This window comes from Heterodontus francisci, chromosome 29, assembly GCF_036365525.1.
Source record: "Heterodontus francisci isolate sHetFra1 chromosome 29, sHetFra1.hap1, whole genome shotgun sequence".
NCBI lineage: Eukaryota > Metazoa > Chordata > Chondrichthyes > Heterodontiformes > Heterodontidae > Heterodontus > Heterodontus francisci.
The window spans coordinates 59,013,921-59,086,009 of NC_090399.1; the positions used below are offsets into that span (position 1 = coordinate 59,013,921).

General features: G+C 46.3%; 1 protein-coding gene across 6 annotated transcripts; it reads right to left on the minus strand.

Moving 5' to 3' along the window:
- Window positions 1-10,309: 10,309 nt before the first annotated feature.
- LOC137346344 (uncharacterized) lies at window positions 10,310-60,106 on the minus strand. 6 transcript variants are annotated; one of them, XM_068009856.1, is made up of 4 exons: window positions 60,029-60,106; window positions 58,966-59,145; window positions 55,506-55,680; window positions 12,654-16,664 (listed from the first exon to the last, which is right to left on the minus strand). In XM_068009856.1, exon 4 carries the CDS (start codon window positions 15,047-15,049, stop codon window positions 14,306-14,308), a length of 744 nt encoding a protein of 247 aa, XP_067865957.1. In that variant the 5' UTR covers window positions 15,050-16,664; window positions 55,506-55,680; window positions 58,966-59,145; window positions 60,029-60,106; the 3' UTR covers window positions 12,654-14,305. The 6 variants fall into 6 exon arrangements, 5 of the variants coding, with proteins under 5 accessions (XP_067865957.1, XP_067865958.1, XP_067865959.1 ...); XM_068009857.1 differs by lacking the exon at window positions 60,029-60,106 and adding an exon at window positions 59,622-59,713; XM_068009858.1 differs by lacking the exon at window positions 60,029-60,106 and adding an exon at window positions 17,307-17,374 and having other exon boundaries at window positions 12,654-14,933; window positions 58,966-59,707.
- Between the last annotated feature and the right edge of the window lie 11,983 nt (window positions 60,107-72,089).

Genomic DNA, 72,089 nt, shown 5'->3' on the forward strand with positions numbered 1-72,089 from the left:
ATGTGACTGTTTGATTCTTTGTTGAACTCAGAGCAACTACAGCATAGGTTAGAAAGAGAAAAGGGTTTTCTAAAACGTGCCTTCAAATACTTCCAATGCAGGTGCAGTACTGCTTAGTTAGAGGAAAGCTCCCTCTGCACTGTTCCATAACATAATCCCAGTATAGGTACAGCACAGATTAGGTACAGAGTAGAACTCCCTCTACACTGTCCCATAAAATAATCCCAGTATAGGTACAGCACAGACTAGGTACAGAGTAGAACTCCCTCTACACTGTCCCATAAAATAATCCCAGTATAGGTACAGCACAGATTAGGTACAGAGTAGAGCTCCCTCGACACTGTCCCATAAAATAATCCCAGTATAGGTACAGCACAGATTAGGTACAGAGTAGAGCTCCCTCTACACTGTCCCATAAAATAATCCCAGTATAGGTACAGCACAGATTAGGTACAGAGTAGAACTCCCTCTGCACTGTCCCATAAAATAATCCCAGTATAGGTACAGCACAGATTAGGTACAGAGTAGAACTCCCTCTACCCTGTCCCATAAAATAATCCCAGTATAGGTACAGCACAGATTAGGTACAGAGTAGAACTCCCTCTACCCTGTCCCATAAAATAATCCCAGTATAGGTACAGCACAGATTAGGTACAGAGTAGAACTCCCTCTACACTGTCCCATAAAATAATCCCAGTATAGGTACAGCACAAATTAGGTACAGAGTAGAGCTCCCTCTACACTGTCCCATAAAATAATCCCAGTATAGGTACAGCACAGATTAGGCACAGAGTCGAGCTCCCTCTCCACTGTCCCATAAAATAATCCCAGTATAGGTACAGCACAGATTAGGCACAGAGTCGAGCTCCCTCTCCACTGTCCCATAAAATAATTCCAGTATAGGTACAGCACAGATTAGGTACAGAGTAGAGCTCCCTCTACACTGTCCCATAAAATAATCCCAGTATAGGTACAGCACAGATTAGGTACAGAGTAGAACTCCCTCTACACTGTTCCATAAAATAATCCCAGTATAGGTACAGCACAAATTAGGTACAGAGTAGAGCTCCCTCTACACTGTCCCATAAAATAATCCCAGTATAGGTACAGCACAGATTAGGTACAGAGTAGAACTCCCTCTACACTGTGCCATAAAATAATCCCAGTATAGGTACAGCACAGATTAGGTACAGAGTAGAGCTCCCTCTACACTGTCCCATAAAATAATCCCAGTATAGGTACAGCACAGATTAGGTACAGAGTAGAGCTCCCTCTACACTGTCCCATACAATAATCCCAGTATAGGTACAGCACAGATTAGGTACAGAGTAGAACTCCCTCTGCACTGTTCCATAAAATAATCCCAGTATAGGTACAGTACAGTTTAGGTACAGAGTAGAACTCCCTCTACACTGTCCCATAAAATAATCCCAGTATAGGTACAGCACAAATTAGGTACAGAGTAGAGCTCCCTCTACACTGTCCCAAAAAATACTCCCAGTATAGGTACAGCACAGATTAGGCACAGAGTCGAGCTCCCTCTCCACTGTCCCATAAAATAATCCCAGTATAGGTACAGCACAGATTAGGTACAGAGTAGAGCTCCCTCTCCACTGTCCCATAAAATAATTCCAGTATAGGTACAGCACAGATTAGGTACAGAGTAGAGCTCCCTCTACACTGTCCCATAAAATAATCCCAGTATAGGTACAGCACAGATTAGGTACAGAGTAGAACTCCCTCTACACTGTCCCATAAAATAATCCCAGTATAGGTACAGCACAAATTCGGTACAGAGTAGAGCTCCCTCTCCACTGTCCCATAAAATAATCCCAGTATAGGTACAGCACAGATTAGGTACAGAGTAGAGCTCCCTCTACACTGTCCCATAAAATAATCCCAGTATAGGTACAGCACAGATTAGGTACAGAGTAGAACTCCCTCTACACTGTTCCATAAAATAATCCCAGTATAGGTACAGCACAGATTAGGTACAGAGTAGAGCTCCCTCTCCACTGTCCCATAAAATAATCCCAGTATAGGTACAGCACAGATTAGGTACAGAGTAGAGCTCCCTCTACACTGTCCCATAAAATAATCCCAGTATAGGTACAGCACAGATTAGGTACAGAGTAGAGCTCCCTCTACACTGTCCCATAAAATAATCCCAGTATAGGTACAGCACAGATTAGGTACAGAGTAGAGCTCCCTCTACACTGTCCCATAAAATAATCCCAGTATAGGTACAGCACAGATTAGGTACAGAGTAGAGCTCCCTCTACACTGTCCCATAAAATAATCCCAGTATAGGTACAGCACAGATTAGGTACAGAGTAGAACTCCCTCTACACTGTCCCATAAAATACTCCCAGTATAGGTACAGCACAAATTAGGTACAGAGTAGAACTCCCTCTGCACTGTCCCATAAAATACTCCCAGTATAGGTACAGCACAAATTAGGTACAGAGTAGAACTCCCTCTGCACTGTTCCATAAAATAATCCCAGTATAGGTACAGCACAGATTAGGTACAGAGTAGAACTCCCTCTACACTGTTCCATAAAATAATCCCAGTATAGGTACAGCACATGTTATGTACAGAGTAAAACTCGCTCCAAAAATCCCATCCAGTACTCTCGCACACACACACACGCATACACACACATGCACAAACACATACACACAAGAGACAGAAAGAAAAAGGGGTAAGTGATTATAAGTGGGGTGTAAGTTTTGAGGGGGTGGGTGCGGTCCAGCAGGGGTCTGGTACTGAGTAAAGTTCACTGTCCACTCAAGTCTATTTATCGTCCCAGTGTCCGGTCTCCTTTAATGGACATCTGTGACTCTGTCAACTTAACATTTTACAGTTTCCTGCAGCTAACTGTCTCATTTTCACCATGGACATGCAATGTCTCTACACCTCCATCTGGCACTAAGACGGTCTGAGGGCTCTCAACTTCTTCCATGAACTAAGGCCCAACCAGTCCCCATCCACCACCAGCCTCTTCAATCTGACTGAATTTGTTCTCACATTGAACAACTTCTCCTTCACCTCCACACACCTCCTCCAAATAAAGGGTGTTGCTATGGACAATGTCGCACACACACGTGTGACAATACAAAATTATGGACAAAATTTACTCCCCGCTCCCCACGCCCCACTCAGTGTTCCCCACTCCCCACTCAGTGTTCCCTGCTCAGCGTTCCCCACTCCCCACTCAGTGTTCCCCACTCCCCACTCATCGTTCCCCACTCCCCGCCCAGTGTTCCCGACTCAGCATTCCCCAGTCCCAACCCAGCGTTCCCCAGTCCCCGCTCAGCGTTCCCCACTCCCCGCCCAATGTTCCCCACTCCCCGCCCAGTGTTCCCCACTCCCCGCCCAGTGTTCTCCAGTCAGTGTTCCCCACACAGTGTTCCCCACTCCCTGCTCAGTGTTCCCCACTCCCTGTTCAGTGTTCCCCACTCCCTGTTCAGTGTTCCCCACTTCTTGCTCAGTGTTCCCTACTCCCCACTCAGCGTTCCCCACTTCCTGCTCAGTGTTCCCAACTCAGTGTTGCCCACTCTCCACCCAGTGTTCCCAACTCCCCGCCCAGTGTTCCCCACTCCGTGTTCCCCGCTCCCCTTACCTTCCAGCAGAGCAGCAGACAGAAGTGGAGCTGTGGGAAGAACATCGGAGCAAGGAGCCGATAAATTTAGCCCGACGATCGCGGCATAGATCACTTGCCTTCCAAGAGCCCAGCCGCGCCAGAGTTTGAAAACAATATGAGCCAATGGCTGAGCAGTCCATAACCAGGGGTCACAGTCTGGGTTACACCTTTGAGGTATGCCATTTAGAACTGAGAGGAGGAGAAATTTCTTCACTCAGAGGGTGGTGAACCTGTGGAATTCTCTACCTCAGAAGGCAGTGGAGACCATGTCATTAAATATATTCAAGAAGAAGATAGATATATCTCTTAAAGGCAAAGGGATCAAGGGATCTGGGGAGAAAGTGGGAATGGGGTACTGAATTAGACCATCAGCCATGATGTTTTTTGAATTTCGGAGCAAGCCCAAAGGGCCGAATGGCCTACTCCTGCTCCTATTCTCTATGTTTCTAAGATGGCCGAATACACAAACAGATGTGGTCGGACCAGTTTGGTCACATGACTATTTGAGTTTTTGAATTTGACCTTCCAACAGGGATTTTGAACTCAGAAGGCTGTTTTCTCCAGGACTGAGAACACCTTTCGCCTGTCTGTTCTCACCAGCTTCATAAACCATTGAAGACAGATGAACACCAAGAGAGAAAAGTCTCCTGCATTGAATAAGGTTTAAGGAGAATAAAAGCAAAATACTGCAGATGCTGGAAATCTGAAATAAAAACAAGAAATGCTGGAAATACTCAGCATCTGTGGAGAGAGAAGCAGAGTTAACGTTTCAGGTCAGTGACCTTTCATCAGAACTGGCAGATATAAGAAATATGAAAGATTTAAAGCAAGTAAAGTGGGGGTGGGGCAAGAGATAACAAAAGAGGTGTTGATAGGACAAGGTCACAGAATAGCTGACCAGAAGGTTATGCAGCAAAGGCAAACAATATGTTCATGATGTGCAGAAAGACAAAGCATTAGTACAGATAGGGTATTAATTGACTGAAAACTGAACAGCCAAAAGCACAAACATGAAAATAAAGTGTGTAGGCACAGTAGAAACAAACTGAAAAAACTAAATTAAAATAAACTCAAAAAAGAAAAAAAAGTAAAAAATAACGAAAAATAAAAGTAAAAAGGGGGCCCGTCATGCTCTGAAATTACTGAACTCAATGTTCAGTCCGGCAGTCTGTAGTGTGCCTAATCGGTAAATAAGATGCTGTTCCTGGAGCTTGCGTTGATGTTCACTGGAACACTGCAGCAATCCCAGGACAGAGATGGGAGCATGAGAGCAGGGGTGTGTGTTGAAATGGCCAGCAACCGGAAGCTCAGGGTCCTTCTTGCGGACTGAGCAGAGGTGTTCTGCAAAGTGGTCACCCAGTCTGCGTTTGGTCTCCCCAATGTAGAGGAGACCACATTGTGAGCAGTGAATACAGTATACTACATTGAAAGAAGTACAAGTAAATCGCTGCATCACCTGAAAGGAGTGTTTGGGGCCTTGGATAATGAGGAGAGAGGAGATAAATGGGCAGGTATTACACCTCCTGCGATTGCAGGGGAAGGTGTCGTTCGAGGGGGATGAGGTGTCAGAGGTAATGGAGGAGTGGCCCAGGGTGTCGTGGAGGGAATGATCCCTTTGGAATGCTGACAGGAGAGAGGAGGGGAAGATGCCTTTGGTAGTGGCATCACACTGGATGTGGCAGAAATGGCGGAGGATGATCCTTTGGATGTGGAGGCAGGTGGGGTGGAAAGTGAGGACAAGAGGAACCCTGTCACAGTTCTGGGAGGGAAGGGAAGGGGTGAGGGTTGAGGTGCGGGAAATGGGCTGGACATGGTTTAGGGCCCTGTCAACCACAGTGGGGGTGTGGGGGGGAATCCTCGGTTGAGGAAAAAGGAAGACATATCAGAAGCGCTGTCGTGGAAGGTTGCATCATTAGAGTAGAGGTGTCGGATATGGAGAAACTGGGAGAATGGAATGGAGTGCTTACCTCGTCCAGGGAGCTGTGGGAGTCAGTGGGCTTTTAATGAATATTACTGGACAGCCTATCCCCAGAGATGGAGACAGAGAAGTCGAGGAAGGAAAGGGAAGTGTTGGAGATGGACCATGTAAAGGTGGAGAGAAGGGTGGAAATTAGAAGCAAAGTTGATAAAGTTTTCCAGTTCAGGGTGGGAGCAGGAAACGGCACCGACACAGTCATCAATGTACCGGAAAACGAGTTGGGGGAGGGGGCCTGAGTAGGACTGGAAGAAGGAATGTTCGACATATCCCACAAAAAGACAGGCATAACTAGGACCCATGTGGGTACTCACAGCAACACCTTTTACTTGAAGGGAGTGAGTGGAGTTGAAGGAGAAGTTGTTCAATGTGAGAACAAGTGCAGCCAGGCGGAAGAGGTTGGTGATGGATGGGGACTGGTTGGGCCTCTGTTCAAGGAAGAAGCAGAGTGCCCTCAAATCGTACCGGTGGGCGATGGAGGTGTAGAGAGATTGGACGTCCATAGTGAAGAGGAGACGGTTGGGTCCAGGAAACTGGAAATTGTCAAAATGACATAGGGCGTCAGAAGAGTCACGGGATGAAGGTGGGAAGAGACTGGACCAGGGGAGAAAAGATAGAGACAAGACAGGAAGAAATAAATTCAGTGGGGCAGGAAAAGGCTGAAACAATGTGTCTGCCGGCACAGTCCTGCTTGTGGATTTTAGGAAGGAGGTAGAAGCGGGCTGTCCAAGGTTGCAGGACTATGAGGTTGGAAGCTGGAGAAGGCAGCTTTCCTGTGACGTCACTGGTCACATTGTTTTCAAACTCTCACTCTCTCACCCACTCTTTTTATGCTGCGGCTTCACTATCGCTGTTCCCTGCTCTCCGAGTGAACTCTCGCGGTCTCTCCCGGTCACTTTATGCCCCGGCTCTGCTCTTGCTTTTTCCCGCTTGCTGAGTGAACTTTCGCTCTCTCTCCTGGTCTCTTTATGTTTTATGATAGAGAGACAGACACTAACACATTCCCAATATAAATCCACGGACAATGACACCTACTGGAAAACTGACAGTGCCAACAATTACTTTGTGTTTAGCTTACAGATGCAGCACTGAAACAGGCCCTTCAGCCCACCGAGTCTGTGCCGACCACCAACCACCCGTTTATTCTAATCCTACACTAATCCCATATTCCTACCACATCCCCACATGTCCCTATATTTCCGTACCACGTACCTATACGAGGGGCAATTGCTCATGGCCAATTTACCTATCAACCTGCAAGTCTTTGGCATGTGGGAGGAAACCGGAGCACCCGGAGGAAACCCACGCAAACACAGGGAGAACTTGCAAACTCCACAGGCAGTACCCAGAATTGAAACCGGGTCACTGGAGCTGTGAGGCTGCGGTGCTAACCACTGCGCCACTGTGTTTCCTGATATTACAGGAGGGTAACAGAAGCATTAGAGGGGCCTCTGTATGATTTTTGTGTGGGACGTTGACTCGCTTTTAACCCACAAGTTACTGTCTCTGGTATTCTTAAATCAAGATAGTGAGTTCATTGAGCACAGCAAGGATTTGCAAGCAATTCTAAACCAATGGCAGTCGTGAAACAGCAGAGTGCCTTCAGTTTGGCTTCCTGAGCTGCTGTGGTGAAGTCTTCTCTCTTGAGGTGTTCTGTTGACTGCAGGATGGTCTCTTCTCAAATCTTTGTGTGCTGATGTCTCTCAGCACCTTTCATTCATACCTGCACCCTGATCCTCTGACGGTTCCTTCATCCATATTAGGTTACATTCCACCTGCACCCTTTTGATTGATCAGTTATGACCTCACCTTTCATACATTGTCTCTGAAGATAGCTTGATGGCCTAAGTCATTGTCACACAATGAGGAATGTTTGCTATCCCCATAAACATTCCAGTCATGAACAGTCTCCGAACACCTTTACTTACATTTCCATCATGAAGCCGACAAGTCTATCAATTATTGTGACCCTGAGCCTGTCTTAATTGAAATGCAGTAAGGCACTTATCAAAACATCCTGTCTCATCGCAAAGTCACTTCTGCTATTGTTGTTACAGTTAAACCGTCTTCCACCATCTCTCCAATACAGCGTACAAATATACATTTCACATAACAACATGATTCCAAACACAAGGTCCATAACTTAATTCTAATATAATACATTGATACAAATACAAAGTATAACTATTCCTGAACATAACCACAATATCATTTCAAATTATTCTACTTCAAAACATAGCACCTGATGTGAATTGTATCAGGCCACAACTCGCACAGATTCATCCAACAGATTAAACATGGCAGTTAACCCCTTAGTTCCTACAGTGCCCACTGTGAGGGTAAAATACCAGATGGCATTGATCCCTCATACATTACCCTTAAGTGGGGCATATTCTTTCATGGTCTCCTGTCTAATTCTCATTTTCTTTATCATCCCCATGATTTGTCTTAACGCACACACCAAAATCAAATTATCACCTATTGAACGATTACAAAGACATGGGAAATAATCCTGATCCAAGGGGGTATTTCAATGTCACACCAGTGACTCTCATCCCCTATCTCAGGGATTTCCTTATCAATTTCCTCATTTTAGATTAGATTAGATTAGATTAGAGATACAGCACTGAAACAGGCCCTTCGGCCCACCGAGTCTGTGCCGAACATCAACCACCCATTTATACTAATCCTACACTAATCCCATATTCCTACCAAACATCCCCACCTGTCCCTATATTTCCCTACCACCTACCTATACTAGTGACAATTTATATTATAATGGCCAATTTACCTATCAACCTGCAAGTCTTTTGGCTTGTGGGAGGAAACCGGAGCACCCGGAGAAAACCCACGCAGACACAGGGAGAACTTGCAAACTCCACACAGGCAGTACCCGGAATCAAACCCAGGTCCCTGGAGCTGTGAGGCTGCGGTGCTAACCACTGCGCCACTGTGCCGCAGGACATAAAAGTGTTTGTTGGATGTATTGAGTCTTTGCAATAGCTCAGTCAGATGTTCAGGAAAAGGGGGAATGCCATAAACAAATCTACTAACATATTGATATAACTGCTCCTTGAGGTCATCTTTAACAGTGATATTTATTTGCTGATGATTCCTTATACTGAATAGGACCTTGTTTACTATCTGAGCCCTTAGAGAGGGACTAAAGCAATATTCTCCCTTCTTTACTTGACACATTAAACTGCCATATGGATACTCTGTGTGGGTAGTAACAACACAATAACTTCCCTCACCTTGGTAGACAGAGTGATTGGGGAACTCCTCTCCACTCACTATTTCCATTGTACAGTTGTGGGGGGTCTTTGTTCCAGGTTAATCCACATGCTGGAGCAGAGTTTTCTACAATATCATATGGGCAAACAAAGACATCCGCTGACTGGAGACCCCCAGACAAGTCAGGGGCAACCCAGGTGTTTTCATTGACAAGGGAGATATAAATAGGTGGATTTTTGTATCTAACAATGTGATTCCTCATTATTATCCGTTCCTTAACAACTGTTGCAGTAATTCAAGATTCCCAAGATCAATTCTTTATTCTTTTGCTGAAGCTTGTTAATTCTAAATGATTGTCCTGTTCTCAGTACTTTTGTTTCAAGTAACAGATCAGTCATGGACTTGAAAGATTCTCCAGCTCTCCCTTTATCATATCCATCTTTTGAATCATTCCTCGCCCTTCAACTGTCTCTCTGAACTTTCATCTTGCTCCCTCTGTCCATTTCCAGTGTGTTTAATTCTATTCTTAATTGTTTTAAAGTCAGTTACTATGGAATATTAATCAGTGCCTTGATAATTTAAAACATGTTTCACTCGACTGACCACATTAACCATTCCATGTTGTACTGTTAAGTTGGTGAACATGTCTGAGACCCATTCTTCAGTGCATTTCACCATGCATCTGCATGTTAGTTACTTTATCCATAACACATCACATTTCCACCAGTGTCCCAATATCATGTCACACATTCCTGACTCGCCAGTGATCTTAACAAAAGATCAAAAAGGGGAGGGGGTGAGGGAAGTGTTTCGAGACCTTGCTCATCTCCCCCTGCATGGTCCCAATGCGTTGGGCAGTGGCCAGAATGTCAAATTCAGTTCTCTTAAAAAAAAAACATAGGCAAGACACAAATCTCCATGAGAAAGCTATCAATTTACAATTCATAACAACACTCTCCTAACTCTTATTCGAAAGTTCTGAACTTCCTGGAAATTATGCACATTAATTTAAAAGTTTGAGTTCTTATTCTGTCAATTTTTGTCCCCAAAATTCCTTGCTTAGATCTTGCAGCAACCAGATTTTATTCCCAATTCTAATGAATTACAATTCTATTTCATTTTTGCGCCCTGGAGAAACTTTAATGTCCATTACCCAGAACGTTTTTAACTGAAGAATCAAACAGACCCTTAATCATTATCTCACTGTAGCGGCAGTTCCCACTGACACAACATCTTACTTCACAATAATATACTGGCAGGCAGACATGTAGTTGCCCCAGGCATTACCATTTTGTTTTGAAGTAAAATTTTGTTTATCTCCTTAAACTTCAAGTGAACTTCCCTTCTGAGTGCTTGGAATAACAACTCATCAATTTGTGTTATCAATTCCAATTTTAGAAATAATTATCCCCAGGCTTGGTGCTTTTAAATGGTGCTTTTACATCAGATAAAAGTGTTTGCAGGTGTTTAGAGGTGATCTTCACATCTCTTGTTTTCAAGCACTTTGTCTTGAAAGATTTTCAAAACTTCTGGATTGCTTATTGTTCTTGTTTCTGTTTTTAAAAAAAGCACAAAGAATCCATTTGTCTCTGGTCAGGAGTCCAATGGGTTAACATGTCTAATTGTATCTGTGAATTCATCAGCTTAAAATTTCATAATGCCTAATGTACTGTATATAAAGCTTCAATGAACTAAAAGTTTTGTAGTGAGCTGAGCTGCGAGCTGAAAGGGTTAACTGACACTGCTAGTTTGAAAAGGGGGCGGGGCAAAAGTTCTCAGATTACATCACCACCTTTTCTTTGAAAAAAGAGCAAATACATTCCTTTAAGTCATGTACACACACCCAAATGGGTTAAAGCATTTTCAATTAAACTCCCAATTGTTTCCAAAACTCCTTAGCTTTCTTAAAAACCCAAGACTAATTCCAACCCAGGTGACTGAAAAATCACCTCAAACATCCCAAATTCCAATTTACACAATCAAACCTTAAAACTGCCCAGTCTGACATGTGTGAATTAGTCTCCAGAAAAAAATTCCCACATGTTTTATCATTGTCACTAGAATGCCACTGTGGCTACCAATGAAATTCCAATTTCATCACTTAGAAAGGTTTACTTTATTAATTCCACATCCCTTTAGACTGTGCTTACAATTCTCATATTTAACTCAAAGTGTCAATTCTACTATTGCAGGATTGTGTGTCCCAGAGATAAAAACTAAATATTACAAATGCAGACACACATTAAACAGACAACTTCAAACAACTTCCACTTAAGACCACCAAAACAGGTTAAACAGGTTTAAGTTCTCTGCACAGAACAGTGAAGATGACACACACACACAAACTGGAAAAAAGGTCTTTTATTCACAAATTAGGAAGCTTCCTCTCACACACACTGCAGCCACTCTGGGTCTTTTCAACTTTAATAACTTAGAACTAATGATTAATTAAACACAGAACAGAATAAACACGTGCTTTTTCTTTAAAAGGGAAAAGAGGAAATTAAATTAAACGTGTCTTCTTTTTTCTGGTACCTTTATGAATGCCTGTAAATAGAAAACTAAAGAAAGAGTTAATTCCACAAACAACAAAAGGAAACCCAAAAGAAAATCACCCAGCAAAGTTTTTGCAGCCTGTTATTCAGTGCTTCCAGTCACAGATTCTTAAAGAGACAGAACACTACAAACTCATATTCCATTCTCCTTCATTTCATCAGAACTGAACTCATCCTTCTCTTTAAATCAACTTTGATCCAAGTGTATACAGAACACAGATTAAACAACCAACAATCTTCAAACAACATACAAGACGAGACCAAAGAGGGTTAATTAGTCTACAATTCCAGTGACACAGAACACTGAGCACACACACAAGGGAATCACACAGAGAGGAGTTACTCTCTCTTTAAATTTCCCTCGACACAGGATCTGAGCTGGATATGAACTCCAGTGAAGGTTTCAAGTTGAAATTCTTTTCATAACTATCTGGTTGCTCACACACCATCCTAACCTTTACGGTGGGCTATCGTAATTTCTTTTCCTTCTGTCCATTCTCCCTCATGTGCAATCTACTTTCAGGTTCTGAAATTCTCAATTCACAATGAGTCCCCATTTTAATAATGTCTAACTCATGGATGCAGGTTTGTAAATCATTGGGACTCAGGAACCGGGGTCAGGAATTAGTTCCAGTCTGCTGTCCCGCTTGATTTAAAACACGAGTCTCCACCACCACATCAACAGGAAGATCGGCGGGGGTGGGAGGGGGGGTGTGTGGAGTGGGGAGGTCCTGGACCCGCTAGTCTTCACCCGAGTGGTACTTGGAGGCTTTCTCCCAGAATGAACCCCACTCTACCTCTGAGGAATCAGTATATTCTGGATCATATAGGGTGACAGCAGACACAAATGCTCGCTGTTTCCCCAACTTACTCTATAACGCAGAGTGAAGAGCATCCTCGATTCTTGTTTGCTGAGCTGCTGTAGTGCAGTCTTCTCTCTCGAGGTGTTCTGTTGACTGCAGACTTCTCCCCGATGTCTCTCAGAACCTTCCATTTGTGCTGCCACCGAAGGTTCCTTAATTCCATGTAAGGTTACATTCCACCTTATCGCTTTCGATTGATCAGTTATGACTGCACCTCCCATACATTATCTCTGAAGATAGCTTGATGGCCTATGTCATTTTCCCACAATGGGGAATGTTTGCTATCCCCATCAACATTCCAGTCATGAATAGTCTCCGAACACCTTTACTTACATTTCCATCGTGAGGCCTACAAGTCTATCAATTATTGTGACCCTGAGCCTGTCTTAATTGAAATTAAACAATCCTGTCTCATAGCAAAGCCATTTCTTCTATTGTTACAGTAGACACCGTCTTCGACCATCTCTCCAATGCACCATACAAATATACATTTCCTCGAACATGATTCCAAACACAAGATCCATAACTATATTCACAATATATATTAATGATATAGATGAGGGAATTAAATGTAATATATCCAAGTTTGCAGATGACACAAAGCTGGGGGAGTGTGAACTGTGAGGAGGATGCAGAGAAGCTCCAGTGTGATTTGAACAGATTGACTGAGTGGGCAAATACATGGCAGATGCAGTATAATGTAGATAAATGTGAGGTTATCCACATTGTTGGCAACAACAGAAAGGCAGATTATTATCTGAACGGCGATAGATTGGGAAATGGGAGGGTGCAGTGAGACCTGGGTGTCCTTGTGCACCAGTCGCTGAAAATAAGCATGCAGGTGCAGCAGGCATTTCAGAAGGCAAACGGTATGTTGGCCTTCATAGCGAGAGGATTTGAGTACAGGAGCAAGGATGTCTTGCTGCAATTATACATCTGGAGTACTGTGTGAACAATGTCACCTCCACTTTCCAGGCAAATACTGTCCCTTTAACTCCTGCCGACAGTTTACCCAACACCCCAGGCACAGTTGCTACATTGAAATGTCAATTGATAATTTAATAAACTGGATTGAGAGATTTATGTTTGGAAGGATATTAAGGAATATGGAACCAAGGAGAGGTGCAGATGGAGTTAATGTACAAACCAGCCCGAACCGAATTGAGTGGAACAGGCTGAATGGGCAACATAAACTCTATTGGTATGAGAAAAAAAATTCCATTTCCCCTGTGCACAGTGTACGCAGGTTTCTTTTATTTTATTCTCAAAATATACTTTATTCATAAAAATCTGTAAAAAAAAACATGACAAACAGTTCCAAACAGCACCAAGTCAAAAATTACAGACAGTGCAAAGGAGGTCAGTTTCCTTCAATGCAATCATGAATTGGCTCACAACCCTTCCATTTCATTTCTCGTGCCATATACATTTTACAGCAAACGAAAATTTTCCCGATACAGTTCAAGGGGTTTTCCATGGATCCAGCCCCTCCATTCTGCTTGGTGGGGGGACCTTACACTGAGGTCTTTCCCCATTGAGCCTTTGCTGCGGCTGCCCAAGCTTTAGTACGTCCCTCAGCATGTAGTCCTGGACCTTGGAATGTGCCAGTCTGCACCATTTGGTCGTGGACAACTCTTTGCGCTGGTAGTCCAGCAAGTTTCGGGCAGACCAAAGGGCCTCTTTCACCAAATTGATAGTCCTCCAGCAGCAGTTGATGTTTATCTCGGTGTGCGTCTCTGGGAACAGCCGTAGAGCACAGACTCCTGTTAGAGCTGCTTGGGATGAACCTCGACAAAACCTCTTTCCACACCTACTTTGCAAAGACACATTCCAGAAGGAGGTGGGCAACCGTCTCTTCCCCACCACAGCCACTGCGAGGTCATTGTGCGGAGGGGGTGAGACTTCGGGCGTGCAGGAAGGATCTGACTGGGAGGGCTCTTCTCACCACCAGCCAAGCTACGTCTTGGTGCTTGTTTGAAAGTTCTGGTGATGAGGCATTCCGCCAAATGACTTTGGCAGTCTGCTCAAGGAACTATCCGACAGAATCTACCATCTCCTTTTCCCGTAGGGACTTGAGAACATTCCGTGCAGACCACTGCCTGATGGACCGGTGGTCAAAAGTGTTTCTGTGCAGAAACTGTTCCACGACAGATAGGTGGTACGGCACAGTCCAACTGGATGGAGCGTTCTGCGGCAATGTGACCAGGTCCATCCTTCGCAACACCGGGCACAGATAGAACCTCAGCACATAGTGACACTTGGAGTTTGCGTACTGGAGTTCAACACACAGCTTGATGCAGCCGCGCACAAAGGTAGTCATCAGGATGAGGGCGACGTTGGGTACATTTTTCCCGCCCTTATCCAGAGGTTTGAACATTGTGTCCCTCCGGACCCGGTCCATTTTGGATCCCCAGATGAAGCGGAAAATGGCTCCGGTGACTGCCACAGTGCAGGAGCGGGGTATGGGCCAGACCTGCGCCACGTACAGCAACAACATGAGCGCCTCGCACCTGATGACCACGTTCTTAACCACAATGGAGAGAGATCGCTGCTCCCACATGCTCAGCTTGTGTTGTACCCCGGCTACGCGCTCCTCCCAGGTTTTGGTGCACGTCCTGGCCTTTGCGAACCAGTTCATCATCACCTTCAGGTAGTCTGACCTGACGGTGAAGGGGACAAAGGATCGGTCAGCCCAGTTCCCAAAGAACATGGCCTCGCTCTTGCCGTGGTTAACTTTGGCTCCCGAGGCCAGTTTGAACTGATCGCAGATTCTCATCAGTCTGTGCACAGACAGCGGATCCGAGCAGAAGATGGCGATGTCATCTATGTACAGGGAGGTTTTAACCTGAATGCCTCCACTGCCTGGGATTGTCACCCCTCTTCTGCTCGCATCCTTCCTAATAGACTCAGCAAAGGGTTCAATACAGCAAACAAACAAGACCGGGGAGAGAGAACAGCCCTGTCTGACTCACAGTGTACTCAGGTTTCCACACAGTTACAACCCAGGGACATTGATAGATTCAGTGAGAGGATCAAACTACAGCAGCTGGTGTAAAATGTGGGGAAGTTTGAGGTCAATAATTTTTAACCTCAAAGATAAATCAGGGTATTTTCCAAATGGTTAGAATCTGGGAATTGTGGAGGAACAGAGAGATTTAAAGGGATAGGTATGGAAATGATTAGCAACCATTGGACCACCTGAGAATTATTGAAAATGCTGATGGAATTGAAGTCTTTACCTCAATGGGGCTGGAACAGAAATGGTGGAAGTTATGTTACAGTTGTGTGAAGCTCTGGTTAAATCACATCTGGAGGACTGTGTTCTGATCTGGACACCTCACCTCTGGAAGGATAATTTGGTTTTAAAGAGGATGCAGTACAGATTCACCAGCATTGTACCAGGGTTTAGAGGGTTAAATTATGAGGCCTGGCTGTATAGATTAGGCTTGTATTGTCTTGAGTATAGAAGATTAAATAATGATCTCATTGATGTGTTTAAGATGATAAAAGGATTAATGTCAGGAAACTCTTCTTTACACAAGAAGTCGAGGAAATCAGAACCTCTCCGCCCCCAATAGGCTGTTGAGGCTGGGGGTCAATTGTAAAGTTACAAAAAGTGATAGATGTTAGGAAGGGAATGAAGGAATATGGAACTAAGTGGATTAGATGGAGTTAATCTGCAAATCAACCATCAACCAATAGAAAGGCAGACCAAGCTTGAGGTGCTGAATGACCGACTCCTGTTCCTTAGTTTATCAAGGGATATGGATCAAAGGTGGTAAATCAATTTGAGGGCCAGAACAGTCATCATGTAATTACATTGGGAATGGACTTGAGGGGCTGAATGGCCTAACTCGGTTGCTGTAAACATATACAACTACTTATCATTATTATGAGGCAGACAATCCCATCACATCGAAACAGTTTGAGTTAGTGAGGCTGCAAACCCAAAATGAAAATGTCACCAGGCACTCAGACCTTATCTCCAATTCAGGGAATGACTATGAGGTACTGAGACATTCAAGACTAGTGTCAAACTTTAATGAGAAGGTTGAGTCATATTTTATGTCAGCTGCAAAAAAGAGCTACCAGGCTAAGTTGGCCGAAATAATTTTGGACTCTCCTCTTAACAAGGCGAGTTCCTGGGTAGGGCATGTGAAGCTTTTTCTCTGTTATCAGAAGCTCCTTTGACCGTCAACAAACTAAAATTAGAATTCTAAATGCGTGTGAGTTAGTACCTGCAGCCTATATGACAGAAACTGAGACACACCAGGATTAGACCCGCATAGACTTGCATTGAAATTCAAAGAATTAAACAGATGACATTCGATCGCTGGATACGATCTTTCAAGCTTAAACCCTCACATGAAAATTTGAGAGAAGTGACGTCGCTGCAAGAAATTAAAAATAATATCGCAGTTAATACAAGAACCCACCTTGAAGAACAAAGAGTTAAAGGGGAAGAGAAGCCACAGAAATGACTGACAATGATGAGTTAATACACAGATCCCATAACTCTGAATAAATTTGGGTCTAGTAACTCTTACATGCCAGGGAGAGATAGCAGGGATGCAGATGGAACAGAAATGGGCTCGAGAGAAAAGGAAAGTAGGGAATGAAAACCAAGCCAGTCTCCAACTGTTTCAGAGAAGGAACTCAGCTGATAAACCAGTAAGGACACGCCGGATGTGTTTCCAATGTTATTATAAACCTCTTTCTGTTCAGCCCAGATGGTTCACTCTCTCACTGGGATCCGGTTCCATCGGCAGTTCCTTCACGGGAATGTTCTGACTATTGTTATTGGACCACTGGAAACATCACTGTCTGTTCCCACTGTGACCTACCGGTACAGGCCCTAACCACTGATTACATTCCTCTCCCCAGTCACTGTCTGAAACTGAACCAGACTGTTCACAACCTCATCGTCCTATTTAATCCAGAGCTGCATTTTTAACCCTGCATCCTCTGCATCACCAAGACTGCCAACTGTCACCTCTATAACAGTCACGGTCTCCACCCCTGCCTCAACTCACCTGCTGTTGGATCCTCATCCATACCAGTAAAGAGGGGCTTGCGCTGGAGTCGAAGAGCCAGACCCACCCTAGAAACAAAGCAAATGGCAGTTTTTTAAACTTTAAGGATATGATGGGGGGGGAGTGGGGGCAGGGAGTCGAGGAGACAGGGGTGGAAAGGAAATGGAAAAGGAGAGAATAGGTGGCTGAGTGGTGGAAGGCAGAGAAAAGCTGCAAGGATGCTCCTCTTGAATAGGTGGTTGGAGCACCTGACTGGAAATAGTACAAAGTTCAATCTTCCAGTGGGGTGGGGCGGTGGAGGAATTCTTTGCCCGGTCGGCTGGAGCCGTCCGGTTCTTTCAACTTTCTGCCGTTCTGACAAAGACTTTCTTCACCCAGGTGGCTCCAGCTGTCCTGAGCCACGCAGTTGGGGTGGGGAGGGTGCTCCATTTGTGCCAGATGGAGGAAAGCACAAGAGCAAATACAGGGGCTCCCGAAAGAATCTTTGTGCCCCACCCCTGGATATTCCAGCATCTCCTCCCTCCCCCAACAGTCCAAGCAAAGCAGTTCTCCAGTGCTCCAACACCCACCTCTCCAAAATAACTCACAGATCCTGTTTCTATGCAATGGATGGAATCAGTTCCACATTTGTATGTTGGAAATGTTTCAGCTCCCACCAGTCTGCACAGGTGCAGCTGTTTCATCTGATTGCAGACAGGAAATGCTCCAAATGCACCAACCAATCAGAGCTGTAACTGCCCTGGGAGTGTTTGATGGGAAAGTGTGGAGGGAATCCAACACTCCATGTGCAGGTGGCAATGCAGCAGAACCCTGTTCTTTCAAAAAATCTATGTTTTGAAGAGTCACTGAGGGGGACGTGTACAATGAGCATTACTTCATCTAACACTTGCTGCAACTGCCTTGGAGAGGTTGAGGGAACTAATCAGCACCCTCGCCTTGGTGAACGTCTGGTGGAATCTCGATCCCGACTCCAGTGCCTTCAGCTGCAGGTCTGGGGGAGGAGGCTCCCGAATTGACAACCTCTACATTTTGTAGGCATATGTTACGTGTGTCTCGATGGCCTCCATGCAGTTGGTGCAATGGTCAGAGCTGCTGGCTGATGACAGATCCTCCATCACTGATCTGGAGGGAATGGGCTTTTTGGTCCATACTTATTACAGCACATTGCTCTCTCCGGATTTGACCAGCGAGGATGCGTGCAGAGTTTTCTGAGAGGGCCTGTTGAAGTTCAGCCCGGAGGGTGCTGAATGACTGGAGGCTCTGCTAACATTGGCAGAGCTGACCAGCACCCTCCACAAGCTCTCAAAGCTAAAATCTACAGAGCTTGACAGGCTGACCATGGACATCCTCAGCGGGTTCTGGGAAATCCTGGGGGAAAGCCTGGTAACCAGGGTGATGTCCCTCTCATGGTACATGGCTGAAGAGGGGTGATCTCCACCTGCTTGAACCACCTGCAAGAACTGGCGTCTGGTCTCCCTCCTCAGCACGGATTATAAGATCTTTGCCCGGGCTAGGTCGACTCGCCTGGGCTCCCTGCTAGCCCATATGATCCAACCTGACCTCTCCGACACTGTCCCGGGCCGGTCCATCCAGGACACACCCACCTGGTCCTGGACATGATCCATCTTTCTAAGAGGACTGGTTTGTCAGTTGCCTTTCTCCCCTTCGATCAGGAGAAGGCGACTCGACAGTGTTGATCACAAATATTTTTTTCGGGATTCTGCGCACGTTCGGGCTCGGGCCGCAATTTGTGGCCAGGTCTGACTTTTCTACGCCGCCGCTGAGTCAACGGGTTCTTGATGGCATCCGTTCACTTTGGCAGATGAGTACGTCAGGGATGCCCAGCAATTATACACCGTCTGCGTGGAGCCATTCCTGTGCCTGCTTTGCAAGAGGTTGGTGGGTGCATGCGTAGCAGCAAACCTTTTCTGCCGCATCCACTGTGAGAAATGTTCAAGACGCATGGTGTGTCAGTGGCGGATGGGACAATGATTTGAAGAGCATTAAGGTGGATAAATCCCCAGGGCCTGACCTAGGATGCTATCGGAAGCAAGGGAGGAGATTGCTGGGGCCCTGGCAGAGATTTATGTCTCATCGTTAGCCACGGATGAGGTACCGGAAGACTGGAGGATAGCGAATGTTGTGCCTTTGTTTAAGAGGGCAGCAGGGATATGCCAGGCAACTATAGGCTGGTGAGCCTTACATCAGTGGTGGGAAAGTTATTGGAAAGGATTCTGAGAGACAGGATTTATATGCATTTGGAAAGGCAAGGTCTGATTAGGGATAGTCAGCATGGCTTTGTGCATGGGAAATCATGTCTCACGAATTTGATTGAGTTTTTTGAGGAGGTGACCAAGAGGATTGACGAGGGAAGGGCGGTGGACGTTGTCAACATGAACTTTAGCAAGGCCTTTGACAAGGTCCGTACCAAGCGGGTAGGCTGGTCTGGAAAGTTCGAACACATAGGACCAGGGTGAGCTAGCCAATTGGATTCAAAATTGGCTTGTTGATAGGAGGCAGAGGGTGGTAGTGGAGGGTTGTTTTTCAGATTGGAGGCCAGTGACAAGTGGTGTGCCACAGGGATCAGTGCTGGACCCTCTGTTGTTTGTCATATATATTAATGACTTGGATGTGAATGTTGGGGACATGATTAGTAAGTTTACAGATGACACCAAAATTGGTGGTCTAGTGGACAGTGAAGAAGGTTGTCTGAGGCTACAACAGGATATAGATCAACTGGGAAAGTGGGCAAGGGATTGGCAAATGGAATTTAATGCAGACAAGTGTGAAGTGATGCATTTTGGGAAGTTAAACCTGGGCAGGACATTTCCAGTGAAAGGCAGGGCCCTGGGAAATGTTGTTGAGCAGAGAGACCTGAGGGTGCAAGTGAGTTCAGGGCGGCACAGTGGCGCAGTGGTTAGCACCGCAGCCTCACAGCTCCAGTGACCCGGGTTCAATTCTGGGTACTGCCTGTGTGGAGTTTGCAAGTTCTCCCTGTGTCTGCGTGGGTTTCCTCCGGGTGCTCCGGTTTCCTCCCACATGCCAAAGACTTGCAGGTTGATCGGTTAATTGGCCATTATAAATTGCCCCAAGTATAGGTAGGTGGTAGTGAAATATAGGGACAGGTGGGGATGTGGTAGGAATATGGGATTAGTGTAGGATTAGTATAAATGGGTGGTTGATGGTCAGCACAGACTCGGTGGGCCGAAGGGCCTGTTTCAGTGCTGCATCACTAAACTAAACATAGTTTCCTGAAAGTGGCAAGACAGGTAGACAGGGTGGTGAAGAAGGCGTATGGCATGCTTGCCTTCATTGGCCGAGGCACTGAGTACAAGAGTTGGGACGTCATGTTACAGTTGTACATAACGTTGGTTTGGCCGCATGTGGTGTAATGTGTGTAGTTCTGGTCACCGCATTACAAGAAGGATGTGATTAAGGTATAGAGGATGCAGAAAAGATTCACAAGGATTTTGCCTGTATGGACGGCTTGAGATATAAAGAGAGATTGGAAAGGCTGGGTTTGTTATCCCTGGAGCCAAAGGCGGCTGAGAGGGGACATGATAGAGGTATATAAAATTATGAGAGTCATAGAGAGGGTAGATAGCCAGAGTCTGTTTCCCATGCTAGGGGTGACTAAAACTAGAGGGCATAGAATTAAGGTGAGAGGGAGGAGGTTTAAAGGGGATCAAAGGGGTAAATGTTTCACACAAAGAATAGTGGGTATTTGGAATGAGCTGCCAGAGGAGGTGGTGGAGGCAGGAACAGTAGCAACATTTAAGAGGCATCTGGATAGGTACTTGAATGAGTAAGGCATCGAGGGATATGGAATTAATGCAGGCAGGTGGGATTAGTATAGATTGGCATTATGGTTGGCAAGGACACGGTGGGCCGAAGGGCCTGTTTCTATGCTGTACGACTCTATGATTCGGTCAGCTCATGTATGATAAAAATTCTGTTGACATTTCCCTGGTATTGTTTACAGTAATCGATGAACGACTGACTGGGTGTGTTTGATGTATGTGATTCTGAACTTCACTGAACCTGCAATTAACCACGACATTTATTCATTCCATTTCTCTGCTGCATACCTGAATTAATGTGAAATTCTTGCTCAGGTTTAAAGAAGGACAAGGTTAGATAAGGTTAATGTCAATGCTGCAGTGTTGAGCGCTCCTGCTCAGTGTAATTGTCGGGGGTGGTGGTGGGTGGAACATGGGGGGGGAACAGAGAAATAGAGACGGGGGGGGGGGGGGAACAGAGAGGGGGGAACAGAGTGGGGAAATCAGAGAGCGAGTGGGGGGAAATCAGAGAGCGTGAATGGGGGGAAATCAGAGCGCGAGGGGGGGAAACAGAGAGCGCGAGGGCGAAACGGAGAGAGAAGGACGAAACGGAGAGAGAAGGACGAAACGGAGAGAGAGTGAGAGAAAGCTGACAGACAGACAAGTCCTCTGGGAATGATTGTTCTGGTCGCAGACCAGGTCAATGTTGTCATGAAAGGACCGGCCCGGGACCATGTAGGACTGGTCGGGGTGGTGATATGAGTCAGCACGGAGCCCAGGCGAATAGATATAGCCTGGGCAAAGATCTTATAATCCGTGCTGAGGAGAGACCGGATGCCAGTTCTTAAGCAAGTGGAGATCACCCCACTTTGGGAGCAGGGCGATGACCACACTGCACCACATGAGGGTCATCTCCACGATTGCCCAGCATCCACTCCACCCCCCCTCCCCCCAACCCCCAAGGACTGGCACGTAGTCGCCCCCCAGGATGTCCCAGAATGCCCTGAGGAACTCAACGGTCAGCCCCGGGGATTTGCCTCTTGAGAGCATCCCCTGTAAGTCAACAGGATCTGTGATCATGAGGAGCACGTAATCGATGGAAGCCGAGAGGACGACCCGCATGACTGACCCATGCGGAGCCAAACCCACCAACCTCTTGCAAAGCAGGCACAGGAATGGCTCCACGCAGATGGTGTGTAATTGCTGGGCATCCCTGACGTACTCATCAGCCAAAGTGAAGGGATGCCATCAAAGACCCGTTAACTCAGCAGCGGCAGTGTAGAAAATTCAGACCCGGCCACAAACTGCAGTCCGAGTCCGAACTTGCGCAGAATCCCGAAAAAATATTCTTGATCCACCCTGTCGAGTCCCTTCACCTGAACGAAGGGGAGAAAGGCGACTGACAAACCAGTCCTCTTGGAAAGATGGATCATGTCCAGGACCAGGTGGATGTTGTCCTGGATGGACCAACCCAGGACTGTGTAGGACAGGTCGGGTTGGATCATATGGGCCAGCAGGGAGCCCAGGCGAGTCGACCTAGCCCGGGCAAAGAGCTTATAATCCGTGCTGAGGAGGGAGACCGGACACCAGTTCTCAAGCAGGTGGAGATCACCCCTCTTCAGCCCAGCACCATGAGAGCGACATCACCCCAATCACCAGGCTTTCCCCCAGGATCTGTACAAAATGGTCCCCCCAAGATTTCCCAGATCCCCCTGAGGAAGCCCAGGGTCAGCCTGTCAAGTTCTGTAGAGTTTCCCTTGGAGAGCTGGTGGAGGGTGCTGTTCAGCTCTGCCAATGTTAGCAGAGCATCCAGGCTGACCTTCAGCAGGCCCTCTCAGAAAGCTCTGCACGCATCCTCGCTGGTTAGATTCGGAGAGAATTATGTGCTGGAATAAGTATGGACCAAAACGCCCATTCCCTCCAGATCTGTGATGGAGGATCCGTTGTCAGCAGCTCTGACCATGGCACCAACTGCATGGAGGTCATCGAGACACATGAAACATATGCCTACAAAATGTAGAGGTGGTCAATTCAGGAGCCTCCTCCTCCAGACCTGCAGCTGAAGGCACTGGAGTCGGGATCGAGATTCCACCAGACGTTCACCAAGGCGAGGGTGCTGATCAGTTCCCTCAACCTCTCCAAGGCAGTTGCAGCAAGTGTTAGATGAAGTAATGCTCATTGTACATGTCCCCATCAGTGACTCTTCAAAACATAGATTTTTATTTAAGAACAGGGTTCTGCTGCATTGCCGTCTGCACATGGAGTGCAAGACTCCCTCTGCACTTTCCCATCAAACACTCACAGGGCAGCTGCAGCTCTGATTGGTTGGTGCATTTGGAGCATTTCCTGTCTGCAATCAGGTGAAACAGCTGCCCCTGTGCAGACTGGTGGGAGCTGAGATTGGAGAGAGCTGAAACATTTACAACATACAAATGTGGAACTGATTCTACCATTGCAGAGAAACAGGATCTGTGAGTTATTTTGGAGAGGTGGGTGTTGGAGCACTGGAGAACTGTTTTGCTTGGACTGTTGGGGGAGGGAGGAGATGCCGGAATATCCAGGGGTGGGGCACAAAGATTCTATAGGGAGTCTCTGTATTTGCTCTTGTGTTTTCCTCCATCTGGCACAAATGGAGCACCTTCCCCACCCCAACTGCATGGCTCAGGACAGCTGGAGCTACCTGGGTGAAGAAAGTCTTTGTCACAACAGCAGAAAGTGGAACGAACTGGATGGCTCCAGCCGACCAGGGATCCAGGGTGAGCGAGCAAATTGGATATAAAATTGTCTTGGTGATGGGAGGCAGAGGGTGGTCGTGGAGGGTTGTTTTTCAGATTGGAGGCCGGTGACCAGTGGTGTGCTGCAGGGATCGGTGCTGGGCCCTCTGTTGTTTGTCATATATATTAATGACTTGGATGTGAATGCAGGGGACATGATTAGTAAGTTTACAGATGACACCAAAATTGGTGGTATAGTGGATAGTGAAGAAGGTTGTCTGAGGTTACAACAGGATATATATAAACTGGGAAAGGGATTGGCAAATGGAATTTAATGCAGACAAGTGCAAAGTGATGTATTTTGGGAAGTTGAACCTGGGCAGGACATCTTCAGTGAAAGGCAGGGCCCTGGGGAGTGTTGTTCAGCAGATAGACCTTGTGGTGAAAGTACATAGTTCCCTGAAAGTGGCAAGACAGGTAGACAGGGTGGTGAAGAAGGTGTATGGCATGCTTGCCTTCGTCGGCCGAGGCATTGAGTACAAGAGTTGGGATGTCATGTTAAGTTGTACATAACATTGGTTAGGCCGCATTTGGAGTAATGTGTGCAGTTCTGGTTCCCGCACTGCAGAAAAGATGTGATTAAGGCAGAGTGGGAGCAGAAAATATTCACAAGGATGTTGCCTGGTTTGGAGGGCTTGAGTTATAAAGAGAGATTGGAAAGGCTGGGTCTATTTTCCCTGGAGTGAAGGAGTCTGAGAGGGGACATGATAGAGGTATATAAAATTATGAGAGGCATACATAGGTTAGATAACCAGAGTCTGTTTCCCATGGTAGGGGTGACTAAAGCTGGAGGGCATAGATTTAAGGTGAGAGGGAGGAGGTTTAAAGGGGATCAAAGGGGTAAATGTTTCACACAAAGAATAGTGGGTATTTGGAATGAGCTGCCAGAGGAGGTGGTGGAGGCGGGAACAGTAGCAACATTTAAGAGACATCTGGATAGGTACTTGAATGAGTAAGGCATAGAGGGATATGGAATTAATGCAGGCAGGTGGAATTAGTATAGATTGGCATTATGGTCGGCATGGACACGGTGGGCCGAAGGGCCTGTTTCTATGCTGTACGACTCTACGACTCTATGATTCTATCAGCTCAAGTATTGTAAAAATTCTGTTGACATTTCCCTGGTATTGTTTACAGTAATCGATGAACGACTGACTGGGTGTGTTTGATGTATGACATTCTGAACTTCACTGAACCTGCAATTAACCACGACATTCATTCATTCCATTTCTCTGCTGCATACCTGAATTAATGTGAAATTCTTGCTCAGGTTTAAAGAAGGACAAGGTTAGATCAGGTTAATGTCAATGCTGCAGTGTTGAGCGCTCCTGCTCAGTGTAATTGTCGGGGGTGGTGGTGGGTGGAACATGGGTGGGGAAAACAGAGAGGGAGAGCGCGCGAGGGGGTGGGGTAAATCGGGGAGAGCGGGCAAGGGGGGGGTAAATCGGGCGAGGGGGGGGTAAATCGGGGAGAGCGGGCGAGGGGGGGGGTAAATCGGGGAGAGCGGGCGAGGGGGGGTAAATCGGGGAGAGCGGGCGAGGGGGGGGTAAATCGGGGAGAGCGGGCGAGGGGGGGGTAAATCGAGGAGAGCGGGCGAGGGGGGGTAAATCGGGGAGCGCGGGCGAGGGGGGGTAAATCGGGGAGCGCGGGCGAGGGGGGGTAAATCGGGGAGCGCGGGCGAGGGGGGTAAATCGGGGAGAGCGCACGAGGGGGGGGGTAAATCGGGGAGAGCGCGCGGGGGGGGGTAAATCGGGGAGAGCGCGCGAGGGGGGGGGGTAAATCGGGGAGAGAGACAAGTCCTCTAGGAATGACGGATCAGGTCCCAGACCAGGTCGATGTTGTCCTGGATGGACCGGCCCGGGACCGTGTAGGACTGGTCAGCGTGGATCATATGAGTCAGCACGGAACCGAGGTGAGTAGACACAGCCCGGGCAAAGATCTTATAATCTGTGCTGAGGAGGGAGACCGGACGCCAGTTCTTAAGCAAGCGGAAATCACCCTATTTTGACAGCAGGACGATGACCACACTGCGCCACGAGAGGGGCATCTCCCCGATTGCTGTGCTTTCCCCTCACACCGCCCAAGGACCGGAGCGTAGTCACACCCCAGGACGTCCCAGAATGCCCTGAGCAACTCAACGGTCAGCCCCGGGGATTTGCCCCTCGAGAGCAGGTGAAGGTCGCCGGTCAGTTCCGCCAATGCAGATGGAGCCTCCAATATTTTGGTGTCCTCCGGGCTGATCTTCAGCAGGTCCTCCCACAAAGGCGGTGCAGTGGTTAGCACCACAGCCTCACAGCTCCAGGGACCCGGGTTCGATTCTGGGTACTGCCTGTATGGAGTTTGCAAGTTCTCCCTGTGACCACGTGGGTTTTCGCTGGGTGCTCCGGTTTCCTCCCACAGCCAAAGATTTGGGTGGTTGTTGGTTGGCACAGACTCGGTGGGCCGAAGGGCCTGTTTCAGTGCTGAATCTCTAAATAAAACTCTGCATGCGTCCTCAAAGGACGGATCCAGAGAGAACAACGTGATGTAATAGGTATGGACCAAGAGGCCCATTCCCTTTGGATTCATATCGGAATATCCGTTGTCGGCCAGCAGCTCAACGAGCTGCTTCCAGACGCCCCGCCATTTTCCAACATGTCAATGAAGGGTGAGGCGCGGTCCTGATCTCCAAGGTCTGGTTCCGCGACCTCACGTACTTGCCTCTGGACCCGACGAGCTGTAAGTCCCTCAGCGTGTCCTTCCTCTCTTTGTACCCCTCCAACAGGGCTGGGACCATGACGGCCTGACTGAGACAGGACTTCAAGTCGAGTACCACCCTCTCCAGGAGCCTGATCCCAGCTTCCCACCTCTTTTCGACCCGCTTTGCCTACTCCTGACTGAAGACACGGATTTGAGTCTTGCCCACACCCCACCACTGCCTCAAGGAGGGGAAGCCCCCCTGCTTCCTTCTCCAGTCGGCCCAGAATCGACAGACTGAGTGCGGAAATCACTTGTCCTCCAGGGGCCGGTTGTTAAGTGCCAGTATAAGGACCCTGCTTGTGTGCAGAGTGGAGTGAGCTCCGCCCACACCAGGCGGTGATCCGAGCACGGCACCAACCGCAGGGAGGCCAGCGAGACAAAGTGCAGAGGCGGCCGATTTGGGACCCTCCTCCTCCTGACCTCCAGGTGAAAGCGCTGGAGTCGGGATGCAGATTGCGCCAGACGTCCACCAAGTTGACGGAGCTGATCAGTTCCCACAACTTCTCCACTGAGGCTTGGCTGTGTTGGCGACCTGCCCAGATCCCTTGGGCCCAAGCTCAGCCACAGGACAGGTGGGCTCCCCTGTCTCGGGCCTGGCTCAGGTTGTTGTTTTGTGTCCAGGTGGCGCACCTTTGGGTGTTTTGACTTGCACCGTGCCTTCCTTCCACCTGGACGGGTCTCCCCATCCCTATCGGAGGCTGTGAAAACCACGGCCTCCAGAACCACCCGAGTGGCTGCTGTTGCAGGTGTCGGGGGAATTGGGGGAGGTGCAGCAGCTCCACTCTGTGCCGCCGAGGTAAAGTTAGCAGCCTGGAGGTTGAGGTCGCTCTTACGAACATGTCCCACCCCCTTAGAGGCGTGACACCGCGTCCCACTCGAGGTCCAGAGGAAACGGTAGGCCACTCCCTGGAACCCCACATCAAATTGACCTTCCGTGACTTCCTCCCGCGCCAGCTGCATAAAGAGTTGGCAGCGGAAGGAGTATACATGCCGGAGGCAGTTCTCCCGAAGACCGAATGGGACTGGGGTAAGCCCTGTCTTTATCTCCCCCAGATGGTGCAAGTGTGGAAGGAGGAGTTCACCATGAATGAAGGGACATTTGACAAGGTGACCTGCTGCTCAGTGGCCTCGAGGGAGTCCACTGCCAGAAAGGTCCCACCCACAGTGACCCTTGCTCAGGGCCAGGAACACCGCCCAATCGCTATTCAGGAGTAACATGGTCTCCCATATATTTTCAAGACAGCAACAATGGCCGACGGACCGACAACCTCAGCCATTGCTTTTACACGTGCCTCTATTGACTTATTGGGGTGGACGTAGCTCTCGACCCCATGCTTTGATGTTAATAGCGTAAATGGTGACAGGGCAACAGGTGCAGCTGCAGCAGCAGCAGCATATGTGTGAGAAGGCCCCGTCACCAGTAAAGAGGGGCTTGCAATGGGGTCGAAGAAAAGAACAAAGAAAATTACAGCACAGGAACAGGCCCTTCGGCCCTCCAAGCCTGCGCCGATCCAGATCCTCCATCTAAACATGTCGCCTATTTTCTAAGGGTCTGTATCTCTTTGCTTCCTGCCCATTCATGTATCTGTCTAGATACATCTTAAAAGACGCTATCGTGCCCGCGTCTACCACCTCCGCTGGCAACGCGTTCCAGGCACCCATCACCCTCTGCGTAAAGAACTTTCCATGCATATCCCCCCTAAACTTTTCCCCTCTCACTTTGAAAGGTGACCCCCAGTAATTGAATCCCCCACTCTGGGGGAAAAAAGCTTCTTGCTATCCACCCTGTCTATATCTCTCATGATTTTATACACCTCAATCACGTCCCCCCTCAACCTCCGTCTTTCTAATGAAAATAATCCGAATCTACTCAACGTCTCTTCATAGCTAGCGCCCTCCATACCAGGCAACATCCTGGTGAACCTCCTCTGCACCCTCTCCAAAGCATCTACATCCTTTTGGTAATGTGGCGACCAGAACTGCACGCAGTATTCCAAATGTGGCCGAACCAAAGTCTTATACAACTGTAACATGACCTGCCAACTCTTGTCCTCAATACCTCGTTTGATGAAGGAAAGCATGCCGTATGCCTTCTTGACCACTCTATTGACCTGCGTTGCCACCTTCAGGGAACAATGGACCTGAACACCCAAATCTCTCTGTCCATCAATTTTCCCCAGGACTTTTCCATTTATTGTAGAGTTCACTCTTGAATTGGATCATCCAAAATGCATCACCTCGCATTTGCCCGGATTGAACTCCATCTGCCCAACTCTCCAATCTATCTACGTTCTGCTGTATTCCCTGACAGTCCCCTTCACTATCTGCTACTCCACCAATCTTAGTGTCGTCTGCAAACTTGCTAATCAGACCACCTATACTTTCCTCCAAATCATTTATGTATATCACAAACAACAGTCGTCCCAGCACGGATCCCTGTGGAACACCACTGGTCACATGTCTCCATTTTGAGAAACTCCCTTCCACTGCTACTCTCTGTCTCCTGTTGCCCAGCCAGTTCTTTATCCATCCAGCTAGTACACCCTGGACCCCATGCGACTTCACTTTCTCCATCAACCTACCATGGGGAACCTTATCAAACGCCTTACTGAAGTCCATGTACGTGACATCTACAGCCCTTCCCTCATCAATCAACTTTGTCACTTCCTCAAAGAATTCTATTAAGTTGGTAAGACATGACCTTCCCTGCACAAAACCATGTTGCCTATCACTGATAAGCCCATTTTCTTCCAAATGGGAATAGATCCTATCCCTCAGTATCTTCTCCAGCAGCTTCCCTACCACTGATGTCAGGCTCACCGGTCTATAATTACCTGGATTATCCCTGCTATCCTTCTTAAACAAGGGGACAACATTAGCAATTCTCCAGTCCTCCGGGACCTCACCCGTGTTTAAGGATGCTGCAAAGATATCTGTTAAGGCCCCAGCTATTTCCTCTCTCGCTTCCCTTAGTAACCTGGGATAGATCCCATCCGGACCTGGGGACTTGTCCACCTTAATGCCTTTTAGAATACCCAACACTTCCTCACTCCTTATGCCGACTTGACCAAGAGTAATCAAACATCTGTCCCGAACCTCAACATCCGTCATGTCCCTCTCCTCGGTGAATACCGATGCAAAGAACTAGTTTAGAATCTCACCCATTTTCTCTGACTCCACGCATAATTTTCCTCCTTTGTCCTTGAGTGGGCCAATCCTTTCTCTCGTTACCCTCTTGCTCCTTATATATGAATAAAAGGCTTTGGGATTTTCCTTAACCCTGTTTGCTAAAGATATTTCATGACCCCTTTTAACTCTCTTAATACCTCGTTTCAGATTGGAAGAATATCGGGAATGTAGGACCAAAGCTGTGTCTTTCTTCAGCCGCCTGGACCTTATGTATGCTTCCTTTTTCCTCTTAGCTAGTCTCACAATTTCACCTGTCATCCATGGTTCCCTAATCTTGCCATTTCTATCCCTCATTTTCACAGGAACATGTCTCTCCTGCACGCTAATCAACCTCTCTTTAAAAGCCTCCCAAATTTCAAATGTGGATTTACCTTCAAACAGCTGCTCCCAATCTACATTCCCCAGCTCCTGCCAAATTTTGGTATAGTTGGCCTTCCCCCAATTTAGCACTCTTCCTTTAGGACCACTCTCGTCTTTGTCCATGAGTATTCTAAAACTTACGGAATTGTGATCACTATTCCCAAAGTAGTCCATTACTGAAACTTCAACAACCTGGCCGGGCTCATTTCCCAACACCAGGTCCAGTATGGCCCCTTCCCGAGTTGGACTATTTACATACTGCTCGAGAAAACCCTCCTGGATGCTCCTTACAAATTCTGCTCCATCTAGACCTCTAACACTAAGTGAATCCCAGTCAATGTTGGGAAAATTAAAATCTCCTATCACCACCACCCTGTTGCTCCTACATCTTTCCATAATCTGTTTACATATTTGTACCTCTATCTCACGCTCGCTGTTGGGAGGCCTGTAGTACAGCCCCAACATTGTTACCGCACCCTTCCTATTTCTGAGTTCTGCCCATATTGCCTCACTGCTCGAGTCCTCCATAGTGCCCTCCTTCAGCACAGCTGTGATATCCTCTTTGACCAGTAATGCAACTCCTCCACCCCTTTTACCTCCCTCTCTATCCCGCCTGAAGCATCGATATCCTGGGATATTTAGTTGCCAATCATGCCCTTCCCTCAACCAAGTCTCAGTAATAGCAATAACATCATACTCCCAGGTACTAATCCAAGCCCTAAGTTCATCTGCCTTACCTACTACACTTCTTGCATTAAAACAAATGCACCTCAGACCACCAGTCCCTTTGCATTCATCATCTGCTCCCTGCCTACTCTTCCTCTTAGTCACGCTGACTTCATTCTCTAGTTCCTTACAGGCTTTAGTTACTACCTCCTTACTGTCCACTGACCTCCTCATTTGGTTCCCATCCCCCTGCCACATTAGTTTAAATCCTCCCCAACAGCGTTAGCAAAAGCACCCCCAAGAACATTGGTTCCAGTCCGACCCAAGTGTAGACCGTCCAATTTGTAATAGTCCCACCTCCCCCAGAACCGGTCCCAATGTCCCAAAAATCTGAACCCCTCCCTCCTGCACCATCTCTCAAGCCACGCATTCATCCTGACTATTTTTTCATTTTTACTCTGACTAGCACGTGGCACTGGTCGCAATCCTGAGATTACTACCTCTGAGGTCCTACTTTTTAACTTGGCTCCTAACTCCCTAAATTCTGCTTGTAGGACCTCATCCCGTTTTTTTACCTATATCATTGGTGCCTATGTGCACAACGACAACTGGCTGTTCACCCTCCCCCTTCAGAATGTTCTGCAGCCGATCTGAGACATCCCTGACCCGTGCACCTGGGAGGCAACAGACCATTCGGGAGTCTCATTTTCGACCACAGAACCGCCTATCTACTCCCCTTACAATCGAATCCCCTATGACTATAGCCCTTCCACTCTTTTTCCCGCCCTTCTGCACAGCAGAGCCAGACCCACCCGAGAAACAAAGCAAATAGCAGATTTTTTAAAACGTTAAAGGATATGATGGGGGGTGGGTGTAGAGGAGATAGGGGTGGAAAGGAAATGGAAAAGGAGAGGATAGGTGGCTGAGTCGTGGAAGGGAGAGAAAGACTGCAAGGATGTTCCTCTTGAACAGGTGGTTGGAGCACCCGACTGGAAATAGTACAAAAAGCTCAATCTTCCAGTGGGGGGCGGTGGGGAATTCTTTGCCCGGGTCACAGGGTCATAGAGTCGGACAGCATAGAAACAGGGCTTTTGACCCACTGTGTCCATGCTGACCATAATGCCTTTCTATACTAATCCCACCAGCCTGCATTCATTCCATATCCTTCTGTGCCTTGCTCATTCAAGTACCTGTCCAGATGCCTCTTAAATGTTGCTGCTGTTCCTGCTTCCACCACCTCCTCTGGCAGCTCATTCCAGATTCCCACTATTCTTTATGTGAAAAATTTACCCCTTTGATCCCCTTTAAACTTCCTCCCTCTCACCTTAAATCTTTGCCCTCTAGTTTTAGTCACCCCTACCATGGGCAACCGACTCTGGCTATCTAACCTATGTATGCCTCTCATAATTTTATATACCTCTATCATGTCCCCTCTCAGACTACTTCGCTCCAGGGAAAAAAGACCCAGCCTTTCCAATCTCTCTTTACAACTCAAGCCCTCCATACCAGGCAACATCCTTGTGAATCTTTTCTGCACCCTCTCTAGCTTAATCACTTCTTCCCTCCAGTGCGGCAACCAGAACTGCACACAGTACTCCAAATGTGGCCTAACCAACGTTATGTACAACTTAACATGACATCCCAACTCTTGTACTCAATGCCTCGGCCGATGAAGGCAAGCATGCCATACGCCTTCTTCACCATCCTGTCTACCTGTGTTGCCACTTTCAGGGAACTATGTACTTGTGCCCCAAGGACTCTCTGCTCAACAACACTTCCCAGGGCCCTGCCATTCACTGCACATATCTTGCCCAGGTTTAACTTCCCAAAATGCATCACTTCGCACTTGTCTGCATTAAATTCCATTTGCCAATCCCTTGCCCACTTTCCCAGTTTATCCATATCCTGTTGTAACCTCAGACAACCTTCTTGACTGTCCACTGTCCCACCAATTTTGGTGTCATCTGTAAACTTACTAATCATGTCCCCTACATTCACATCCAAGTCATTAATTGATATGACAAACAACAGAGGGCACAGCATCGATCCCTGCAGCACACCACTGGTCACCACCCTCCAATCTGAAAAACAACCCTCCACTACCACCCTCTGCCTCCGATCACCAAGCCAATTTTGTATCGAATTTGCTAGCTCACCCTGGAAATCTGGTCGGCTGGAGCTGTCCGGTTCTTTCCACTTTCTGCTGTTGTGACAAAGACTTTCTTCACCCAGGTGGCTCCAGCTGTCCTGAGCCATGCGGTTGGGGTGGGGAGGGTGCTCCATTTGTTCCAGATGGAGGAAAGCACGAGAGCAAATACGGGGGCTCTCTAGAGAATCTTGTGTCCCACCCCTGGATATTCCGCATCTCCTCCCTCCCCCAACAGTCCAAGCAAAACAGTTCTTCAGTGCTCCAACACCCACCTCTCCAAAATAACTCGCAGATCCTGTTTCTCTGCAATGGATGGAATCAGTTCCACACTTGCATGTTGTAAATGTTTCAACTCCCACCAGTCTGCACAGGTGCAGCTGTTTCACCTGATTGTAGACAGGAAATGCTCCAAATTCACCAACCAATCAGAGCTGTAGCTGCCCTGTGAGTGTTTGATGGAAAAGTGTACAGGGAATCTAACACTCCATGTGCAGGCGGCAATGCAGCAGAATCCTGTTCTTTCATAAAAATCTATGTTTTGAAGAGTCGTTGATGGGGACGTGTAGAATGAGCATTACTTCATCTAACACTTGCTGTAACTGCCTTGGAGAAGTTGAGGGAACTGATCAGCACCCTCGCCTTGGTGAACGTCTGGTGGAATCTCGATCCCGACTCCAGTACCTTCAGCTGCAGGTCTGGAGGAGGAGGTTCCTGAATTGACAACCTCTACATTTTGTAGGCATATGTTTCGTGTGTCTCGATGGCCTCCATGCAGTTGGTGTCATGGTCAAGCTGCTGGCTGATGATGGAACCTCCGTCACAGATCCGGAGGGAATGGGCTTTTTGGTCCATACTTATTACAGCACATTGTTCTCTCTGGATCTGCCCAGAGGATGCCTGCAGAGTTTTCTGAGAGGGCCTGCCAAAGGTCAGCCCGGAGGGTGCTGTTCGACTGGAGGCTCTGCTAACGCTGGCAGAGCTGACCAGCGCCCTCCAGCAGCTCTCATCAGGAAAATCTGCAGAGCTTGACAGGCTGACCATAGACTTCCTCAGGGGGTTCTGGGAAATCCTGGGGGGACCATTATGTACAGATCCTGGGGGAAACCCTGGTGACCGGGGTGATGCCCCTCTCATGCTGCAGGGCTGAAGAGGGGTGATCTCCACCTGCTTGAGAACTGGTGTCCGGTCTCCCTCCTCAGCACAGACTATAAGATCTTTGCCCCCGGACCGGTCCATCCAGGACAAAATCCACCTGGTCCTGGACATGATGCATCTTTCTCAGTGGACTGGTTTGTCAGTCACCTTTCTCCCCTTTGATCAGGAGAAGGGACTCGGCAAGGTGGATCACAAATATTTCTTCGGGATTCTGCGCACGTTCAGACTCGGGCTGCAATTTGTTGTGGGTCTGATTTTTCTATGCTGCCGCTGAGTCAGCGGGTCCTTGTTGGCATCCCTTCACTTTGGCAGATGAGTACGTCAGGGATGCCCACCAATTATACACCATCTGCGTGGAGCCATTCCTGTGCCTGCTTTGTAAGAGGTTGGTGGGTTTGGCTCTGCATGGGTCAGGCATGCGGGTCGTCCTCTCGGCTTACATCGATTACGTGCTCCTCATGGTCACAGATCCCATTGACTTGCAGAGGATGCCCGAGTACTATCAAACCATTTCTGCCGCATCCTCTCTGAGGAGCAATTGGGAGAAATGTTCCAGACTCCTGGTGTGTCAGTGGTGGGTGGATTCCCTGCCGGAGGAGTTAACCACGCACTTCCTCTATCTGGGAGTCCACCTGAGCCCCGTTGAGGAAGCCTGACCAGAAACTGGCTGGAGTTGGAGGTGAAAGTCCCAGCTCTGCTAGGGCACTGGACAGGACTGCCCAGAGTGCTTTCCTTCAGGTGCTGGGTACTGGTATTAAATCAGCTGGTGTCCTCAATCCTGTGGTACCGGTTGGTCACTTTGGTACTGCCCCCTGCATTTTTCACCAACATGCAGAAGAAGCTCGTCTATTTCTGCTGGGGCAAGAGGAAACACTGGGTCTCTACCACAGTCCTGCGTCTCCTGATTGAGGAGGGTGCTCAGCTGCTGGTCTGGAACCAGACTGTGACTCCGCGCCTTTGGACCCTACAGAGACACCTGTACGTCGATCGTCCTCCCAGATGATGTGCACTGGCGATGTATTTTTTCCGCCAGCCTTCAAGATGACAGACAGCTCCCGGTAGCAAACATTAGCCATGCCTCTCGAAGGGAGTTGCCTGACTTTTACTGGGATCTATTCAGAGTCTGGAACATGGTCACCTCCAGTCAGGGTGCTTCCCTGCCGGCGGAGGAGGGGGCTCTGGTTGTCTGTGTGGCCGGCTCTGGGGATGGATCGACGGGTGGAGGAGTAGCCGAAGCCCCCGAGACGCCCCTCACTGCGGGTGTTGAGGGGGCTTGGGAGTGTGGAGCGGTCTGTTAATCCTTCCAGAGCAGGTACAGCCCGGGTTAGGTACAGAGTAAAGCTCCTTCTTCACTGTCCCATCAACCATTCCAGGGGCAGGGATTGTGTTCGTGTTTGTGCGAGTCAAAGAGGACGGAGTCAGTTGGCCGACATTTATCTGGAGAAACTTCTGTCTCATCCAGATCTAAATGTTGGACAGACAGTTGGAGAGAGTGACGACACCCTGAGGTTAATGGAGGAGGTGGGGAATGTCATTTATCTTCTTGTGGAAGCTGGCCCCATGCATCCTGCTGATCTGACAGATGGTTAGTGTATATATAATGATCAGGAGAGCAGGGACAATGTCCAGCTTTACATCAGACAATGACAGGAGGAGGAATCATTGGATGTGACACAAGGCCCGATATTCCTCTTCTATGAATCTGGAAAATGCTTAGTTCCCAGTTACAATGGAGAAGAAAAATATGTGGAGACATTGGGAGGTGAGGGACATTGAACAGTGGGACCTCACATTAAGAGGTTAAGATGTAACATTTATAAAGGGCAATATTTGGAGACTGTGCTTCCTGCCTGCGGTGTTGTTGGACAGAAACTCGGGTCGGAGGCCCCGTCTCCCACTCCTGTACCTGGGGAGGACCCTCTAACCCCTCAGTCACTCTTCTGTTTCTGGGCAGGAATCTATAATCCGTCTCTCACACTCCTCTTTCTGGGGTGGTCACTCTAACCCTTCTCTCACACGCCTGTTTCTGTAAGATACCTTTAACACATTTCCTGTATCTTTGGAGACCCCTCTAACACCTCTCCCACTCCGCTGTATCTGGTGAGGACCCACGAACCCCTCACTCACACTCCTGTATCTGCAGAGATCTCTCTAACTGCTGTCTCTCACTCCAGTATCTGGGGCTGCCACTCTAAATCCTCTGTCCCTCTCCTGTACCTGGGGACACCCCAGTAAACCCCTCTGTCACATTCTTGTACATGGAGAAGTCTGTCTAACCCTTCCCTCACATTCCTGTATCTGGGTAGACCACTCTCTCGCACTCATCACAAAATTCTACATAAACACCGAGTGATTATTGGCACGGACCATTTCCCAGCAGTTTCATTGTCTTTGGATCTATACTCAGAATGAGTCAGTGTCTGTATCTCTATCAGGGAAGCAGTGAGTAACTTGCATGGGGAAGTGAAGAGCAGTCAGTGGTGGATGGGACAATGATTTGAAGCGCATTAGGATGGATAAATCTCCAGGGCCTGACCAGGTGTATCCGAGGATGCTTTTGGAAGCAAGGGAGGAGGTTGCTGGGGCCCTGGCAGAGATTTATGTCTCATCGTTAGCCACGGATGAGGTACCGGAAGACTAGAGGATAGCTAATATTGTGCCTTTATTTAAGAAGGGCAGCAGGGATATGCCAGGGAACTATAGGCCGGTGAACTTTACATCAGTGGTGGGAAAGTTATTGGAAGGGATTCTGAGAGACAGGATTTATGTGCATTTGGAAAGGCAAGGTATAGTCATGGATAGTTAGGTATAGTTAGGGATAGTCAGCATGGCTTTGTGCGTGGGAAATCATGTCTCATGAATTTGACTGAGTTTTTTTAGGAGGTGACCAAGAGGATTGACGAGGGCAGGGCGGTGGATGTTGTCTACATGGACTGTAGCAAGGCCATTGACAAGGACCTGCGTGGTAGGCTGGTCCAAAAGGTTCGAACACATGGGATCCAGGGTGAGCTAGCCAACTGGATTCAAAATTGATTTGTTGATTGGAAGCAGAGGATGGTAGTGGAGGGTTGTTTTTCAGATTGGAGGCCGGTGACCAGTGGTGTGCTGCAGCGATCGGTGCTGGGCCCTCTGTTGTTTGTCAAATATATTAATGACTTGGATGTGAATGTAGGGGACATGATTAGTAAGTTTACAGATGACACCAAAATTGATGGTATAGTGGACAGTGAAGAAGGTTGTCTGAGGTTACAACAGGATATAGATAAACTGGGAAAGACGGCAAGAAATTGGCAAATGGAATTTAACGCAGACAAGTGTGAAGTGATGCATTTTGGGAAGTTAAACCTGGGCAGGACATATACAGTGAAAGGCTGGGCCCTGGGAAGTGTTGTTGAGCAGAGAGACCTTGGGGTGCAAGTACATAGTTCCCTGAAAGTGGCAACACAGGTAGACAGGGTGGTGAAGAAGGCGTATGGCATGCTTGCCTTCATCGGCCGAGGCACTGGGTACAAGAGTTGGGATGTCATGTCACAGTTGTACATCATGTTGGTTAGGCCGCATGTGGGGTAACGTGTGTAGTTCCGGTCGCTGCACTACTGGAAAGATGTGATTAAGGTAGAGAGGGTGGAGAAAAGATTCACAAGGATGTTGCCTGGTATGGAGGGCTTGAGTTATCAAGAAAGATTGGAAAGGCTGGGACTGTGTTCCCTGGAGCGAAGGAGGCTGAGAGGGGACATGATAGAGGTATAAAATTATGAGAGGCATAGATAAGGTAGATAGCCAGAGTCTGTTTCCCATAGTAGGGGTGACTAAAACGAGAGGGCATAGATTTAAGGTGAGAGGGAGGAGGTTTAAAGGGGATCAAAGGGGTTAAATTTTTCACACAAAGAATAGTGGGTATCTGGAATGAACTGCCAGAGGAGGTGGTGGAGGCAGGAACAGTAGCAACATTTAAGAGGCATCTGAACAGGTATTTGAATGAGTAAGACATGGAGGGATATGGAATTAATGCAGGCAGGTGGGATTAGTAATGATAGGCATTATGGTCGGCACGGACACGGTGGGCCGAAGGGCCTGTTTCTATGCTGTACGACTCTATGATTCTATCAGCTCATGTATTATAAAAATTCTGTTGACATTTCCCTGGTATTGTTTACAGTAATCGATGAACGACTGACTGGGTGTGTTTGATGTATGACATTCTGAACTTCACTGAACCTGCAATTAACCACGACATTCATTCATTCCATTTCTCTGCTGCATACCTGAATTAATGTGAAATTCTTGCTCAGGTTTAAAGAAGGACAAGGTTAGATAAGGTTAATGTCAATGCTGCAGTGTTGAGCGCTCCTGCTCAGTGTAATTGTCGGGGGTGGTGGTGGGTGGAACACGGTGGGGGGTGGGGAACAAAGAAATAGAGACGGGGGGGGGCGGAACAGAGTGGGGAAATCAAATAGAGCTGGGGGGGGGGGAATCGACGAGAGCGGGGGCGGGGGGGGGAAATTGGCGAGAGCGAGGGGGCGGAAATCGGAGAGAGCGATTTGGTGGGGGGGGGGGGAAATGGAAAAGAGCGCGAGGAGGGTAAACGGAGAGAGAGGGAGAGAAAGCCGACAGACAGACAGACAAGTCCTCTGGGAATGATGGATCAGGTCCCAGACCAGGTCAATGTTGTCATGGATGGACCGGCCTAGGACCATGTAGGACTGGTCGGGGTGGTGATATGAGTCAGCATGAAGCCCAGGCAAAGATCTTATAATCCGTGCTGAGGAGAGAGACCGGACGCCAGTTCTTAAACAAGTGGAGATCACCCCACTTTGGGAGCACGGCCAGGACCACTTTGCGCCAGGCGAGGGGCATCTCCCCGATTGCCCTGCTTTCCCCCCCCAAGGACTGGCACGTTGTCGCCCTCCAGGACATCCCAGAATGCCCTGAAGAACTCGACCGTCAGCCCCGGGGATTTGCCTCTTGAGAGCATCCCCTGTAAGTCAACAGGATCTGTGATCATGAGGAGCACGTAATCGATGTAAGCCGAGAGGACGACCCGCATGCCTGACCCATGCAGAGCCAAACCCACCAACCTCTTGCAAAGCAGGCACAGGAATGGCTCCACGCAGATGGTGTATAATTGCTGGGCATCCTGACGTACTCATCTGCCAAAGTGAAGGGATGCCATCAAGGACCTGTTGACTCAGCGGCGGTGCAGAAAAGTCAGACCAGGCCAAAAATTGCGCACCACTGGGAAGACGTGATTAAGCTAGAGAGGGTGCAGAAAAGATTCACAAGGATGTTGCCTGGTATGGAGGGCTTGAGATATAAAGAGAGATTAGATAGGCTGGGTCTGTTTTCCCTGGAGCGAAGGAGGCAGACAGGTGACATGATAGAGGTATATAAAATTATGAGAGGCATAGATAGGGTAGATAGCCAGAGTCTGTTTCCCATGGTAGGGGTGACTAAAACTAGAGGGCATAGATTTAAAGTGAGAGGGAGGAGGTTTAAAGGGGATCAAAGGGGTAAATGTTTCACACAAAGAATAGTGGGTATCTGGAATGAGCTGCCTGAGGAGGTGGTGGAGGCAGGAACAGTAGCAACATTTAAGAGGCATCTGGACAGGTACTTGAATCAGCAAGGTATAGAGGGATATGGAATTAATGCAGGCAGGTGGGATTAGTATAGATAGGCATTATGGTCGGCATGGGCGCGGTGGGCCGAAGGGCCTGTTTCAGTGTTGTATAAATAAAAAATAAAATAAATAAATACAGCATAGAAACAGGCCCCTCGGCCCACCGAGTCTGTGCCGACCAACAACCACCCATTTATACTAATCTGACATTCGTCCCATATTCCCTACCACATCCCCACCATTCTCCTACCACGTATCTACACTGGGGGCAATTTACAATGGCCAATTTCGTTATCAACCTGCAAGTCTTTGGCTGTGGGAGGAAACCGGAGCACCCGGCGAAATCCCACAGGGAGAACTTACAAACTCCACACAGGCAGTACCCAGAACCGAACTCGGGTCGCTGGAGCTGTGAGGCTGCAGTGCTAACCACTGGGCCACTGTGCCGGACATGTCTCTATGATTCTATCAGTTCATGTATTATAAAAATTCTGTTTACATTTCCCTGGTATTGTTTACAGTAACCAATGAACAACTGACTCGGTTTGTTTGGATGATGTTTGTGATTCTGAACTTCACTGAACCTGCAATTAACCACGACATTCATTCCATTTCTCTGCTGCATACCTGAACCGACCTGAAATTCTTGCTGAGGTTTAAAGAAGGACAAGGTTAGATAATGTTATTGAACTGATTCGCCCTCAGAGATACCATCACATGTGACATTCATCCCAGTTACCTGCTGCCATTTGATTCTTAACTGAAATATTTTGTCAGGTTTGAAAAAGGGCAGGGTTTGTTCAACTTATGTTACCTGGGAGTTGATAAAATAAGCTCATCTACAAAGCACCACTAATGTCAACAGTCAGTCCTACTCCTGACACAGGTTACAGTCCATGTATCGGGAGTTTGCATTAAACCCTCTCAACCTCCTGTATCTGGGGAGGTCCCTCGAAGCCCTGTCTCACACTCCTGTATCTGGGGATATCAGGTGGGGTCAGAGTCAGGGAGAAAGACCTAGAGTAAAATCAGGGTTAATGTGCACACTGTGCATTCATCAGAGTGTCGTTAATCTGGTGAGTTCAGGTGCAGATTGATATGTGGAAATATGATGTGGCTAAACAGAGACCTGGCTTAATGAAGGGCAGGACTGGCAGAATGCTTCCATTCCAACAAGAGGCGAGGCTCTGCTAGACCTGGTTCATGGGAGTGAGGTGGGCCAAGTGGATCAAATATCAGTCGGAGAACATTTAGGGGACTGTGATCATTGCACCTATTTGGCTAAAGCTAAAGAACAAAAAGGGTGCAGTTACATTACTCAGTGTAGTCTATAGGCCAATAACTAATGGAAAGGGTGCAGAGGAAGAAATCTGCAATGAAATTACAGGAAGGTGCAGGAATTATGGAGTCATTGTAATGGGGCATGTAAATATCTGAACATTGAATGGGATATTAATAGTGTAAAGGGCAGAGAGGACTAATAGTTCCTAGAGTGTGTTCAGGAACATTTTCTACAGCAGTATGTTTCCACTGCAACTAGAAGGGAGGCACTGCTGGACCTGGTTCATGGGAGTGAGGTGGACCCAGTGGATCAAATATCAGTTGGAGAACATTTAGGGAACAGTGATCAGGTATCATAAGGTTTAGGTTGGCTATGGAAAAGGAGAAAGAACAATCTGGAGTAAGAATACTTAATTGGGGGAAAGCCAACTTCAATGGGGTGAGAATGAATCTGGGCCGAATAAACTGGAATCAAAGGTTGGTAGAAAAAACAGCAGCTGCACAATAGGCTACCTTCAAAGTATAGATAGTTTGGGCACAATCAAGGTAGATTCCCTTAAAGGGGAAAGGGAGAGCAACTAAATGCAGAGCTCCCTGGATGTCAAAAGAGATGAGATTACGATGAAGAAGAAAAAATGTCAGCTGGAGAATACAATGGAGAACCAGGCTGAATACAGAAGGTTCGGAGAGGAAGTGAAAAAGCAAGTAAGAGAAGCAAAGAGGGAGTATGAAAAGAGACTGACAGCTAACGTAAAAGGGAATCCCAAAGCTTTCTTCAGGCATTTAAATAGTAAAAAAGTGGTGAAGAGAGGAGTAGGGCCATTTAGGGACCAAAAAGAGGATTTATATATGGAGGCAGGGGGAATAGCTGAGGTGCTAAATATATACTTTGCATTTGTATTTACTAAGGAAGAAGGTGCTACCCAGACCACTGTGAAAGAGGAGATAATAACTAGAATGATTTTAAATTGATAAGGATGCGGTATTAGATAGGCTGTCTATACTTCAAGTTGATAAAGCACCAGGACCAGATGCATCCAAGAATACGGAGGGAAGTGACAGTGGAAATTGTAGAGGAACTGGCCATAATTTTCCAGTCTTCCTTAGACTCAGGGGTGGTGCCAGAGGACTGGAGAATTGCAAATTGTGCAAAAAAAGAGTGTAAAAAAGCCCAGCAACTGCAGGTCAGTCAGTTCTTGGTGAGTTTCTGCAGTGCATCTTGTAGATGGTACACACTGCTGCCATTGTATATCAGTGGTGAAGGAGTGAATGTTGAAGATGGTGGATGGGGCTCCCTGCCTGTGGTGTCATTATACGGGAGCTCGGGTCGGGGACACGGCCATCATACGATTGGGCTGATCTTGTAACCTGTGCTCCCAATCCAGTGAGACTGGAGCAGGGCCTGGTCATGTGACCCTGCAATACCACCAGTGGGCAGGGCCTGTGCTGGCTGCTGTGTGATTGGCTCCCTTTGTGATGTCACCTGGAGACAGGTTTTAGCCCCTGGTTACAATTCATCAGTTGTAGTTCCCGTGGGCAGGAGCTGGAGTTGGCAGCTGGTACATCAGACATGGACAGGAGGAGGGATCGTTGGACATGATACAGGTCCCTAAATTCCCCTTCCATGTGTCTGCTACATGTTTAATTCCCAGATGTAAATGAGAGGAGAAAGGGGTGGATCCACATGATGCTGTCCTAGGATTTCCAGGGTGTTTGGGCCTTTTCCCAGTTCATGATTTGCACTGTGACAGTCGGGATACATTGTAGTTTGTGGAGTGGGGAATTGGGGTGGTTGGTAGGGGGAGCATTGGGGAGATTGAGAGTCGAGGTGATAAAGACTGGATTTGGGTTCAGACAGCAGAGAGGGTGAGCAGGTAATGTTTCAGAGGTGATAGACAGCAGGCTGGGAATGGATTGGGGGTGGGGGGGGGGGGAGGAAGCTGAACTCAGCACTGACCTGAAATCAGGGACATTCTGCACATTCACTGAGATCATCACAAGCGCACAAAACATCCCAATCACAGGAGCTGACCCTGGGAAGGTGATGTGCTAATGCCAGGTACATTAGCTGCCTCTAGAGATAAGTCCCCGTATTCAGAGAAAGATTACACAAGTAACTAAACTCAGACTGACAAAACTGTGGATTTAAGAACACATCTGTTTCCAATAATATTTCCAATATAAAAGCTTATGTTAACATGTAAGGTGTTGAAGCAAGGTTTAGTAATTTACCTTCAAAACACTGGATAAATTGTTTTGTTGGTCGATTTTAAATTAATAATGTGAATGCTTAGAGCGCCACTCTCTGGACAAAGATTGCTGTAGCAAAATGCCAGCACAGGCACAACTGATGACCTCATAGTGAAGGTGCCCCCAGGCAGCAGCGATCATAATATGATTCAATTTTACATTCATTTTGAGGCAGAATGGGTCTAAGACTAATATTTTAAACTTAAATAATGGCAAATTATGAGGGCATGAACGCAGAGCTAAACTGAACTGGCAAATCAGGTTAAAGGACAGATCAATAGAAACATAGAAAATAGGAGCAGGAGTAGGCCATTCGGCCCTTCGAGCCTGCTCCGCCATTGATTATGATCATGGCTGATCATCCAACTCAGTAACCTGTTCCTCCTGTCTACCCATACCCTTTGATCCCTTTAGACCCAAGACCGACATCTAACACCTTCTTGAAAACATACAATGTTTTGGCCTCAACTGCTTTCTGTGGTAGCGAATTCCACAGGCTCACCACTCGCTGGGAGAAGAAATTTCTTCTTATCTCAGTCCTGAAAGGTTTACCCCCTATCCTTCGAGGATAACCCCTGGTTCTGGACTCCCCCACCATCGGGAACATCCTACCTGCATCTACCCTATCAAGTCCTGTTAGAATTTTCTAGGTAATAGAGATGCTGTGGCAGACATATAAGGGGATATTTCAGAATACACAGAATAGATACATTCCAACGAGAAAGAAAAATTCCAAGGGGAGGACTCACCATCCGTGGTTAATCAAAAAGTTAAAGATAGAATCAAACTTAAGGAAAAAGCATATAATTACTCAAAAATGGGTGGCAGGTCAGAAGATTGGAAAAAATATTTAAAAAAAGCAAAGAATGACTCAAGATTGATAAGGGAAAAATTAGATTACGAGAGAAAGTTAGCTAGAAATATAAAAGCAGATAGTAAGAGTTTGCACAGATATTTAAAAAAGAAAAGGGTTAACAAGGTGAGCATTGGTCCAATAGAAAGTGGGTCTGGGGAATTACTAAGGGAAAATAAGGAGATGGCAGATGAACTGAACAGGTATTTTGCATCGGTCTTCACCATCGAGGATACCAGCAACATCCCAGAAAAAGCTGTAAATCAAGACATAGAAGGGAGGGAGTAACTCAAGAAAATTAACACCTTAATACCTTAGAAAGCCTAGAGGAGTATAGAAAGTGCAGGGGTGAAGTAAAAAAGGAAATTAGAACAGCAAAGAGAGGACATGAAAAGATATTGGCAGGTAAAATTGGCAACACAGGTAGACAGGGTGGTGAAGAAGGCGTATGGCATGCTTGCCTTCATCGGCCGAGGCATTGAGTACAGGAGTTGGGACGTCATGTTCCAGTTCTACAAAACGTTGGTTGGGCCGCATTTGGAGTGCTGTGTGAAGTTCTGGTCGCTGCACTACAGGAAAGATGTGACTAAGCTAGAGAGGGTGCAGAAAAGATTCACAAGGAAGTTGCCTGGTTTGGAGGGCTTGAGTTATAAAGAGAGATTGGATAGGCTGGGTCGGTTTTCCCTGGAGCGAAGGAGGCTGAGGGGGGACATGATGGAGGTATATAAAATTATGAGAGGTACAGATAGGGTAGATAGCCAGAGTCTTTTTCCCATGGTAGGGGTGATTAAAACTAGAGGGCATAGATTTAAGGTGAGAGGGAGGAGATTTAAAGGGGATCAAAGGGATACATTTTTCACACAAAGAATAGTGGGTATCTGGAATGAGCTGCCTGAGGAGATGGTGGAGGCAGGAACAGTAGCAACATTTAAGAGACATCTGGACAGGTACTTGAATGAGCAAGGCATAGAGGGATATGGAATTAATGCAGGCAGGTGGGATTAGTATAGATCGGCATGATGGTCGGCATGGACGCGGTGGGCCGAAGGGCCTGTTTCTATGCTGTACGACTCGATGACTCTAAAATTACAATCGCCAGGGAAGTGGTACTGAACAAATTGTTGGAGCTGCAGGCTGACAAGTTCCCGGGTCCTGAAGGACGTCATCCTAGGCTCCGAAAACAAGTGAACAGTGAGATATTTGATGTGTTGGTTTTAATTTTCCAAAATTCCCTAGATTCGGGGAAGGTTCCATTAGATTGGAAAATAGCGAATGTAACTCCTTTATTTAAAAAGGGAGGGAGACAGAAAGCATGAAAATAGAGGCCAGTTAGCTGAACAACTGTCTTGGGGAAAATGTTAGAAGTTATTATTAAAGACATTATAGCAGGACACAGAAAAATTCAAGATAATCAGGCAGAGTCAGCATGGTTTTGTGAAAGGGAAAACACATTTAACCAATGTACTGGAGTTCTTTGAAGAAGTAACGTGCTGGAATAAAGGGGAACCTGCAGATGTACTGTACTTAGATTTCCAGAAGGCATTTTGATAAGGGGCCACATCAAAGGTTATTGCAGAAAATAAAAGTTTGTGGGATGGGGGCGGGGTGGGTAACATATTGGCATGTATAGAAGATTGGCTAGCTAACAGGAAACAAAACAGCATAAAATGGTAATTTTCTGATTGGCAAGATGTAATGAGTGATGTGCCGCAGGGATCAGTGCTGGGGGCTTCAACTTTTTACAACTGTTAAAAATGACTTGGATGAAAAGATTGAAGGTATGTTGCTAGATTTTCTGATGACACAAAGATAGATAGGAAAGTAAGTTGTGAAGAGGGCATAAGTAGGATACAAAGGGATATATACAGGTTAAGTGAGTGGGCAAAGATCTGGCAAATGGAGTATAATGTGAGAAAATGTGAAATTGTCCATTTTGTTGAAAGAATAAAAAAGAAGCATATTATCTAAATGGTGAGAGATTGCAGAGCTCTGAAATGCAGAGGGATCTGGGTGTCCTACTGCATGAATCACAAAAGGTTCAGTATGTAGTTTCAGCAAGTAATGAGGAAAGCTCATAGAATTTAATCATTTATTGCAAGGGGAATTGAATACAAAAGTAGGGAAGTTATGCTTCAGCTGAACAGGGCATTGCTGAGACCACATCTGGAGTACTGTGAACAGTAGTGGTCTCCTTATTTAAGGAAGGACGTAAATGTGTTGGAAGCAGTTCAGAGAAGGTTTACTAGACTAGTACCTGGAATGGGCAGGTTGTCTTATGAGGAAAAGTTGGGCAGCCTAGGCTTGTATCCCCTGGAATTTAGAACAGTAAGAGGCAACTTGATTGAAACATATAAGATCCTGAGGGGTCTCGACAGGGTGGATGTGAAAAGGATGTTTCCCCTTGTGGGAAAATCTAGAACTAAGGGTCACTGTTTAAAAATAAGGGGTCGCCCATTTAAGACAGAGATGAGGAGAAATTTTTTCTCTCAGAGGGTCGTGAGTCTCTCTTCCTCAAAAGGTGGTGGAAGCACAGTCTTTGAATATTTTTAAGGCAGAAGTAGATAGATTCTTGATAAGCAATAGGTTGAAAGGTTATCGGGCTTAGGCGGGAATGTGGAGTTGAGATCAGCCATGAACTGATTGAATAACGGAGCAGGCTCTATGAACGAAGTGACCTAATCCTGCTCCTAATTCGTATGTTCGCATTGTCAGGCAAACCCCCCACCTGCCAAGACTGAGGCACATGTTATTTTGCCACATGAACATTAAAACTTAAAAATCACAAGCCCCTGACTGGAAAGACATTTTTGCCAAGTACCAGACGGTGTTGAAACAATGGGGATCCAGTAGTTGCTTCCCCAATACAAAGAAGTGGTCAGAGCAGTTTTAGTTACATGACTAACTGGCGGCTGCAGAGGTTTGATCTGAGAGTTCTAAATTGGAGAAAACAGGATTTCAACTGAGAAAAAGTTGTGAGCAGGAACCCTCACAACATTTAAGAAGTATTTAGATGAGCACTTGAAACGCCACAGCATACATGGCTACGGGACAAGTGCTGGAAAATGGGATTAGAATAGTTAGGTGCTTGATGCCCGGCACAGATACGATGGGCCGAAGGGCCTGTTTCTGTGCTGTATAACTCTGTGACTCATGGAGTGAAGATCTTTCCTGGAACTGAAGCAAGAATTACCTCCTCTCCTGTCTGCCTGCCTCCATCTCTTCCCCACAGAACTGAATCTTGTGAAGACATGTAAACTCAGACAGAGAAAAATCTCCTACGTGAACTAGGTTTACGAAGGATACTGGGCCCCAATGAAACGCAAGACCATATCTTCAATTAAGGACTACGGCGAGCTCGAGAAACAGTAACAAGATATTGCCTCAAACTGTTCTACTTATCTGTTCCTCTGCTCTTTTCTGTCCCAATTTGTATGTGTGTATTGCATGTGCATGCAAGCATAGGCACGTCGTATATCTGTAGGTGTTAACTGTATTAGAGTTTAAGTTAGGTAGGTTTAATAAATTTCATCTTTCTTCTTTAAACCACAGAAAGCCTTGTAATTGGAAAGTTGTGAACAAGGATTCACAAAGGGGAATCTCAAAATACAGTGTGTTTAAAAATAAAACCCTGTTACAATAAGACCAGATGAAGATAGTAACAGACCCTGAGACACTTTTTGCACCTCGTCATAACAGGATGTAACATTCACTCCCTCCATCACTGGCGCACAGTGGCAGCAGTGTGTACCATCGACAAGATGCACTGCAGAAACTCATCAAGTCTCCTTCGACAACACCTTCCAAACCTGTGACCTCTACCACCCAGAAGGACAAGAGCAGCAGATGTATGGGAACACCACCACCTGCAAGTTCCCTCCAAGCCACACACAATCCTGACAAGGAACTATATCACTGTTCATTCACTGTTGCTGGGTCAAAATCCTGGAACTCCCTTCTTACCAGCACTGTGGGTGTACCTACACCATGTGGACTTCAGCGATTCAAGAAAGCAGCTCATCTCCACCTTCTCAAATGCAATTAGGGATGTGCAATAAATGCTGGCCCAGCCAGCGATGTCCACATCCCATGAATGAATAATTTTTAAAAATCAGTCCTCACAGGTTAACCCTTGTAGCTTCAGTATTATTCTGGTGAATAGGTGCTGCACCCCATCCTAAACTAATACATCATTCTTGAGGTGTAGGGTCCAGAACTGAATACATCACTCTCAATGGGGTCTTCCCTTGCCTGTTTTAGTATACACGGATGCAATTCATCCAGTTTCCAGAATTTATCATCTCTAGGTTTTACTGCTATCCCCTCCTTTCTGTTTTAAATGTTTTGATATCTACCTGGAATGATGTCAAATCCACCTTGTTAGTCCAGCTGGTAAAACTGAGGCAAAGTAATTCTCCAATCTTTCTGCCATCTCTCCTCATTACCTGTGAGTTTTTCCTGTGCAGCCGACATTGACTTTGTCCCTATTCGGATTTACCTTTCTGTTATTTATGTGTCTGTAGGAGATTTTACTATTTCTTTTTAAATTTCTTCAGAATTTAATTTCACAGTTTCTCTTTGTTTTACTTTTTGAACATGTTCCCTCACCTCCTGATTCTGGTTTTCGTCATCCTCTCCCTTATTCTCAACATACTTATTGCCTGCCTTTGACTTTCATTTCAGTTTCACACTTATCCCTTTTTTCATTTATGGTGTTTCATAATTGGTTAATTGATTCTTGTTTTGTGGAATTTATTTCTCCTGAAGTCTAGTGATCACTTTTTTACATATTTTCCACTGCTGATCTATCTTTGTTCATCAATATTTTGTTCCAGTTTTCTTCACAACTTCCATTTTCATCCCCCCAAAGTCAGCTTTTTACAATCAATTTTTTTTTGCCTTTTCTTAGTTACATCTTTCTCAAACATTCCCTTAAACTATATTCTGTTCTGACTGATATTCCAACGAATTTCTCCGAAATCTCCAACTTTTATCTGCTCTGGTGCATTTTATATTGCTTGATCCATCAGTGATTCCTCTCTTGTTTGGGCTTCTTATGTACTGGGGAGGAAAGATGTCTGGAACACAGGGTAACTGCTCCATTCCCTTTTATCCCCGTTTCCTTCCTCTTCCTGACAGATTATTTGCTATGAAATTTTCCATGATTATGATGCTATGAATTTTACTTGTTTCATAGCTTTGTATATTTTCCTTTCGATCTCTTCCACTATTAGGTGGTCTGTAGAATAACCTTTGTTACATTATTTAACCTGACTGGATCCACATTCCTCTGAGGTATCTATGTCCTATATGGAAATGTCTTTATAAGATCAGCAGCAATTGCTTGCCAATTACTCAAATGTTTAAGATAAATTTGGAAACTGACCAAATAGCTTCAGTTACAAAGACAGGTTGTCAGAAATAAGGAAAAACAAGGTCCAGAAGATTTACAGAGTGGAGCACATTGCAGGTATATGAACACCAGATATAGGAGCAGGAGTAGGCCACTCGGCCATTGGAACTTGCTCCACCAGTTCATATGTTTTTGGCTGATCTGTTACCTTCATTCCACCTTCACACACCATCTCCATATCCCTTAATCCCTCATTGTCTAAAAATCAATCAATCTCTGCTTTGAATATACTCAATGTCTGAGCATCCACAGCCCTCTGGGGTAGAGAATTCCAGATCCAAAACCCTTTGGGGGAAGAAATTCCTCCTCATCTTAGTCCTAAGTGGCTGACCCTTATTCAGAGACTGTGTCTCCTAGTTCTAGACTCTACAGCTAGTGTATATACTTCAGCAGGTGGATATGTCACTGCAAAATGAAACGTGATAAAATGAGTTTATGAAGAGGACTGGGTGAGATGGGAGGCAGAGCTGCTTCCGAGTACAGAAGCAAAGGCAATTTCCCCTCCAGTTTAACAGCAAAATCTTGCCGGACTCGAAGCCACTGATGGGGCCTGGTACATTCACAGATCATTTAAAAAACTGGGAGTGTAGATGCCTCATCAGCTGATACAGTATATTCAGTATGGAATAATATATCTTCGAATGTATTCAGAATACAGGCTGGGATTGTGTGTATATTGTGTTGGGACAGTTGGGAGATGGTGGTATGGTGGTATTGTCATTGGATTAGTAACCCAGAGACCCGGGGTATTGCTCTGGGGACATGGTTTTGAATCCCACCACAACAGATCATGGAATTTGAATTTAATTAATAAAAAAATCTGGAATTAAAAGCTAGTCTAATGATGACCACCATTGTCGATTGTTGTTGAGAGAGACTAAGAGACAGAGGCAGAAATAGTGAGAGGAAATGAGGTGAGAAAGACAAAGTGAAAGAGAGAAGTAATAGAGGCAGAGAGATGAGAGGCCTTTCTCTATTATTAGGGATAAGCCTCTTCTGAAGCCGCCAGAGGAATTAGTTTCCCGCTAGCTATCCGAACTAAGCCTTTAATCATCAAGAACACTTCAAAATATCACCCATTAATCTTCTATCGTCAAGGAGATGCAATGCTAGTCTGTAAAACCTATCCTTATTATTTAAACCTTTCAACCCGATGTTCATTCTGGTGAATTTGTGTTTCACCCCCTCCAAAACTAAAACATCATTCTTCAGGTGTGGGGTCTCGAACTGTATGTGCTGCTCTCAATGGAGTATTCCACTGACCCATGTGGATGTAATTCATCCAGTTCCAAGAGTTTATTTTCTCTAATATTTCCTGGTATCCCATCCTTTCTATTCTATATATTTTAATATCTACTTGGAATGCTGTCTAGTCCACATTGTTAGTCCAGCTGGTAAAAATTGAGATAAACTAATTCTCTAATATTTCTGCCATACCTCTGTCATTATCTGTGAATTGTTCTTGTACATCCTTCAGTGACTCTGTCCCTATTCTGAATGACCTTTTGTTATCTATATGTGTCTGTATGATACTTTACTTCTGCTTTTCATGTTCCTTGACTATTTGTATTTGCTGCTCTTCTTTGCCTTCATAATTTTTTGACTTCATTCCTAATCTCTCTGATTTAGTTTTTCATTGTTTGCTCATTTTTGCCAATGTATTTAGTACATGATTTTTACTTTAGTTTCAATTTTGTCCTTATCCCTTTATTTGTCCATAATGATTCATAAAAGGCCAGTCTGTTCTTTTATCATGGAACAGATTTCTCCTGAAGTCTATGATTCCCCCGCACTGTTCTCTCTGTTTGTTAATATTCTGTTCCAGTTAAATCTTCACTCGTTGCATTCTCAATCCCCAATAATCAGCTTTTTCTAATCTATTATTTTTGGCTTTTCTTACTTATATTGATCTGAATCATTGCCTTAAACCTTATTATGTTGGCTCAATTTTCACTTAAGTTTGCTTTTCATATTTGCTCTGATTTATTTTCAACGACTAGATCCATCACCACTGCCTTGGTGGATTTCCAATCTGCTGGGTAGGAATTGCTGAGAAGTTGTGGTACACGTTGGCACCAACAACATAGCAAGGGCAGGGATTGAGGTCCTACGTCAGATTTTCAGGAGCTAGGGAGGAAGTTGAAGAGTAGAACCTTGAGCTTAGTAATCTCTGGATTACTCCCAGTGCCACGTGTTAGCGAGAGTAGAAATAAGAAGATTCGGAGGATCAATGCGTGGTTTACACACAAACACACAAATTAGGAGCAGGAGTAGGCCGCTCGGCCCCTCGAGCCTGCTCCTCTGATTGTAACCTCAACCCCACATTCCTGCCTACCCCCGATAACCTTTCACCCCTTGCTTATCAATAATCTATCTACCTCAGCCTTAACATTATTCAAAGACCTCAGCTTTCACCGTCTTTTGAAGAAGAGAGTTCCAAAGACTCACAACCCTCTGATTTCTGTCTTAAATGGGCAACTCCTTATTTTTAAATAGTGACCCCAAGTTATAAATGATCCCACAAGAGGAAACATCATGGCTTGAGATATAGTATAGGAAGCAGGGCTTCAGATCCTTGGGGCATTGGGACCAGTTCCGGGGCAGAAGGCACCTGGACAAAAGAGACAGGTTGCACCTGAACAGTAATGGGATCACAATCGTTGCAGGGAGATTCAGTAGTGTGGTTGGGAGAGTTTAAACTAAATTGACGGGGTGGGCACCAGTACATGGAAGTAGAAAAAGGAATAAGGTGCACAATGTGAGAGAGCGTTGGACTGGACTACAGAAGTTCTGTATTAGATTGCAGCGGACTGAGAGGAATGCAAAGGATCATAGGATCAGAGAAGTTGGAGTAGGTCATTTGGCCTGTTGAGCCTGCTCTGTCATTCAAACTGATCATGGCTAATCATCTACCTGTACACCATTTCCCCCCAATATTCCCATATCCCTTGATATCATTAGTATTCAGAAATCTGTTTTGAACATGCTGAACGACTGAGTTTCCACAGCCCTCTGGGGGAGAGAATTCCAGATTCACCACCCTCTGAGTAAAGAAATTCCTCCTCATCTCAGTCTGAAATGACCTACCCCTTATTCTGAGACTGTGTCCCCTTCTTCTAGACACATCAGCCAGAGGAAACATCCTATCCACATCTACCCTGTCACACCCTGTAAGAATTTTCTAAGTTTCAATGAGATCACCTCTCATTCTCCGAAATTCCGGAGAACACAGGCCCAGTTTCTGCAATCTCTCTTCATAAAACAATCCCACCATCCCAGGGATTAGTCTGGTGAACCTCCATTGCACACCCTCGATGGCTAGTATATCCTTCCTTTAGATAAGGAGACCAAAACTGTACACAATACTCCAGACAGGATTACAATGCACGTGTGAAAATGCAAAAAGTATGGTGAAAAATTTTGGTAAACTCCAAGCACAAATAGCAGTATGGGAATATGATGTAATGGCAATGGCAGAAATGTGGCTTAAAAATGGTGAGGACTGGGCACTGAATATACAAGGACATAAAGTGTTCAGAAAAGACAGAAAAGGAACAAAAAGGAGGTGGGGTGACAGTCCTTATTCGGGAAGGCATTGTACTGTTGAAAAGAGAGGAAACCCTTGAAGGGGCAAGGACTAAATCCATTTGCTTAGAGCTGAGAAGCAAAATGTGTAAGATCACAGTATTGGGGGTATTCTATAGGCCTCCAAATAGTGATAGAGAGAAATAGAGGAACAAATCTGCAGGGAATTCACAGAGATGTGCAAGAACTATAGAGTGGTGATATTGGAGGACTTTAATTATCCAAATATCGATTGGGATAATTCTGGAGTCAAAGTTAAGAAGGGGGAGGAATTTCTGAAATGTGTTCAGGAGAATTTCCTTGACCAGTCTGTTCTCAGCCCAACTAGAAAGGAGGTATTGCTGGATCTGGTGCTGGGAAATGAGGTGGACCAAGTATCAGTGGGGGAACACTTGGGTAGAGTGATCATCACATCATAAGGTTTAGACTAGTAACGTGGAAAAACAAGGAACTAAATAAGCTAGAACGGCTAGATTGGAAGAGAATTAATTTTAATGTGATGAGAAGGGATCTAACCTAAGGAACCAAAAACTGACAGGAAGCACTGTATCGGAACAATGGGATATCTTGAAGGAAGAGATGCTTCAGGTACAGGCTAGATACATTCCAACAAGGGCGACAGGTAGGGGAACCAAAAATGGGGCTCCTTGGATGACAAGGGAGATAGAGATTATGATGAAACAAAAAAAGAGGGTGTGTGGTGCATGTCAGGTGAATTCTTCAAGTGAGAATCAGGCCATTTACAATGGGTTGAGAGGAGAGGTGCAGCGGAAAATAAGACTGTCAAAGAGAGAATGTGAGAATAGGATGGCAGTCAACATAAAAGGGAACCCAAAATATTTTACCAGCATGTAAACAGTAAGTGAGTAGTAAGATGTGAAGTGGGGCCTATTAGGGACAAAGTGGGTAATATATGCTGAGAGGAGCTGGGCAATATTTATATACTTAATGAGTACTTTGTAACTCTGTTCACGAAGGCAGTGCAGTCTGACAAAATATCAGTGGAAGCAGAGAAGGTAGAGGTACTGGATAGGGTAAATATTGAGCGGGGGGAGGGGGGGGGGGTACTAAAAAGGCTGGCTATGCTTCAGGTAAATAAGTCCCCTGATCCGGATGGCTTGCATCCCAGGTTACTAAAGGAAATGGGGATGGAGATAGCAGAAGGGTTTGCATAATCTTCCAATCTTCACTGGATATGGAGGAGGTGCTAGAGGACTGGAGAGTGACATCCTTATTCAAGAAGGTCAGTCCTAGCAACTACAGGCCAGTTAGTTTAACATCAGTGGTGGGTAAGGTTTTCGATACAATAATTAGGGAGGAAATCAACTGAAACTTGGAGAGGTTTGAGTTAATTAAGGATAACCAGCACGGATTTGTAAAAGGCAGATCAGATTCAATCTCAATGATTTTTTTGATGAAGTAACAGAGAAGGTTGATGAGGGAATGTGGTGGATGTTGTTTTTATGGATTTTAATAAAGTGTTTGATAATGTACACATAAAAGGCTGGTTTAAAAACACTGAAGCTCAGGGAATAGGAGGGTCAGTGTCCAATTGGATAAAAATATTGGCTTAAGGACAGAAAACAGTGACTTGCAGTAAATGGTTGTTTTTCAGACTGGAGAATGGTAGACAGTGGTGTTTCCCAGGAGTCAGTTCTGGAACGACTGCTTTTTTTTGCTAAATAGAAATGATTTGCATCTTTTAATGCAGAGTAGAATTTTGAAATTTGCTGATGACACCAAATTTGGAGATGTGGCAATCTTTAAGGATGACATGAACCACCTGCAACAGGACATAGACAGGCCAGCAGAATGGGCTGACAGGTGGCAGATGGAATTTAATACTAACAAGTGTGAAGTGATGCATCTTGGCAGAAGGAATAAGGAGAGACAATATAGACTTAATAGCACAGTTTTAAAGAGCGCAGGAAGAGGGACCAGGGAGTGGACATATTGAGAGATTGGTTAGCAAAGCATATGGGATCTTGAGCTTCATAAATAGAGGCATTGAGTACAAAAGCAGGGAAGTTATGCTAAACCTTTATAAAGCACTGGTTAGGCCCCAACTGGAGAATTGTGTCCATTTCTGGTCACCACACTTTAGGAAGGATGTGAAAGTCCTGGAGAGGATGCAGAGGAGATTTACCAGAATGGTCCCAGGGATGGGGGATTTTAGTTCCAGGTTAGGTTGGAAAAGCTGGGGTTGTTCTGCTTAGAGGAAAGGAGATTGAGGAGAGATTTAATAGAGGTGTACAAGATTATACGAGTTAAGCTCGGCTCAAATCAAAGGCCAAGCCTGATGGCAGATGGTGAAATGCTCCCAGTATCTGGTTACACTCTCACCTCAGCAAAATCCTGGACTAACGGGATTCTCAGTAAAGATCCTCACCTTTCCAGTTATTGTTGATGATTCCTGTTTTCTCCCGTCTCCAACACCGAGGCTCTTGGTTCCAGCAGAACTGCTCTGGGGATCCGGTGACATTTCTCCAATCCCAGTTAGTGTGGCAATGATTCAACTTCTCTCTCTCTCTCCACCTTCCTGAGATATTCCACACGCCAAGAAACTATCAATAGAAAAATGATTCATATTAATCCCAGAACCTGTAACTGGAATACAATGGGACTATTTTTATAATTATGATTGTATTTCATATCAATTTATTTGCAATTAATGAGTTGTCTTGAATTTTTAACTTGTTATTAAATTGGTCTTTTCTGTCCTTTGTCCTGTTTATCAGGACTGAACTCACTCCAGTGTCAGCTGTCACACCAGCTCCTCCCACACCGACATCCCAGTGATGGGGCGTAACCAGGGGCAGGAACCTGTCAGAAGCCAATCACACAGCACCCAGCAATGATGTCACAAAGCAGCCAGAGCCCCTCCCACTCAAGGTGTCACAGGATCACATGACCAGGCTCTGCTCCTGGTGTGCAATCTCACTGGACATGAACATCAATCAGTCCCGTCTCCAACCCCACTCCCATCATAGAATGGTTGCAGCACAGGAGGAGGCCATTCCGTTTGTCATGTCCATGCCAGCTCTCTGCAAGAACAACTCAGCTGGTTCCATTCCAATGCCCTGTCCCCATAAATCTGCATTTTTTTCCTCTTCAGGTTCTTATCCAATTCCCTTTTGAAAGTCCTGACTGTACCTGCCACCACCACTCTCAGGCAGTGAATTCCACTTCCTAACCACTCGAAGTGCGATAAAGGTTTTTCCTCAACTCGCAGTTGGTTCTTTTGCCAGGGTCCTCTTGTTCTCTTCCACCAACAGGACCAGTTTCTCTCTATCTACTCTGCCGAGACCTCTCATGATCTTGAACACCTCCATCAAATCTCCTCTCAACCTTCTCTCCCACAAGGAGAACAGCCCCAGCTTCTCCAATCTATCCACGTAACTGAATTCCCTCACCCCTTAAACCATTTTTGTAAATCTTTTCTGCAACCTCTTCCTAATGTGCGGTGCCCAGAATTGGACATAATACTCCAGTTGAGGCCGAACCAGTATTTTATAAAGGTTCATCGTAACATCCTTGCCTTTGTACTCCATGCCTCTATTTAGAAAGCCCTGGTTCCCATATGTTTTTGAACCTCTTTCTCAATCTGTGCTTGTCATCATCAATCATTTATGCACATATACCCCCAGGTCGCTCTGTTCCTGCACCCTCTTCAGAATTGTATCATTTATTTTATATTGCCTCTTCTCGTTCTTCCTAAAAACATATACCACTTCACAAAATCACAGAATCACCAAATTGTTCGAGTGCAGAGGAGGCCATTCGGCCCATCGTGTCTGCACCGGCTCTCTGAATGAGTAATTAACCTAATACCATTCCCCTGCCTTCTCCCCGTAACCCTGTACATTCTTTCTTTTCAGTTAACAGTCTAATTCCCTTCTGAATGCCTCGATTGAACCTGCCTCCACCATTCTCTCAGGCAGTGCATTCCAGATCCTAACCATTCGCTGTGTGAAAATGTTTTTCCTCATGTCACTTTTGCTTCTTTTACCAATTACTTTAAATTTGTGCCCTCTCGTTCTCCAATCTTTCATGAGTGGGAACAGTTTTTTCCTACCCACTCTGTCCAGACCCCTCATGATTTTAAATACTTCTATCAAATCACCTCTCAGCCTTCACTTCTCCATGGAAAACAGTCCCAACGTCTCCAATCTGTCTGCATACCTGAAGTTCCTCATCGCTGGAACCATTCTCCTGAATCTTTTCTGTACTTTCTCCAAAGCCTTAACATCTTTCCTAAAGTGCAGTGCCCAGAATTGGACACAATACTCCAGCTGAGGACAAACGAGTGTCTTACACAAGTTTACCATAACCTCCTTGCTCTTGTACTCTATGCCCCTAATTAATAAAGCCCAGGATACTGTATGCTTTATTTCCCACTCTTTCAACCTGTCCTGCCACCTTCAATGACTTATGCACATATATACCGAGGTCCCTCTGCTCTTTATGATCAGCCATGATCATACTGAATGCCGGTGCAGGCTCGAAGGGCCGAATGGCCTACTCCTATTTTTCTATGTTTCTGTATTGTCTCTCCATGTTCTTCCTACCAAAATGAATCACTTCACATTTCTCCGCATTGAACTTCATCTGCTACTTGTCTGCCCATTCCACCAACTTGTCTTTGTCCTTTTCAAGTTCCCTTTTATTCCATTAGCTATAATTTTACTGACAAGTCTGCTGTGTGGCACTGTATCAAATGCCTTCAGTCTTCTCTGTATGAAATGTCATCTGCCACATGCCTGCCCATTCCACCAGCCTGTCTATGTCCTCTTGAAGTCTATCACAGTCCTCAAAGTTCACAATGCTTCCAATTTTTGTGTCATTTGCAAATTTTAAAATTATGCCTTTCACACCCATGTCTCGGTCATTAATATATATCATGAATTATAGAGTGATATGGCACTGGAGATGTCCATTCAGCCCATCGTGCCTGTGCTGGCTCTTTGAAAGAACTTTCCAATCAGTTATACACACCTGTTATTTCCACGTTGGCTGCAATTTTTTCAACTTTAATTATTCGTCCAATTCCCTTTTGACAGTTATTATTGAATCTGCTTCCACCACCTCTTCAGACAGAACATTCCAGATCATAATAATTCACTGTGTAAATTACCATTTCCTCATGTTCCTTCTTGTTATTTTGCTAATTACCTTCAATGTGTGTCCTCTGGTTCCTGACATTCCTGCCATCAGAAACAATTTCTCCTTATTTACTCTTTCAAAACCATTCATAATTGTGAACAACTCTATCAAATATTCCCTTAACCTTCTCTGCTATAATGAAAACCACCCCAGTTTCTCTAATCTTTCCACATAACTAGGATTATATTGGATACACAGCACAGAAACAGGCCATTCGGCCCAGCCAGTCCATGCCAGCGGTTATGCTCCACTCGAGCCTCCTCCTGTCTTTCCTCATGTAAATCTATCATTACCCTCTATTCCCTTCTCCCTCCTATGATTCCCATTAAATGCATCTACACTATTTGCTTCACCCTCTCCCTGTGGTAGCGAGTTCCACATTCTCACCACTCTCTGGGTAAAGAAGTTTCTTCTATTGGATTTCTTGGTGACGATCTTATATTGATGGCGTCGAGTGATGTACTTCGCCACAAGAGGAAACATTCTCTCTGGATCCACTATATCACAACCTTCCATCATTTTAAAGACCTCTATTAGGCCACCCCTCAACCTCCCTTTTTGCAAACGAAAAGAGACCCAGTCTGTTCATCCTTTCCTGACATGTTTACCCACACATAAGAAAATGGCAGATTTGTTGAATAATAACTTTATGTCAGTCTTCACAGTAGAGGAAGATGATAATGTACCTGACATTCCAGGGAAATTGATGATGAATCAGGGACTGGGAGTCACTGAAGTAAATGAGTGTACCGAAGGCTCGAGTTCCTGATCATCTGGATCTCTGGCAGCAGGTCGTCCATCTTCAATGTGTGTGATGGGTGTGACAGGAGAGGGGCATTCTGATCAGTCAGGAACTCCCAGACGAACTGAAAGAGAGAGAGGCTGCAATCAGAAACATACAATGAGGGATATCCAACTCGAGTGCACTGAGCCCCACAAAGCACAGGAAGATCCCAGGCTCCATCCCCAGCTCATGCTGAAGGAGCTTCTCTCACCCAGTCTGGTACAGAACCCCATACACAGAGCACAGGAAGATCCCAGGATCCATTCCCAGCCTGTGCTATGTGACATGCTCAAAGCTGGTGTGGTACCAAAGCCCAAACACAGAGCACAGGAAGATCCCAGGCGCTATCCCCGCCTTGTGCTGAGTGATCTGACTCCAGGGGGATTGAACAGTTGCTGCAGCTCCTTCACTGGCAGGACTGGGGAACTGCAGCGTGACATGTTTACATCGGATTCTCCCACTGGCAACCCTGAGCTGGCGATTAATAGTCGGACGACGCGGGGATTCCCAGCCCTAAACGCCTTCCTTCTTCTGCAGCCCCGTAGCTGGATCATAAACCTGGCCAAGGCTGGGAGACTGAAATCCCCGCCAAAACACAGCCACCCGCTGCCGCTCTGCCCAGTGTGTGATCAGTCCGCGATAATCCCCGCCCTCGAGACATGAGGAGGCCAATCAGAGCGGACGGTTAGAGACCGACACGGCCCCAACCAATGGCAAGGGACTACAATGTGACCGACATCTTCTGCAACGAATAAAGTTATTGTATTGTCTGAGTGACAGCTGCTTTACCCAATCGACGTGCAGTCTTTCCGCCTCCGCCGTGCAACATGTCTCGACACACCAGAAGCGACGTGTCAAATTCCGACCAATCCTAGCGCGGCTTTGCTCAGCTCAGCACCGCCTCTCAATGCGTGTGACCAACAGCTCAGTGAACCAATCGGTAAGCAGAATTGCTGCACACTAACCAATCAAAGAAGAGCGTTGCTGCTCAATTCCTGTAGTGTTCCTCCCCGTTCAGTGTCATTGCATCCACTTGGCTGAACGTCATTACGTCATGGCGCTCTGACGGGCAATTCCGACCAGTTAGCTGCTGATGCTGGAGGCGGGGCAAAGGTGCTTAAAGCGAGGCTGCACAGAGAATTACTGTTGTACAACCATATTTCACTGTTGTCAATTGCAGCACGAGCTGAACTGCGGGAAATCAGTGAATGAGAGGAGAGGCACCCGGGGGAAAGGGAGGTGAAGGAAGACAGTGAGGTAGAGAGACGGAGAGGGTTGGAGATGGAATTCCAGAGTTTAGGGCCGAGGCAGCGGAAGGTGCCACCAATGATGGAGCAATTAAAATCAGGGATGTTCAAGAGGGCAGAATTAGAGCAGCAGAGATACCTCAGAGGGTTGAGGGGGTGGAGGAGATTACAGAGATAGGGAGGGAGCGAGGTCATGGAGTGATTTGAAAACAAGGATGAGAATTTTAAAATCAAGACGTTGCTTGACCGGGAGACAATGTAGTTCAGTGAACACAGGGGTGATTGCAGAATGGGAACTGGAGTGAATTCAGGTTAGTTTTAGATGAGTTTTAGTTTCTGCAGGGTGAAAATGGGAGGCTGGCCAGGAGTGCATTGGAATAGTCAAGTCTAGAGATAACAAAAGCATGGATGAGGATTTCAGCAGCTGATGAAGGTTTTAGTTGCAGATAAGTTGAGACAGAATCAACGATGTGTGACATTACATAGCTGCAAATAGACAGTCTCCGTGATAGAGCAGATAGGTGGTCGGAAGCTGATCTCAGGGTCAAATGGGATGCCAATGTTACAACAGTTTGGTTCAGCCTCAGACAGTGACCAATGAGAGGGATGGAGTCAATGATTAGGGAATGGAATTTGTGGCAGGGACCCAAGACAATGACTTTGGTCTTCCGAATATTTATTTGATGGAATTTTCAGCTCATCCGTTGCTGCATTTCAGACAAGCAATGTGACAAATCAGAGACAGTGGAGGGTTGAGAGGTGGTGGTGAGGTCGAGCTGGGTGTTATCAGCGCAGATGTGGAAACTGACAATATGTTTATGGACGATGTTTCCGCGGGGAAGCATGGAGATGGGAAATAGAAGGAAGTCAAGGAAAGCTCCTTGAGAGATTGTAGAGCTAACAGTGGGAGAGCAGGAAGAGAAGCCATTGCAGGTGATTCTCCAGCTATGACTGGAAAGATAAGAATGGAAGTAAGCAAGGTCAGTCCCACCCAGCTGGACAATGTGGGAAAGGAGTTGGAGGAGGCCGGTGTGGTCAACCATGTCAAAAGGTGCAGACAGGTTGAGAAGGATGAGGATGGGTAGACTGCCTTTGTCACAGTCACATAGGATGTCATTAATGACTTGATGAGAACCGTTTCAGTATATTGACAGGGGCAGAAACCTGATTGGAGGGATTCAAACACGGAGTTCTGGGAAAGGTGGGCACGGATTTGGGAGAAGGACTTTGGAGAGGAAAGGGAGGCTGGAGATTGGGCAGTAATTTTCCAGGACAGTGTGGTCAAGGGTGGAATATTTAAGGAGTGTGTGATGATGATAGATTAGAAGGTGAGGGAGACACTTCCTCCTATAAGATGCTCCATAAAACCTACCTCTTTGACCAAGCTTTCAGTCACCTGTCCTAATATCTACTTATGTGACTCGGTATCTAATTTTGCCTGATCATCGCTCCTGTGAAACACTTTGTAATGTTTTACTATATGAAGACACTCCATCATTGCCAGTTGTTGTTGGTTATAGATATGTGTGTCAATATGGGAGAGTTTCAATTCGGTATCCACAGCAGATAATTTATTGGTTGACATGTACACTTCAAATCAGCATTGATATAATTTAAAATATTAAGTATGAGCTTATCATAAGACTTATCTAAAACTCACCACAATAGAAATATAAATCCAAGCAGCATTGTGTAATATAAGGCAGCAGGTGTACAATATATCTGGGTAGACTTACCTCTCGGAATAACATCTATCTGCAATATTGTATTGATAAGCTAACATTATTAGTGGTAACTATAGAGATGTGAGTGTGTGAAATTTAATGCAACATATCTATACATTGAAATGGAGGACCTAATATTTCAGAAAACAAGTATAACTTTAAACAGTAGATAAATAATTTGAAACCATGTATATATTAAAAGGGTTTGTACCTATTTAAGTAGCTTCTTCCAACCAAAAGCAACCACATTTACACAGCATATTGTTACGGACGGTTGTGAAGGAATGTGGGTGGTTCCCACTGTTCACCACCCAACTGACTGCAATCGTGTTTAGTTAAAAATGATGCTTTAGCTACTGAGTATCTTTTTGGTCACAAAATAGACAAATGGCAGATTTTCTTGTTGGTTAAAAAAATAACTATTTTTACACAATTCCTGAAATGGTCACAACTTCACTCACACACATACTCAGTCACACACACATAAACAAGAATAGATAGATAGAGAGAAAAGGGTAGGAGTTAGTTCAAACTGAGGTAGGTATTCATGGTTAACAGTAAACATGTTGAAAATTCTCAGGAGACCAGTCTCTTTTAAAGGTGCAGGCCTGGGTATATGCAGTCTTGACTTGTTGAGGTGTTGCAGATTTCTAGAGGGTAAGACTTCAGACTGGAGCTGGTGGTCATTTTCAGTTCCCTGCTGCAGCAAGTTGAAGGGTAGACTTGGCAGCAGGACATCTTCTTGCTTGGCTGGAACTGTTTCCACAGTCCCTGGCCTGACTGCTTTCTGAAGGTGTTTGCTTGATCTCTGTCTCTCTCTCCAGACATTTACCTTTCAAGATAAAAGTTTATCACATTAGAGTTTCTGTTAGGAAACACATGACCTGTCCCCTGTTGTGACCACAAAATGGGTCAGGATGTGATAGCGTTTGCTATCGATTGATGTTTAAATGGCTAGCATTCTGTGAAGATGTTGCTACTTTACACCTTATTCATCTTGGTTTGAGTTGTGACTCTGATTGTCTCCAGCATCCTCTGTTAGTCTATTCACATCAATCATAGTCATTAATATGCCGTAGCTCCTTTCAATTTCACAGGGGTTTTCCACAGAGTTATTTCAGACAAGGCTAATGAGCTTCATCTTTGCAGTTGAGTTTGTGGATTTCCAGTACAGGAGCGGTCACATGGTCACTACTCCATTTTGACTGTGTTTCAAGTGTTCAAGTTCCTGTGATGTATTTTAACAGCTGACTTTTAAACTTCATGATTCCTCCATTTCATTGTTTATTTCATCACGGCTCCTTCCGTGCAGGACAATCTCCATCATTTAAACCAGCATGTGTCCATCAATCGATATCATCATTTTTCAAAATACTTGTTCCAGTGTTTCTTCCTCTTTTCATCCCCATGTTCAAGGTCACAGGACACTGACCAGTTAGATGGGAACAGGAGAGATCAGATGAGTTTAAAATGGGATTTAATCTTCACTCCCTCCATATCCTGCTCTTTCACCCAACTCAGTTAGTAACTCTCTCTACTCTAAGGCAGGAGGCTGTGGGTTCAAGGCCCACTTCAGAGACTTGAGCCCCATAATCCAGGCTGACACTCCCTAATGCCAGTACGGAGGGTGTGCTGCACTGTCAGAGGTGCTGTCATTCAGATGAGACATTAAACCCGAGGGCCCCATTTACCCCCTCAGGTGAATGTAAAGGATGGCATCTAATGGAAGAAGGGCAGTGAAGTTCTCCCTGGTGCCCTTGGTTGATGTTTATTCTTCAAATAACACCCCAAACAGATGACCTGTTGTTTTATATCATTGCTACTTATGGAAGCTTGCTGTGCATACATTGGTTGCCATGTTTCCGACAACAGTGACTGCAGTTCAGAAGTACATCATTGGCTGTAAAGCACTTTGGGATAGAGTCATAGAGTTATACAGCACAGAAACAGGCCTTTCGGCCCATCGTGTCCATGCCGACCAGCAAGCACCTATCTACTCTAATCCCATTTTCCAGCACTTGGCCCGTAGCCTTGTATGCTATGGCGTTTCAAATGTTCATCTAAATACTTCTTAAATGTTGTGAGGGTTCCTGCCTCTACCACCCCTTCAGGCAGTGTGTTCCAGATGCCAACCACTTTCTGGGTGAAAAGATCTTTCCTCAAATCCCCTCTAAACCTCCTGCCCTTTACCTTAAATCTATGTCCACTGGTTATTGACCCCTCTGCTCAGGGAAAATGTTTCTTCCTATATACCCTATCTGCCCCTCATAATTTTGTATACCTCAATCAGGTCCCCCCTCAGCCTTCTCTGCTCTAAGGAAAACAACCCTAGCCTATCCAGTCTCTCTTCATAGCTGAAATGCTCCAGCCCAGGCAACATCCTGGTGAATCTCCTCTGCACCCTCTCCAGTGCAATCACATCCTTCCTATAGTGTGGTGACCACTGTACACAGTACTCCAGCTGTGGCCTAACTAGTGTTTTATACAGCTCCATCATAACCTCCCTGCTCTTATATTCTATACCTCAGCTAATGAAGGCAAGTATCCCGTAAGCCTTCCTAACCACCTTATCTACCTGTGCTGCTGCCTTCAGTGATCTATGGACAAGTAGACCAAGGTCCCTCTGACCCTCTGTACCACCTCGGGTCCTACCGTCCATTGTATATTCCCTTGCCTTGTTAGTCCTCCCAAAATGCATCACCTCACACTTCTCAGGATTAAATTCCATTTTCCACTGCTCTGCCCATCTTCCCAGTCCATCTATTCTCAGGTAGTAAAGGGTGCTATAGAAATGCAAGTTCTTCCTTTCATTTATAGAAAGATTTAGAGCACAGAAAGAGGACATTTGGCCCATCATGTCAATGCCAGCCATAAAAGAGCTTTCCATTCTAATCCCACCTTCCAGCTCTTGGTCTGTAGTCCTGTAGGTTACAGCACCTCAACGATATTTCTAAGTGTTTTCTCACTGTTATGATGGTTTCTGCCTCCAGCAACCTTTCAGACAGTGACTTCCAGATCCCCACCATCCTCGGGGTGAAAAATTCACCCCTCTCATTCTTCTACCAATTACATTAAATCTATGCCCCCTGGTTATTAACATCCCTGCTAAGGGAAATAGGTCCTTCCTATCTACTCTGTCTAGGCCCCTCATAATTAATACACCTCAATTAAATCTCCCCTCAGCCTTCTCGGTTCTACAGAAAACAACCCCAGCCTATCCAATCTTTCCTCACAGTTAAAATTCTCCATTCCTGGCAACATGCTCATAAATCTCCTCTGCACCCTATCTACTGCAATCACATCCTTCCTGTAATTACAGTGACCAGAACTGTACACTGTTCTCTAGCTGTTGTCGAACGAATGTTTTATACAGTTTTCTAGCATAACCTCCCTACTCAGGTAATAAGAGTAAGTATCCCTTATGCCTTCGTGACCACCTTATCCACCTGTCCATCCACCTTCATGTATCTGAAGACAAACACTCCAGGGTCCCCCTGTTCCTATACACTTCTCAGAATTGCACCATTTATTCTGTATTCCCTGGTGTTGTTTGCCCTCCCCAAATGCTTAATTCACACTTCTCTAGACTGAATTCCATTCACCACTTTTCTGCCCACCTGACCACTTCATTGATATCTTCCTGTGGTCTACAGTTTTCTTTCTCACTGTCAATCACAAGGCCAATTATTGTATCATCTGCAAAATTCTTAATCATTGGTATGTTGGCCTTCATAGCGAGAGGATTCAAGTACAGGAGCAAGGATGTCTTACTGCAATTATATAAGGCCTTGGTGAGACCATATCTGGAGTATTGTGTGCTGTTTTGGTCTCCTTATCTGAGGAAGGATGTTCTTGCTATGGAGGGAGTGCAGCGAAGGTTCACCAGACTGATTCCTGGGATGGCAGGACTGATGTATGAAGAGAGATTGGGTCGATTAGGCTTGTATTCACTAGAGTTTAGAAGAATGAGAGGGGATCTCATAGAAAACTACAGAATTCTATCAGGACTGGACTGACTAGATGCAGGAAGGATGTTCCCGATGGTGGGGGATTCCTGGACCAGGGGTCACAGTCTAAGGATAAGGGGTAAGCCATTTAGGACTGAGATGAGGAGAGATTTCTTCACCCAGAGAGTGGTGAACCTGTGGAATTCTCTAACACAGAAAGCAATTGAGACCAAATCATTAAATATATTCAGGAAAGAGTTAGATATAGTTCTTAGGGCTAAAGTGATACGGGGAGAAAGTGGGAGCTGGGTACTGAGTTTTGATGAATGCCATGATCATATTGAATGGCGGAGCAGGCTCGAAGGGCCGAATGGCCTACTCCTGCTCCTATTTTTCTATGTTTCTATTCTACGTTTATTTAAATCTAAATCATCTATATATACCTCAAACAGTAAGGGGCCCAGTCCTGAGTCCTGTGGAACCTCACTGGAAACAACCTATCAGTCAGAAAAAGACACCCATCGACCCTTTGCTTCCTGCCACTGAGTCAATTTTGTATCCAACTTTGCTCTGGATCCCAATGGGCTTTTGCTTTCATGACCAGTCTGCCATGTGGGACCTTATCAAAAGCCTTGCGTAAATTTATGTCGAGTATATCAAATGCACTACCTTCATCAACACATCTTGTTACCTCCTCAAAGAATTCAACCGAGTTAGTCAGACACAACCTTCCCTTAACTAATGGTCCTTGATTAAACTGTTCTAGATGATGGTTCATACCATCTCTCAGAATTATTTCCAATAATTTTCCCACTACCGAGGTTAAGCTGACTGGCTGTAATTACTCAGTCTATCCCTTCCTCCCTTTTTATATAATGGTAAAACTTTAGTGGTCCCCCACTTCACCGGCACCATGCCTGCAGCCAGAGAAAATTAGAAAATGATGATCAGAGCCTCTGCTATTTCACCCCTTTCACCTGAAAACTACACGTGATCTTTCCTCTGAACTTATTCAACAGCCTCTCACCATGTAAGGTGAACTGTTAACAGGGAAACCTAGAGTAAAACAATGGGAGGCTATTAAAGAAGTATTGAGTACAATAGGTATCAAATACAGAACCCTAAAGAGAATGAAGAGGGGACAGAATCCCAGATCTTAAAACAGTGATGTTGAAGGAATTGTGATCTATGTTCAAATAGAACCATTGAAAAATTATAGCATAGAAGGAGGCCATTCAGCTCATCATGTTTGTGCTGGCTGAAAAAAACTAGCTGCTCAATCTGATCTAAAACTTGAATGTAGGAGAATAAAACAGAACTTTGCCCAGGGATGAAAGAGGAATAATGGGGAAAAGAAGATGTTTGTACTAAAAAAGGAATAGAATCTTCCCCACTCTCGAGTTTGAGTGGCTGGTTTTGGTGTTTATGGAGTGCATAACATGGTCGTACTTTACCTTTACAGACATCGGACATTTATCTGGAGGCTGGAGACTTCTGACTGCTGTTTTTATTCACACCCACATATCTAACAAATTCCTGTGGGTGAAAATGTCTATTTACTATTTTAGAGCTGCTTCAATTTGTTGCCAGTCCCTCTCAGGAGACCCGATCAGAGGGGAGCAGCCACAAGGGTTACTGACAGTTTCCTCATGTCCCCTTTCAAATGGTTCCCACCTGGAGAAACATTAACTGGGAGGCAGGGTTAGTCCCCTCCCCCTCATTTCCATGTTATTACAATGTCTCTCCATGTTGTAGACACAGATGCTCCACCCACTTCCCTAGGACAAGCTTCGAGAATCCCGGTGCTGGAGGGACTGCAGTCCGAGGCTCCACCCGAGCAGACAGGAGCGGTGGGATGGATCAGTGAGCAGACAGGAGCGGCGGGATGGATCAGTGAGCAGGCAGGAGCGGTGGGATGGAGCAGCAAGCAGAAAGGATCGGCAGGTTGGAGCAGCGAGCAGACAGGAGCAGCGGGATGGAGCAGCAAGCAGTCAGGAGCAGCGGGATGGAGCAGCAAGCAGACAGGATCGGCAGGTTGGAGCAGCAAGCAGTCAGGAGCGGCAGGTTGGAGCAGCGAGCAGTCAGGAGCGGCGGGATGGAGCAGCAAGCAGACAGGATCGGCAGGTTGGAGCAGCAAGCAGTCAGGAGCAGCGGGATGGAGCAGCAAGCAGACAGGATCGGCAGGTTGGAGCAGCGAGCAGTCAGGAGCGGCTGGATGGAGCAGCAAGCAGTCAGGAGTGGCGGGCTGGAGCAGCGAGCAGACAGGAGTGGCGGGATGGAGCAGCGAGCAGTCAGTAGCAGTGGGATGGAGTAGCGAGCAGACAGGAGCGGCGGGATGGAGCAGCGAGCAGTCAGGAGCGGCAGGATGGAGCAGGGAGCAGTCAGGAGTGGTGGGATGGAGCAGGGAGCAGTCAGGAGCGGCGGGATGGAGCAGCGAGCAGACAGGAGCGGCGGGATGGAGCAGCGAACAGTCAGGAGCGGCGGGATGGAGCAGCGAGCAGACAGGAGCGACAGGATGGAGCAGGGAGCAGTCAGGAGTGGTGGGATGGAGCAGGGAGCAGTCAGGAGCATCGGGATGGAGCAGCGAACAGTCAGGAGCGGCGGGATGGAGCAGCGAGCAGACAGGAGCGGCAGGATGGAGCAGGGAGCAGTCAGGAGTGGTGGGATGGAGCAGGGAGCAGTCAGGAGCGGTGGTATGGAGCAGCGAGCAGACAGGAGCGGCGGGATGGAGCAGCGAGCAGACAGGAGCGGTGGGATGGAGCAGCGAGCGCAGGAGCGGAGGGATGGATTAGCGAGCAGACAGGAGCGGCTGGATGGAGCAGCGAGCACAGGAGCGGAGGGATGGATTAGTGAGCAGACAGGAGCGGAGGGATGGATCAACGAGCAGACAGGAGCGGTGGGATGGAGCAGCGAGCACAGGAGCGGAGGGATGGATTAGCGAGCAGACAGGAGCGGAGGGATGGATCAGCGAGCAGACAGGAGCGGCGGGATGGAGCAGCAAGCAGTCAGGAGCAGCGGGATGGATTAGCGAGCAGACAGGAGTGGCTGGATGGAGCAGGGAGCAGTCAGGAGCCGTGGGATGGAGCAGCGAGCGCAGGAGCGGAGGGATGGATTAGCGAGCAGACAGGAGCGGCTGGATGGAGCAGGGAGCAGTCAGGAGCGGTGGGATGGAGCAGCGAGCACAGGAGCGGAGGGATGGATTAGCGAGCAGACAGGAGCGGAGGGATGGAGCAGCGAGCAGTCAGGAGCAGCGGGATGGAGCTGGGAGCAGTCAGGAGCGGTGGGATGGATTAGCGAACGGTCAGGAGCGGCTGGATGGATCAGCGAGCAGACAGGAGCGGCGGGATGGATCAGCGAGCAGACAGGAGCGGCTGGATGGAGCAGTGAGCAGTCAGGAGTGGCGGGATGGAGCAGCGAGCAGTCAGGAGCGGTGGGATGGAGCAGCGAGCACAGGAGCGGAGGGATGGATCAGCGAGCAGACAGGAGCGGCGGGATGGAGCAGCGAGCAGACAGGAGCGGTGGGATGGAGCAGGGAGCAGTCAGGAGCAGTGGGATGGAGCAGCGAGCACAGGAGCGGTGGGATGGAGCAGCGAGCAGTCAGGAGCGGTGGGATGGAGCAGGGAGCAGACAGGGGCAGCGGGATGGAGCAGCGAGCACAGGAGCGGCGGGATGGAGCAGGGAGCTGTCAGGATCGGTGGGATGGAGCAGCGAGCACAGGAGCGGTGGGATGGAGCAGCGAGCAGTCAGGAGCGGTGGGATGGAGCAGCGAGCAGTCTGGAGCGGTGGGATGGAGCAGCGAGCAGTCAGGAGCGGTGGGATGGAGCAGGGAGCAGTCAGGAGCCGTGGGATGGAGCAGCGAGCAGACAGGAGCGGTGGGATGGAGCAGGGAGCAGTCAGGAGCCGTGGGATGGAGCAGCGAGCACAGGAGCGGCGGGATGGATCAGCCAGCAGACAGGAGAGGCGGGATGGAGCAGCGAGCAGACAGGAGCGGCGGGATGGAGCAGCGAGCACAGGAGCGGCGGGATGGAGCAGCGAGCACACGTCTACAGGCGGAAGCAGCGACTGAGGCGACGAGTGCGGGAGGGAGTGGGTTAAGGTTGGGGGAATCAGGCGGGAATCGCGGCCATTGACGGGTCGGCAACACTCGGACGTCATCTCGTTGACGTCATTACGTGGTGACGCTGCAGAAACTCCCCCTTTATGATCATATTCTGATGTTACACCTGCAGAAACAAGCTTTATGTGACCTTACATTGTTTATAAATAATGTTCAGCTAGAAATAGATTTTATATCTTGAAATGCTCTGCCTGGATGATTTTCTGATGATAATTCAGCCCATGAGCTGATTTTGATCTGATTTTACATTTCAAATTTACTTCGTGTAGGAACAAAAAGGTGAAAAGTGATTTGAGAATTTGAGAAAAGATCTCTTCATCTCCATCAAATTTAATTTTATAGTGAACTGAATGGTGTGCTCCAATTCCCATTCCTTATATTTATATGTGTTTATTTTCCCTTGTGTGCCTGTTCCTGGTCCCTGCTCTCACTGATCAGTAATTTAGCAGGCTGTTCTCATACATGACTGTTAATATCATTACTGCTCTGACATTGCCCTATTGTAACACTCACGTTGCTGAGGGATTTCTTCACTTTATTATTAATAACCTGTGGTAATTGTTCCTCACTGGGCACCTTTTCTGGGCTGCATAGTTTGGACTTTCCCCTGTCGGTTCTCAGCCACATTCCTCCCGCATTCCCCCCAACCACCTCACCCTCCGTCAGTCGAAGGTCGGCACCATTCTAGTTATTTAAGTTTTACATTTTGTGTTTGATGCTCTCAGATCCGGCGTCTAGTGGGTGAAAATCACTGCAAATACTGAAAGGCAACATGGAGACGCGAGCGTCTGGAGTAGGAGTGGATTCTCAGGAGGACAAACTGAAGAGGTTGGTGCTGTGAGGAATGATCATTTCCATCTTGGACTGGAGAACGGGATGAATTGCAGTTATAGTGAACGGTTGGGTTGATTCTTTGGTTCTGAAGCTAAAATCTAATCCGAATTCTCTTTCTTCGCGCTGCACCCATCCTAGGCCCTAAGCCCTCAAGGTTAGAAGTTGACGGTAAAAGTTGGGGAGTATATTGATCTCATACTATTCAGTTTAATTACTGGTGAAAGGTGAGATATTCTGGGAGAAAACCAGCTCGTTTATTGTCATGTTTTCCTTTTGTTTCATAGTTAACATTTTGTCATCACAATGTCTTGTTCGGCATCTGTTTCAAACTATAGACACCAAATCGGTTAAATGTTGCAGTTCTCAAGTATTATATTGAAGAGAGTTTTTCCAATGAAGAAAAGAAAACGCTTTTGACACAGATGTGCAGAGAAATGCAGCACAGAAAAACACAAAAAAGAATTCAGATTGACAATCCAGCCGATCTGTTTTGTCTCATTCCTTTGAAGTTAATTTCACCATAATCGTTATGAGAAGGAAATGGGTTTGGAGTGGGGGGATGTGGGAGAGTAATTGTTAAATTAATCTCTGCACAAAATATGGAGGAAACATTCCTGACTGAAACCTAACACACCTGGTGCAATGACGTGCGTTCAGGTTCAACACCGGTTTTACAATCCATCCGATTACACATTCCAGGTATTTCAAGATAAATATAGAGTTCAGAACTTATAACAAGACATGAAATATAGGAGCACAATGTAACACTTTAAAACTGGGGTTATATTATTTCTAGATTTTATGCTCCATTAATCTTTGAAATCTTTAACTCTGCTTCTCTTCAAGATTACATTTGGTCTCGACTCCTTCTGTGTTGCCCAGGGAGCGTGAATTAGTCTATATTCTCTATCTTCGATATTGATCTCCGTTCCATGTACACAAAGTGGGACAAGGTAAAAGACAGAGTGGTGATCTGATGAGAGGAGCTCAAAGTTATGGAGAGCTTGGATCAGAAAAATCATGACCATAAAAACTATTTTCACTTCTTGGCAGGAACGCATCAGTTTAACTTCATCACAAAAGAACCTGGTAATAGGTTTAGATTTTTATTGTCTATCCTGTGAATTCCCAGGATTTTCCTTATCTTTGTAATGTAA

What these genes read in the sequence shown, in the direction of transcription:
- LOC137346344 (XM_068009856.1), bottom strand. Translation starts at nt 15,049, where the DNA reads ATGAGAATCTGCGATCAGTTCAAACTGGCCTCGGGAGCCAAAGTTAAC.